At 39.8% G+C, this 72,089-nt stretch overlaps 1 long non-coding RNA gene across 1 annotated transcript; it reads right to left on the reverse strand.

The window, feature by feature from the left end:
* Nucleotides 1-13,841: 13,841 nt before the first annotated feature.
* LOC132402496 (uncharacterized) lies at nt 13,842-45,150 on the reverse strand. The gene is made up of 3 exons (XR_009514929.1): nt 45,074-45,150; nt 40,298-40,493; nt 13,842-13,945 (listed from the first exon to the last, which is right to left on the reverse strand). It is a non-coding gene; the product is annotated as an uncharacterized LOC132402496 (long non-coding RNA).
* Between the last annotated feature and the right edge of the window lie 26,939 nt (nt 45,151-72,089).

The raw sequence follows: 72,089 nt of genomic DNA on the forward strand, positions 1-72,089 counted from the left end.
AGGACAGACATGAAATCAAGGATGAGAATTTATTACATTGAGGCTAGGTGACAAGATAGGTCAGAGAACAGAATCGGCATCATTGCAGTGTAGTGGTTAGTACAAAGCTATTAGAGCATGAGGCGTTGATGTTCGGAATTTAGTTCCTATGCCACCTGTGAGGAGTTTGTACATCCTTCCCATGAGTGCACGGGTCATTGTAAATTGTTCTGTGATTAAGCTAGGGTAAAATAGGGTTGTTGGGCAGTGCAGCTCGTTGGCCGTGCTGTATCTCGAAATGAATAAATGAATGTGGTGGCAGCACACGTGGAGTGGCACCTGCTTCCTCTGTCCCATCTAGGGGCTTCTGATTGTTGCATTGCACCTGAAATGCTACCAGTGCATGGGACAATTTATCGCCATTAAAGATTTTAATATTTCTTCAACATCAACACAACAATATTTAATGTTGCACATGCAGGAAATAATTTTAGTTCCACGAAAGCATTGTATCCTACATCCTGGTAAACTGAACACTACAGGAAGCGCACAATTCTAAAGCTGGAGTCCAGAGACCAGAATTTAAAATATATGACCTAACTTTTAAAACCTGATAGTACAGTAGTCCTAACCTGGGCACTCACACATTAATTTTGTTACAGAAAATAGTTAGATCTATTTTGTAAAGGTTTAAAAAAGTAAGGTGGGTTACTGAAACTGAATTGATCAGTAAAGTTTGAAAGATGATTTTTGTATTGTTAGTCACGCTGAATGCTTTACTATTTGTTTCTGCAGGAAAGAACCAATGATAATTACTGCAAAGCACTGTTTCCAATTTTATGAATGTTTGTGGTCTGTAACATATTTGATCTGCCAATTCATTTTATGTGGACATTAAGTTCCTTTCACAACATGTAATTGTTCCAATATTCTAATGTCATGCATTACTTGAATAAAGTGATGGTCTCCCAGTGCAAAAATGAGCAATTCTAGTTGGTCATAAAATCTTTGTCTTGGCCAATGGGAGAGAAACTATATGCTGTTAGGGATTCCAGTTTCCAAAAGCACTCGGAGAGAAATATTCTGCTTCTCGTGTTACATCAGCCTTGCGTTATGGGACATTGTACATCCCTAATCTGCTGTTTTATACCTTGTGTAAGACCAGGAGGTGGTATTCAATCTGGTACAGTGGTAATTGGCTGATTGCAGTTTGTTAAAGGCTGAAAATTGATGTTACAAGCTGCACTGATGAGGAGGAAAGAGCTTCATGAAAGCTTCAGTGAATATGTGTACAGTGTAGCAGCATCTGACTTAATCTTTCTTTTCTTTCTTTCTAAATCTTTTTATTATTATTAGTAATATGGGCAGAATACAAATGATATATTGATAAAGAAATTACCAACATACAAATTCCATTACATATGAAAAAACATACATAATAGTTACAATATAAATGAGTTTACCAAGACATAAGCCATAAAATATATGTATGAACATGGTAAATCTAAATATTTCATAATATATGATATAAAGAAAACAGAAAAAAGAAAGAAAAAAAATACATAATGCAAAACTAGCTAATCTACTAATCTAATAACTAATAACTAATATAGAAGAAAAAAGAAACAAAAAAGAGAGAAAAAAAGGGGGCTGTTTATAATATCTCACAAAAATAAGTATTCATCAATGCTGTCACTTCCGGTCCTCTCAACATACATAAGCTAAAAGCTGGGAAATCAAATGAACTTGGCACAGGGTCATATTACATCATATGAAGACTTAATCTCTGGAAAATGGCATCCTCTTAGCTAAATGCTTGGACGGTTTCCTGTTCGGTACCACTCAGTAGTCTTTCCATCAAGTATATAAGCATTATAAAATAAAACAATGCCAGAGGTACAACATGGAAACAAACACTTCAGACCTGTTTCACCAAACCTTTACACTTATCCTTTATTAATCGATTTTTATTACCCGGCATTCTCATAAACTCCCAACAGATTGTACCACTCATGTCTGGATAAATACTCAAGCTCCACATTGACAACACCCAAAATTGTGGTTGAACCCGGGTCCCTGGCACTAAATTATTGTGCAGTCTTAAACTTCACAAGAGCAGATGGTCAGGGGCAGTTCAATTTTGCAGGAATTGGGTACAGATGTGAGAGAAGACACCATATATTCAGAGACCTGGTAAGTTCCTTTCAGGTGAATGGTCCAAGGTTGACAGCTGTGAAATCCTGGTCATCAACAAGTTGCATAGAACCATCATGTCTGAATAGTCTTACAACTTCACTACCCATAATTGAGCATCAAATGTGAACATTGTCAACATTACACAAGACCTAAAAATGTGATTGCACAAATAAATGTTTTGGCAGGATATGTACAAGATTAGTGTCTTGCAAAAATGATCAAAACAAAGGTCTGAGGTCTTGGGAACCCATAACATAATTGTGTGGTGACAGTAAGGGCAAAAAAAGAGGATGGGCTCCAAGAAAGATTCCTAACTTACTTTTCTGAAGAAATTAATCTCTCAGAAGAAATGAGTTGGGACTCATTTTTTGTATTCCCACAAGGCTGTGAATCTGCAGAATAGTCTACTTCAGAGAGCCGAGGAAACTATGTTATTGAAGGAAGACTGGTTTTTGGACCATAAAGGAGATGAAGGTTATAGGGAAGTGGCATTAAAGTGGAACTAAGATCAAGGTCAGGGCAGCTGTGATTTTGTTAAATGTTAGAGGGCTTGAGGGGCTATTTGATCTAATCCTGTTCCAATGTTCCTATGTTCCTATGCTGCCAGGTTGCTAGCCATAGATCTGTATTATGCAGTGCGCACAGTTGCAAAACAGCTAATGTGGAGGGAATGATGTCTCCTTTGATTGATAAAGATGTCTTACTGGTGACAGGTAACATTCAAAGCAATGTTGAAGCAGGCAAGAGTATTCTTTGAAGCTATTACAGAGGTGTAGCCTTGTCCCTTCTCGTCATGGAAAATAACAAAGCACAAAAAATACCAAGTGATTAAATTGGAGATAAATGAGCAATTGATCTGTAAGAACAATTGAACTGTATGTGATCCTTTAGTGGTAGTGAGTTTGTGCTTTATGTGTTTAGTTCCTGGCAAGTCAGGAATTAGTGTAAATCAACTCTGGAAAATAGTTCTCTTGGAAATGCAGAAATTGAGATGAGAAACTTGGACATGGAAAGAATTAGTATGAGTCTATTATTTTAATCTACAGCAAGACTCATAATACCACAGGTACCAAAACAAAATGTTGGAGATCTATAATAAGAACACAAAATGCTGGAGGTGGATCAGGTACTGTCTGTGGAGAGAGAACCAATCAAGATTTCGAATTTTGAAAGTTGCCATATTCATAAGTATGATCCACTTTTGAAACATCTGTTCTCAAAACTTACCAACTATCTGATGGAAGAAAAACCATAAAAAAACATCATTTCTTTAAAGGGAAGTGACCTTTTCAACAACGTTAAGCACAACAGATATCTTGCCCTTTCCCAAATCTCCAAACCAATTTTACACTAACTAGCCCACCGCTACTCTGTCTCTGAAAGATTTGCAGACTGGTTTAGATCCCATTTAGTAGGGGAGGATATTTCCTGCAGCTAAGTGGCAGATAAGGTTTTACATGTGAGGTTTACTCAGGGTGGTATCTGGATCACAATGGGCAATTTTGAGGGCAGGGTCAAATCAGCCTTGCACAAGAATTGACATCACCACCTGCTTATTCTAGTTACTGGGCACACCTGCATGGACCAACTCTACAGGCAGCACCAATAATGTGTGCTCACCGCGCATGATGAGAATTGAAAGTAAAGCTGCATGCAGACTGCTGATAGACTAATGCCACACAGCCACTAATTTTTCAAAAATCTAAACATTGATTATCAATTAAATACAGCTTCTAAAATAAGTTCGCCTCTGGGCTCATGTAGTAAAGTCATCCATTGATGTCAGTTATTATCATGCTGATCAGTTTAAATTACGGATATTGTGACATTTATATGGACAGGGCAGCTTCACACTAGGTTGTTATAGGTTTCATAAGAACATAGGTTGAATAAGTATGCCGTTAATATTCTGTAATTACACATCCAATTACTGTCACTAATTGCAGGCTAGTCTAACAAAGAAACTTATTCCTGCACCACTGAACAGTGTTATGTTTTTAGTATAGTTTGAGGAATACTCATTATGTTCCTCACCTATGAAAATGCACTATTCATTTATATCTTTGTAATTAAAATGAGAATGATTACATCTAACTGACAGCATTTATTCCATGGATTATGACCTCGTGATCACAAGGACCGCACAGTCAAGGATAAACAGTCAACTCAAACCAAATATAACTGTGCTTGGTGCATTGTGGCTACCACTTGAAGAGTTATCAAACTTGTACTCTGAATGTAATACCTAGGGACATTCAGCCATTCAGTAGCTGTAGCCAGTTCTGTGGCAGCATACTCTGACCACATAGTTTGTTATTAGAGTGTGATTACTAAACAGTGTGGTGGTAATACCATCCAAGTATTTGCAGCTACCGCTTGTTGTGTGGTTTGGTAATTACATAGTAATCTTAGGGTTCACTGCCAGAACCAACCATTGGAACTCTATCCAAGCACCTTCGCTGGTCTGGTTTTGTGTTTGATTTCACTTGTCATTCAAATTTACAATGCAAATTGTAGTAGGTGATTTTCTTTAGCCTGAATGAAGTTTCTTTCCTGGCATTGACTATTAGAAATTCTCAAGCCATGATAGACAGACCAGGCTTTACTTTAAGTCTTGCTTTCAGTCGACTACTTCTACATGTTGATTTTTTCTAAGAAACTATGAAAACTGTTTTATAATAGTTACAAATTTTTCATGCTGTCATGTGACATCTCATTTTTATCTATTATTCATATCATGTATTAAGGTCAATTTTTCATATTTATCCTCACAAAGGTTATTGTGAAAGTGTCCTTGAATGGCTACAATCACTGTGTTGAAGGTGATGTTACGAGGCAGATCCAGAATTTTACCTGAATGTATTCAGAAAATGGTGATGTATTTTCCAGTGTGTCTGAGGGGAATTTAGAGTGGTGCTGGTAGGAGTGAATGCTTTGGGTGGTGAGAGCAGTGAGCTTTGGAGCTGTGCTCATCTGAACAAGATCCCATCACGTTTCAGCTTTATAGCCTTTAGCTGGTGAGAGATCGTAGGGATACATAAGTCGTTGACTACTGAGCAGGTCTTCTGCCTTTGTTACACCTCATTTACATGAATTCCTACATTCATGGTGGGGGATTCCATGAAACTAATACCTTATTTCAAAAGAGGTGATTTGACTTTTTCCATATGTGCATGATTGTCACTTGTTATATAAACATAACTTGCCACATTTCTGCCTGAATTTAGTTGCAAACATTTCAGTCTTGCTGGGAACCCCCGTGACAAGGGATGAAGATATTCTTGGAGATAATCTATCCCCAGCTGGTCATTACTGAATAATTCATTCATGGTAGGTGGGCAGTATAGGCAAGTCCAGCATTGATTGCTTGTACCTGACCGCCTTTGAGAAGGTACAAGAGAGCTGACTTCTTGAACCTCTGAAGTTATTCTGGTAAAAGTGTTCCCACAATGCTGTTGTAGAGTGAGCCCCAAGATTTAAAGCCAGTGGATTAAATCAGCACTATATCATTCCAAGTCAGAATAGTGTGTAACTGGAGGGGAACAGGTGGACAGTGCTGCTGCCGCATATCTCCTGCTCTTTCTCCCCCTTGCTGGAGACCCACTGATTGTGGGACGCTGTTAAAGTAGCTTCAGCAAGCAACTGCAGTCTGTCTTGTAGACGAATGGAATACGTAACAGCTTAGGTAGTGGACTGGCGGACAATAAAATAGAATACTGTACTTGGCCCTGTATGTTATCAAAAGTGGGTGATGTTGGAATCTGCACTCATCTGGGAAACTGAAGAATATGCATTTGTGTTTGGTGTTCGGGAAAGAATTTGGAGTATCCATTGCTGAAAGATACCAAGTGTCTTGCATGCTGCTTAAGTTGATACATTTTGATACCCCCCAGTCACCTATATTGTTTGATTTTTTTTCTCTCTTTTCAATCTGTCTCCTTCTCTGTCATTCTGTTCAATTTATCAGAGTCTTGACATTCCACTTGATCACACCTTGTCATCCCAATACAGCTGGATTGTAGAGATTTGTTATGATCCAAAATTAGAATAAATATTTAAATTTGTCCAAAGCATGAAAATGTTAACCTTCTGCATGTATTTAGTGTTATGTTGATCTTCACTAGGCTAATATTTCATTTGGATAAATGAAGGATATGCTAGGCAAAAAGATAATAAGGTGGCCTGGAATTTATGTGTATTCTGCTGCTCAATGTTCAAAATTGATTAATGATGTCCAGTTTTAAACTAGCAGAGTCTCTTCTGAATCCCTCCCCTTCACCATGATTTGTGATACCACACAAAGTGGAGGTTATCCTTGGTGAGAAGGTAGGGTTTGATCTTCAAAAACATCAGGCAATGGTAATGATTGTTAATACTGTTCCAGACAATTGCATCTACGACAAATGAACTGCATCAGAGGATGGAGGTTTGGTATATTTATCTCACCATCTACTGAAGACCCAGTCTTCTGGGTTTTCTTTTGTTTCATGGATGTCTGTGAAGAGTAAAAATTTCAGGTTGTGTACTATATACATTCTCTGATATTAAATGAAACCATTGAACTATTGAAATAGCTATGGATGGAGATTTTAGCACACTATGTCTAAGACATCTGTTTGTGTTGAGCAAAATTGATTGCTGAACCATTCATTACTAATTTTCCTTTGTTTTGTTAAAGTTGGGAGATCACATTCCAAAATTTGGCTGCAGGTTCTATAATTTGATATTTTAATGACCTGGTCACTTTTTAAAATGCAGCTCAAGTATTATTGTCCCTTTAATTGATTATATACTGTATGTGAATCTGTTGCAGTTTCCCTAGTCGCCATTAAAATCACTTATTCCTGGAAGAGGAAAAACAAGATAGACTCATTTGATTTAGCATTACAAATGAAACTTGTAATCTAAATTAGAGATAAGACAACCAGAATTCCATTCTTAGATGCAAATATGTGCTTCTCTGGTTACAGAAGGCCTGAATTTGATGGATAGAACACACACATTGAAAACTCAGGCACAAGTTGCTAATAATAGTCACCAAATTAATTTTAATAGTCAAAATGTCATGAGCAATTTGTTACTGAATGTCTGATACATGCATCCACTCCACTGACCTTTTACATATGGGTCTGAACATCTGCTCAATTGATTGAAAAAACACATGGGATCTGCGTTTTATTAAAAAGAGGCACAGAGCATGACCATGGACATCATGATGAAACTTTACAAGACACAAGGTTAATAATAACTGAAGTATTGAGTCCAGTTCTGGGCACCTGAGCGAAGCTGGAAAGGCTTTGGAGAGGTTGCAAATAGGAATGATGACAGAAATGAGGAACTGGCAAAGTTATTTGAACTGAAAAGATTAACGTGGAAGCTGATAGAAGTACATTGATACTAAGGGAATCATGGCATATGAGGTTATATTAAGACATCAGCCATGAATTATTGAGTGACTCCTATTTTTTATATGTGCTTAAACCATAAAGACAAGAAACTGCATCAATTGTAGGTAAGGTCAAGAATAAGAGATGATGGAAATTAAGATGACACAAGGTAAGTCTTTCTCACTCAGCAAGTGCTTAGGGACTGGAATGTATTGCCATGGATTGTACTAGAAGGAGAGTCAATCACTGTATTCAAAAGAGAGCTGTATAAGTACCCAAAATGTGAAAGACTACATAGAACCAATGGTGAGGGTGAGAAGTTATGTAAACTGGATTGCTCTCAGATTGAGCTGCGGAGATACCTTCCACATAAAAACTTCCAGTGATTTCTGTGATCTTCCCAAGGAAACCTACTTTGATTATCATGTGCTATTCTTCCTCAACTATTGAGTCAATATTTCCTCATGTTGAACAACATTTGAAGGTACTTAGCTGGGTTATAGAAACACCAACATTCTGAGCTGTCACTCTCCAGAACAGGGATTGTTGTCAATAATTTATTGTCAACCCTTGTTGTCAATGAGACCCTTCATCAGGACTTAGGTCTCGGCCCGAAATGTCGACAGTGCTTCTCCTTACAGATGCTACCTGGCCTGCTGTGTTCCACCAGCATTTTGTGTGTGTTGTTTGAATTTCCAGCATCTGCAGATTTCCTCATGTTTGCTCATGTATGCTTGGTTGTTTTTCTCTGCTTTTCTAATTGCTCTATCAATTCTGATAGCAGTGTAATTTACATGATCTGAAATGAGCTTCTCAGGTACTTTTCTGAGTACCTTACACATTCACTCACAGAGCAAAATCTTTGTTTTCCTAGGTAGCAAATACAAACTTGTGTATATTAATCAGAAGTAACTAACTTACCCTAGTTAAACAAGAGACATAATCATTTATTCCCAATTTATAGATTGGATGGTCAAGACAAATCCACATCATTTCAGAAGGAATTTGGAATCAATCCAGATGGCATGGTAGTGCAGACTGTAAAATAGACAGTTCCAGCAATCTGAGATCAATCGTGATCTCTTTGGTTGTCTGTGCAGGGATCCCACAATCCTCCTGTGACCACTTGGTTTCCGCTGGGTGTTCATTTCCTCCACAAGCCCAGGGCATGCTGATAGGTGGTTAGGTACCCACTGTACTTTGCCCCAGTGTGACGTTCATGAATGCAGGAAGAATAAAACAGATTAGTGTTAATGTTGTCTAATAGTTGGCAAGGATTTTGTGGACTGAAAGGTCCCTATCCTTCTTGATGTTTTAAATTTGTAGCTAATTAAACTGACAACCAAGTTTATTCACACATTTATTTGCATGAGTACCTTTAGATATCTGTAAGGGTCTCTTCAAAAACCATAGTAACTTGGTTTGTGTATTAGTTAAACAAACAAATAATGCATTTATTCTGACTGATGGTCTTTATAAAATTTCCATAAAAATTAATATGAATGAACACTTCCAGAACTGAAGATAACCAGTGGATTCCCATTGAGTATGAATTTTCTTGGAATACTTCAGGAATCTGTATCTGCAAAATCAGGAGCTTACAGTAGCATTCAGAGGAAGTAGATCAAATAGGAACTGAGTGACATTTAAAAATATTAGTGTTTTTTTGGATGTCAGAGCAAACTGCTTCTGAAAGGACAAAATGTCAAAAAGATGTATTTTATGTGAATAGCGGTTAGTTAGCATCATAACAAATACAGAGAAAACTATATAATATTGAAGAGGTTTTCCCTTTGCAGGGCTATGCTGATTAGACTGTCAGATGGTACATGTTATTGTTTGCAGTACTCAAGTGCACTTTATCACCATTTACTCAGATGCACATGCCAATTCATAATCAAATATGCTCTCCATTTGGGGCCCAAATAATGGAAGACGTCTTCTACATGAAGAGTTGCTGCAACAGTTTTGAGAGAGGTATTGTGATCAAAAGGATTTGCCACGTATCTTCAGCTCCTCCTTGGGTTGAAGTCATTACATCTGAATGAACACATTTAAGAGCAGAATTGTACCCTATGGTAACATTCAATGGAGAGCTCAGGAGTACTGTGTGCACCCATGCCCTCTAGTTTATCAAACCACAGAATCGTATTCACATAAAAAGAGACTATTCAGTCCATTGAATCTATGCTAGCTGTCTACATACTAACATATTCTGTCCAATTTTCCTACAGTCCTAAAATACTTCTACATTAAATACCAAGCTGCAAATTCCTTGTTTACACCTCTCTTATCACTAGTTAAGTTCCAAATCTGTCTGAAACTTATTTTTCTTTACACCCTTACATGTTAATTGCTGTTCACTTTAAGTCCTTAACCCTTGTCCTTGAACCACTGGCTAACAGAACAATTTCTCTAATTACTCTATCAAAAATTTTCATGCACTTGTACACCTTTATCAAATCTTCTCTTAACCTTCTTTGCTTCATGGAGAACACTCCAACTTCTCTAGTTTAACTTCTCCATGCTATAGAAATTCTAGGGCAAGATTTCTGGGTTCTTCCTGAAATCCTGCAGAATGTAACATCAAATTGAAATCACATCATATCAAATCAAATTTAATTATCATCCAAACAGTACATAGATGGAACCAAAATGCAAAATGTTCAAAATAGCAAGCAAGCTATCAAAAATAATGGGTAACTAGGACTGAGGCCTAGTTCTCACTACAACTGAGGCTATACAGCTCCCATGTCAACTGTCCCCCCTACTAGACAAGGGTAATAGGCCTGTGGCAACTTACATTATCATTGTCCAACAGTCTTGTGATCGCAAATGAAACGTCCAGGACAATCTCCCACGGTTATACTGCATCATCTCCGATACTTCCGAGTAGCAGCCATAACACGGTCTGCAGCCAGGTCAGCTCCTCCTCCGATATCCCCGCAGAACACTTCCATACCTTGGCTGGCTGTGCTGCCGACACCAGTCCAGCCAGTCCGATCAACAAGCAGCCCACAGATGAAGTTGCCCTGAAGTACCTAATGTTCTTGGAGCAGAATTGTCTTTGGATCGTAAAAAACAAATTTTACAAAGAGAAAAGTACCTTTGGTTGGCTCCCGAGAGGCCACTGCATTTGCACATGCTGCCATCTTATCGGACATTAAAATAGGGAAGGGTAAATAACTACAATTAGATTCAGGCAGCAGTGAATCATGGAGATAATTACTCCCATTCCATAACTGTACATTTAGAATAGAGCATATTAAAGAAATAACTTGTATTTCCATCCTTTTCGACATAGACTAGTGTATTGTCTATTCCCATAATGGCAAGGAGTTGCTTAACAGCTTGACAGTTTGACCAGGTGACTAACCCTTCAGATCACCACAGTATACTTTAATATAGACTCCTAAATTTTGGAAAAAGGTCATTGTTGATAATGTTTGGGTGTCCTTGCTATAATCAGTGCTATAATCACAAAATAATCTGTTTTTGACATAAAATGGAATTATTATTCTACAATCAATGTCAGGGGAGAAAATTGAATGACGCTGTGTTAGTATCATGAATTACAGATATTTTCACCCATTTCACCTGTCAGATCACAAACTTATCCTCAAGCCTCACACCTCAATGTCAGCTATTCAGTCTTGTAGGCATAGCACACAGATATACAGTATCATTCAATTTCCTCTCTTTTCTAGAAGAAGCTGGTAGTAAGTTGACAATAATAAGTCAGTTTAAGCTGGCTGCTGGTGAGTTGGCATATCTGCACTGAAACTTTAAGACAAGTGGTCCCAGGATCAACTTCAGCTGGCACCTTGCACACTTTCCATCTGTGCTGGGTTGAGCATCGATGAAGCAACTTGGCCTCATAAAACAAACGCTAAAAGAAATGACAAAATTGCTAACCACTGCACCAGCATGGCACAGGAGGATATTACTTTTTTATGTCAAATTCAAGGCCAGGTCCAATTATCAAACACATTGGAGGAGAGACTAATGCCCTTGACCAGCAGCTGCATGCACATAGACTGCACCACTTTCTGAAGAATAGCAATCCTTTTCAGACATATAACCATATATAACCATATAACAATCACAGCACGGAAACAGGCCATCTTGGCCCTCCTAGTCCGTGCCGAACCCTTAATCTCACCTAGTCCCACCTACCCACACTCAGCCCATAACCCTCCACTCCTTTCCTGTCCATATACCTATCCAATTTTACCTTAAATGACACAACTGAACTGGCCTCTACTACTTCTACAGGAAGCTCATTCCACACAGCTATCACTCTCTGAGTAAAGAAATACCCCCTCGTGTTTCCCTTAAACTTCTGCCCCCTAACTCTCAAATCATGTCCTCTAGTTTGAATCTCCCCTACTCTCAATGGAAACAGCCTGTTCACGTCAACTCTATCTATCCCTCTCAAAATTTTAAATACCTCGATCAAATCCCCCCTCAACCTTCTACGCTCCAATGAATAGAGACCTAACTTGTTCAACCTTTCTCTGTAACTTAATTGCTGAAACCCAGGTAACATCCTAGTAAATCGTCTCTGCACTCTCTCTAATTTATTGATATATTTCCTATAATTCGGTGACCGGAACTGCACACAATATTCCAAATTTGGCCTTACCAATGCCTTGTACAACTTTAGCATTACATCCCAACTTCTGTACTCAATGCTTTGATTTATAAAGGCCAGCGTTCCAAAAGCCCTCTTCACCACCCTATCTACATGAGACTCCACTTTCAGGGAACTATGCACAGTTATTCCTAGATCTCTCTGTTCCACTGCATTCCTCAATGCCCTACCATTTACTCTGTATGTTCTATTTGGATTATTCCTGCCACAATGTAGAACCTCACACTTCTCAGCATTAAACTCCATCTGCCAACGTTCAGCCCATTCTTCTAACCGGCATAAATCTCCCTGCAAGCTTTGAAAATCCACCTCATTATCCACAACACCTCCTACCTTAGTATCATCGGCATACTTACTAATCCAATTTACCACCCCATCATCCAGATCATTTATGTATATTACAAACAACATTGGGCCCAAAACAGATCCCTGAGGCACCTCGCTAGTCACCGGCCTCCATCCCGATAAACAATTATCCACCACTACTCTCTGGCATCTCCCATCTAGCCACTGTTGAATCCATCTTGTCACATAATGTGAAATATTATCATTTTGTCATTGGCTAAAGAAGCAGAGGGAAAATCAAGTCAATGTTTATGGTCAATGGCCTTTTATTAAAACCCTGTAAGGCCAATCACCAGAATCAGGTTTATTGTCACTGACATTAGTCCTGAAATGTGTTGTTCTCTGGCAGCAGTACAGTTCAGACATAACACATTGCTGTAAGTTACAATGAAAAATAGATAAACAGTGAAAGGTGATAAGATGGTGTTCATGGACTATAAAGAAATCAGTTGGCACATGGAAAGAAGCTGTTTGTAAATCATTGAGTTTGCATCTTCAGGTTCCTCTACCTCTTCCCTGATGGTAGTAATGAGAAGAGGGCATGCCCCAGACTGTAGGGGTCCTTAATGATGGATGCTGCCTTCTTTAAACACCACCTTTTGAAGATGTCCTCAATGGGGGTGAGGCTTGTGCCTGTGATGACCCTGTGCATTGGTGCCTCCATACCAGACAGTGATGCAACCAGCCAAGATGTTCTACATGGCTCATTTGTAGAAATTTGCTCGAGTCTTTAGTGACTTATCAAATCTTCTCAAACTCCGAATGAAGTATAGCCACTGGAGTGCCTTTGTCATGATCGAAACAATACGGTGGACCCAGGTTAGAACCTCCGAACTGTTGATGCCCAGGAACTTGAAACTGCTCACCCTTTCCAATGCTAACCCCTCAATGAGAATTGGCATGTGTTCTCCCGACTTCCCCTTCCTGGTCTACAATCAATTCCTTGGTTGTGCTGACATTATTTGCAGGATTGTTGTGACACTGCCTGTCCAGTTTGTTTCTGTACACCATCTGAGTCTCTGCCAACAACAGTGGTGTCATTGGTGAATATATATCTCCCTGCGTACTAGACATTGACCACCATCATCCTTGGCTATGACTGGAGGGATTATGCATTATGGGAGTGATATCCCTTCTGGTTCCCAGCATCTCTAAATTCTGCTATGGAGGCTTAGTGTGATGTGGATCCACGGAGAGTTATTGGCTTCTTGCACCATTGGGAATCTCATTACCCAGGGAAACTGCAACATTGATTCTGTCTGCTGCTCTATTCACTATGACGTGTAATGAGTTACCTGACTTGTGTCTTCAGTCCTGTATTAATTGCTTCCAGCAAGACAGTGCTTTCCATGCTGTGTGCCTCTAGGACCCGGTGTCCAAGCCTCTGTAAAGACAGCAAGTTATGTTAACAGTAAAGGAGCATTCATTTGTCTTAAATGAGTATAGCAGATGGATACATGAATATGACATTGATAGATTAGTTTTCTAATGTGTGCACTAGTGTCAACACTCATGAGATACTCACTACATTAGAATTAGCATTTCTTACAGTGAAGAGGATTTACTTGAGGACACCAAAAATTAATGAATTTTAATTATTTAAAATATTAACAGCAAATCTTTTTCTATTTCATCTCATTGAGAGTGGGCATATATTGATAAAATCATGCCCTCTCTGGTATAATGTTAAACTGAAAAGCTGAGCTTAGAAAGCAACTCAGAGGGAAGAAATCACGTGACACAGTGATTTCCTCATATGTGGCGATGATTACCACTACGACCGAGTGTGCCTGCTGATCCATGAAGGGACAGCCCGCCATCTGCAATAGGCTACCAGCAGCTATAATGTTACCACTCTCCTTTTACGCTATGGGGTTTTCCATTTTGCCCACAGGGGATGTCTGTGAGACAGCCTTCTTGATCAGTAGGTAACTCAAGCCCTGCACTGTAAGGCACTCTGCTGCCCTGCTCTACACACGTTGGAAAGGATCAGCACTGACAGACCCACAACAAACAATTTGTTTGCAGCACAGTGAAAGACTGAGAGACTGCAACGTATTTTCACACTACATTAATTTTATTAAGTTGTGCAATGTTAGTGTTTAATGGCATTTGGTTGTGTTTTTGCCCCTTGAATGCCATAAACTTCTCCTCATTTGTTGCATACAGTATGAGGATTATGACTAAGTGACTGCTGCATAAATTGACAAAATCCCAACGTCTCATTGGGGACTCACACTTGGAGCAAGGGTAGCATAGAGATGAGTCTACGATGTAGTAACCATGTTGTTGGCCCATTCACACCGATGAAAGTGCTGCATGTGTTCAATTTAATTTACATGGAGCCTGTGATTTTTGTTTCTCTGCTCCTTTCCCAGAAACCACGCAAATAGTGAAAGGTTTGCTGCTCTAGTCATCAAATGTTTTAGAGGTGGCATTTCCTATTGTGCGTACGGAATAGAAAGCTATTATACACAATAGCCCATTGGCTACTGGTAAGATATTCCTTGTAGAAAGGCAAATCACCATGATGTACACAACTTTTTGTCAACATCATGGTAGATTCAAAAGTCTGTTGTCACAGCTGGAACATTCTGAACATGGTTGCTTCTTGGAGGTCCTGAAGCCACCATTACTGTATTCTGGGGAGTTTCTGAACAGTTCTGGTCTTGTGCCTGTAGTCAGTCAATTGAAACAGCACTGGTTTTACCATCAACTTACCATTAGCTTCAATACATATAAACAAACTTCCATTATTTCTTCCCCATACTGTTTAGCCTGACTTCAATTATCTTTGTAATGTGTAAAAGGGTAATCATTCATTCTCAGTATCCATTTGAAATTAGGCCCAATAAATTCTGGATGTGAATATATCCCAAAATCTATGCCATTAACATTATTATTTCATCTTGAGTTTTGGCCTATATCTCTCTAAATTTTTCCTATCCATGTAAATGTCTAAATGTCTTCAAACATTGTAATTGTACCCATGTTTATCACTTCCTCTGACAGCTGATTCCAAAAACCCGTGTGGAAAAACTTGCCCCTCACATCCACTTTACCTTGCAGTAAAAGAATGACCATTAATCTTTACTATACCCCTTGTGATCTTGTAAAATAGGCATTTCAGGCTGCATTTCAGGCAAGGAAAAGTGTTGCAACCTATCCAGTCTCTACTTGTTACTCAAAGTCTCCAGTCCTGGTAAAAAAAAATCCTTGTGAATCCTTCCAGCTTAATGGCCCTTTCCAATAACTAGGCAACCAAAACTGCACACTTATACTCCAGGTGTTATTTTACAATCATCCAGTACAGCAATGAAATGATATCCCAACTCTTGTACTCAGTGACCTGGCTGATGAAGACAAGCATTTCTAACACCTTCTTCAACTGTGTCACAAATTCATATTGTAAATCATCTCACTCATACAAGCAATTACCATATTCTTTTTGAAATTCCATGCACCACTGCTGCTTTCAAACCCTCTTCATCAAACAAATCAACCATTCTTACTTCTGTTTGCACATATATATCAAAGTCTAGAGTACTAGCATTTGTTGCACTTAACAACTTCCTTAATTAAAAGATCCAATATCAGCTGATTTTGCAAAGTTCCCTTTGAACATTAGAGTAGTGAGACGAGGCATGGGTAAACTACAGATACTGCATACATTCTCCTGTATAGGTAGAGTTGTATTTTTCCTTATTTTCTATGAGTTTTGTTTTCTTTATCCACAACAGCATCTTCTGGTCTGATACTAGACTCTAAGTGGAGGAGGTAATGCTGACACATTCCATGGCAAACTGCATGCTTACCACTTCCTTGTGTATTAAAGTGTCAACTTGCTGACTAAAATCTGATGCCCTTTTACTTATCTCAAACTAAATTTCTCCTTTTGCTTTAGGTTTATTTGTCATCAGCCTCATATCATATCTCAACTTTTGGAATTGTTTTTAAATACTGTATATGAAAAAATCTTCAATAACCCGTGTATATGTGTATAAATATGTATATATTTGCTGCCTATTTTTATTAGGAATTCTTAGACTGATATATTTCACAACATGTGGGAATTTTTGGTTGTGCTGTTGGACCTTAGATGTTGGTAATCAAAGCCTGCATGCAAACCTTTTTGTGATGCGAGAGTAAATGAGCCATTTTTACTTGTACAAGTGTGCCTTTTGATCTGTTAATGAAGATTGAGAATAACAGACATACAATGTAGGGTACATTAAGCCATACATCTATCCCAGATGGGATTAATTTCATTTTCTCCATTCCTAAGTCCTTTTGCATTCTATGCACAGATATACATCTGGAGCAACACGATGAAAAGACAAGATTTTTTTTTCCCAAAACCCTGCAGATTCCTTGCTCTGTTGATCTGTGAATTTTGATAAATGGAATCTAGAATGACCAACAGGGATAAGGAATGCATTTATTCTTGACTTTATAATCCAAGGGAAAACGCCAGCATAAATTCGAACTGAACATACAATTCATGGGCTATGAGCGTGCTTTTAGAATAGCAGTACCTTGTGTTCCAACCTCTCTATGTTACAGCACAGGATAAGTCTATTAATGATTTACTTTAACATAGCTATTTGGCATATTTAATTACCTTTGGAGGACTGTATTGTGTACTTAAGGGCTAGTAGAAAATAAAGTTTTAAAAAAACATGGTGTTCAGAAATATTCCTGTGGAACATTTTTAGTGCATAGATGCTTTTTCATTGTTACATGTTCAGCACTCTCTTATTTTCTTTCTCGGCACTCATACTTTGCCTCTTTCTGCTTTCAGACTATAATTTAGAAGGAAAAATATTTAAGTTAAAAGTTTTTTGAAGATTAATAATGTGTTTGATCAACTAAATATTGAGCAAGGAAATAGTGTATTTTATGGATAGTTTGAAGAAACCCAAATATGTTAACTTGCCATCAAATGTTAATGCAATAGGTCCCTTCACTGAAAGAATCCAGTGCTCACAAGAAGAATGAACACCTTAACTCTTACAGTGATAATCCAAGGCTACCAACTTCAAAGTATTTCTATCTTGAGCTTATAGTTCTAATTTCTGGTTCTATACTTAATTAATTACACATGGGACAAACCCAGCATTAAAAATGCTAGATAAATGCAGCCTTCCAGTCATTGCTTCCTGACTTGCAACATTTATATGACCTATGAGAAAGCAACAAACTACAAATGCTGGAAGCTGATGAAAGATCATCGACCTGAAAGGTTAATTTTGTTTCTCTCTCAATAGATCCGAAACATGTGGAGATTTTTGTCTACTGTACATAGCCCTAACTGTTGGTGGGTGGTAGATAATCAGTCAGGCTTTAAATGAAAGAGAATACATTACAGAGCAATAAGTGCTGAAATGGGATTGTTTTGAGAGCTGGTAGACGTGATGGTATGAATGATCTCCTTCTACACTGTAAGGACACAGAAATGTAAAATATCTTGGCTTTGCTTTGTTTTGTTTGTTAATAGCTTAAATTTTGCTCACGTGTATCATAGATTTGAAATCATTAGAAAAATATTGAAGAAGATGAAGAAGGCATTTTTTTGTCAGGACCTAAAACACTGATTCTGAAAGTTAATTTCAGAAATGAGATAGAGAGACAGCTAACAAATTTGCTGGATTGTGACGTGACTGTGTGTAATTGATCCTACAGAGTGGCTGCACATGCACATTGAGTAAATATGTTGTAAACTGCTCTAAGGTAACAGTTTTTCTGTCTTCATTTCAGCTTGTGTAGTACTCAAGTCGATTTCATGGTTAGTGATAAAACAATGGCAGTTACAGATGGAACTTTAATTTTAAAAATCTTCCTGATAGGTTAACAATTTTATGAGCCTCTTTTAAATCTTCCCAGGTTTTTTCTTCATTGGTTTCCAAATCTAGGAAACCTTAGATCATTTATAATAATTTAAGTTGTTTTTAAGATTTTTCCAAAATGTTTTGAGTATTTAACAACTTTAATTTATTTATATCTTTGAAACTTAAAATAATTTTTCAAACAAATTTAAGTGCAATTATTTTCAAACACTTTGTTTGTTCAGGCTAAGACTGGGGATATGACAGGGTGGGTCTTGGCAACTTTATTTAATCTGCCTGGTGACCTAAAGGCTCTTCTGATGTCTAAGGCTTCCATTGGCTCCATTGGCTTCACCAAGTTTGCACTGGGAGGATGGCCATGAATAAGGTTGCAATTGTTCAACAAGATTCAATTCCTAAACCGGGCTTTTACATCCAATTACAAGCAACGGATGATTAGTCCACAGGCCTCTTCAGAAACTTCGGTCGATTTGTCATATAAGTGTGTAGCAATTAGCTTTCTTTTTCTTGTCTCCACGAGGACTCTAACATTGCAGTGCAGCTTTCTGTTAATGGATTGTTGGCAGCAACTTTTGGATTTCTATGTTCATATACAAAAGTGCGAGAGTGCTGACGCTGCTGCTATAGTGTCATTTCAACATTATTACTCTGCATAATCTGGGCTATTAATCAGTATATTTTCTTTTAATTAAAGATTAATAAACTCAATGCTGTAATAATTTCATAAGCTCCAAAATGAATGCAAAGGATTGATCACAAAGAATCATTCATGTGCAAGTTGTGATTTGTTTGCATTATATTCTTTTGTTTATGCCACAATAAAGTCTTTGATAGTTTCAAAATAATGATTTGATAAAATTTGTCTGCAGATAAACTCTGATTAATCTTATGTTATTTAATAACTTCTATGTGGTGGAGCATAGTTCTGTACATCCTAGAAACTCTTTTTATCCACGTGTCTACAAGCTTATGATTTCCTACCAGCTTACCACACCTTCCAAGTCTTTATCTTGAAAAATTCTCATACTAAAAACTTGAACACTTATTTCTCAATAAGTATACTGTATGTTTATATTCTTAAATGGTGGCTAAATTGCAAAAGGCCCATTTATATTACTTATATAGATATATTCTGCTTATCTAAATATATTTTTGACAACACCTCTTTACTTACAATGTTTCCAATGCTTTGAATTTAATCCTTACCATTTAGCTGTAAACTTCTAATTGTTTACATTACTGATCTAAGCAGTCCCAGTCAGGATTGTCAATCATTTTTCAGGTGGTGTCACGCAATCTATATCATTTTAAGTGTTTGACTAGCTGTGTATGAAAGCCCTTCAGTGTTTTGCACTTGATGCTTTCATCCACACATATTCTTTGAATTGACTGCTGAAATATAGGAGACAAACTATTAGTAGTTCAGAATAGCATTCAGGAGTTTATTCCCCTTTCGTTGAGACTGCTGTGGTACAGATGAGACAATTATCCACCTCCTCATGAAGTATGTGATTGGCAAGTAGGTCTGGAAGTGAATACAAAGGTCCCATATGCACAATTTCCCCTGTGCAGCTGATTGGCAGATCTATGATTTGACAGGTCTGATCCCAGGGATGCAGACCTAGATGACATAGACTACTGCTGCAAAATCAACAACTTGGAGAAAGATGTACATTAGTCTTCTTGAACTGTTTGTACTTAGAGTGTAAGAAGAAGTCTGCAATTGAATACTGCAAAATGGAACATTCCAAGAGCCAAGGGATGAACTGTCCATTCATTTGTCTGTGTTCCCATAGTCTGACTGTTCCCATTCACTCACTGACCAGAAAGCTTTACCTCCATGATCAACCATCTTGGATTTCATCAGATTCAACCTCATCAGAATCAAAAAGGCACACGGTGTATTGGCCTTCATTAATCGTGGAATTGAATTTAGGAGCTGAGAGGTAATGTTACAGCTATATAGGACCCTGGTCAGACCCCACTTGGAGTATTGTGCTCAGTTTTGGTCACCTCACTACAGGAAGGTTGTGGAATCCATAGAACGGGTGCAGAGGAGATTTACAAGGATGTTGCCAGGATTGGGCAGCATGCCTCATGAAAACAGTTTGAGTGAGAGGCATTGATCGTGTGGATAGTCAGAGGCTTTTTCCCAGGGCTGAAATAGTTGCCACAAGAGGACACAGGTTTAAGGTGCTGGGAAGTAGGTACAGAGGAGATGTCAGGGTTAAGTTTTTTACTCAGTGCTTGGAATGGGCTGCTGGCAACGGTGGTGGAGGCGGATACAATAGAGTCATTTAAGAGACTTTTAGATAACTACATGGAGCTTAGAAAAATAATGGGCTATGGGGAAGTCTAGTCATTTCTAAGGTAGGGACATGTTTGGCAGAACTTTGTGGGCCGTAGTGCCTGTATTGTGCTGTAGGTTTTCTATGTTTCTATGTTTCAACACCACTACAGCTTAATGGGTTTCTCCTGTCACCATTTCTGTTCTGATGAAGGATCTTTGTCCATATTAATAATGACGCCATCTGGTTTAGTGATGGTGTATGATCGTCAAATATCAGCCAGAGCATGAGATCAAAAAATTTACGGCTATGTAGTACTGCCCTTTATGTTCATCTGAAAGAACAGATAAGACTTCAGCATCTTATTCAAAACTCAGTCCCTTCAAAGAATCATTACCTTAGTATTTCACATTAGCATCAGCTCTCCTTTTTTAGTCCATCATTGCCATATCTCTTCCCATATAAGCCATTTAATAGATAAATTGGTTGTTTTATTAAATTTTGTTTAAAGACTCAGAAAATCCCCCAATTAAAAATCTGTCACTTTTGTATTTGGGCGTGAAAAGGTAAACGGGCCAGAGCAGAATGATTCATAATGTGTTTCTTTTTTTTGTTTTAACATCTGAATTCATGGTCTTTTGACCCTCAGGGAAATGGTTTCTGAAAATCTATGTTTTTCATAATTTATTTTTGCTTCTCATTTATAAACTATGGGGACCAAGACAGGAAAATGATTGCTGTAATCCTAGGTACTAGTACTCCAGTGTTCTGTCTGAATTATAGTTGTGGAAGAGTGGGCAGAAAATGTATTGAAAACTGATGAGTAATACTTCCCTGCTTCTGCTCTCAATTGTTGTATACAATTTGCAGTACAGTTGATGTGGGGCAGAGCACATATCAGTATAGCATTAGAATAGGCCCTTCAGCCCACTATAACTTTGCTGGCTGTAATGACAATAATGGGATGTGCAGAAGGAGTAATTGCAGTTGGATCAGCTTTAATCAGTTTCTGTATCTATGATGTTGTGGCCATGACATAGACTTGGTTGAGAGAGGGCCAGGAATGGGGGCTTAATGTCCCAGGCTTGTAATGTCTTAGAAAAGATAGAGAGTGAGGTAAAAGAAATGGTGGGGGGATTTACACTATTAATCAGGGGCAATATCACAGCTGCATTCAGAGGGGGAGATAATGAAGATTTCATCCATTATATGGGTCTATAAGGGTAGAACTCAAAAACTGTTGATGCATGGCCAAGTGATCAAGGCATTTGTCTAGTGATCTGAAGGTCGCTAGTTCGAGCCTTGGCTGAGGCTGCGTGTGTACCCTTGACCAAGGCACTTAACTACACATTGCTCTGCGATGACACTGGTGCCAAGATGTATGAGTCCTAATGCCCTTCCCTTGGACAACATTGGTGGCATGGAGAGGGGAGATTTGCAGCTTGGGCAACTGCCAGTCTTCCATAAAAAAAACCTTGCCCAGGTTTGCACCCTGGAAACTTTCCAAGGCACAAATCCATGGTCTATCCAGACTAACAGAGGCCTACTATTCAAAAACAGGAAGAGTGATATTACTCTTACAGAATTCTGCTACAGACACCACAATAGCTACTAGGAAATTGAAAAACGGATCCTCAAAAAGGAAAAAGGGTCATTTTTATGGGAGGGAGTGGGCTTCAACTTCCCTAATGTACACTGATAGAGTGGTGAGGTATGGATACGTCTCTATCAAAGGAGGTGTAAGGTGCTCCTTCCCTCTGCTAGCCTGCAGGTCGCCCTTGGACAAGGTGTAGCACCTGTTTTTTCCTCCCAGACAGGGACATGTGAAGCCATGAGAATATGTGGTGGATGGTGTATATCACAAGTCCTGGTTATGCAACCACTGATGCCAGGCAGACCGTCTCTGAAGGGTATTGATAATGGTTGGGGTCACCCATCTTGCAAAGACACAGCCCACAAGATGGCATTGGCAAACCACTTTTATAGAAAACTTTGCCAAGAACAATCATGGTCATGAAAAGACCATGACTGCCCACATCATACAGCATGGCAGAAAATGAATGAACAAATATAAACTGGGAACATCTGAGTGTAAGAGGTTTAGACAGGTCAAAATTTGTTAGGTGCATCCAGGAGGATATGTAGAAAGTCCTGTAGAAAATACAGGCTGTACTCGACCTGCACTGGGCTGTATGTAAAGCTTAGGAAGCTAGAATCAAACAGAGCCCTTGAGGATTATAAACAAGCCAGAAAAGAACTCAAGGAATGAAGTAGAAAAGCCAAGAGGGGCCATGAAAAACCCTTGGAAACAGTAGACCAGTAAGCCTCATGTCAGCAGTAGCGAAGTTACTGGAGAGAATTCTTAGGGATAAGATCTATGAGCATTGGGAAGACGATGGTCTAATTAGGAAGAGCCAAGGGCAGGGCTCTGTTCTGGGCAAGTCATGTCTTAAAAACTTGATTGACTTGGAGCAGGACAATTTTTTCGACAAGACGATGAAGGTGACTGATGAAGGCAAGGCTGTGGATGTTGTCTGCATGGATTTTAGTAAAGTATTTGACAAGGTCCCCGATGGGAGAGTGATGCAGAAGATTAAGATGCATGGGATCCATGGTGAATTAGCCATTCGGTTTCAGAACTGGCTTGCTCATGGAAGACAGAGGGTGGCCATTGAAGGGAGTTATTCCAGCAGGAGGTTTATGAATAGTAGTGCTCCACAGGGATCTGTACTGGGACCTCAGCTGTTTGTAATGTATATAAATGACTTAGATGTAAAGGCAGATGAATGGTTTAGTAACTTTGTAGATGATACAAATATTGATGGTGTTCTAGATAGCGTAGAGGACTAGCAAAGGATACAGTGGGATATAGATCAGTTGCAGATATGGGCAAAGATATGGCAGATGGAGTTCAACCCAGCCCAATGTGTTGCACCTTGATGGATCAAAGTTTAAAGTATGTCTGGGCAGGAAATAACAACATAAGAGTCCTTAAGTGAGGTTAATTATCTCCTTTTCTTCAGGAGCCTGATAGCTGAGAGGTAGTAACTGTTCTCAAACCTGGTGGTGCAAGTTTTGAGGCTCTTGTACCTTCTACCTGATGGTAGCAGCAAGAAAAGAGGATGCCCTGGGTGGTGAGAATGTCTGATAATAGCTGCTGCTTTTCTGCAGCAATGTTTTGTGTAGATGTGCTCAGTGGTTGGGAGGGTTTTACCCATGATATACTGGGCTGAATCCACTTACTTTTGTAGGATTTTCCACTCAAGCTTTTGGAAAGCATCAAGTTGGATAAGTCTCCGGAACTGGACGAGATATGCACCAGGCTACTTTGGGAGGTGAGGGAGGAGATTCCTGAGCCTCTGGCAATGATCTTTGCATCATCAATGGGGACGGGAGAGGTTCCGGAGGATTAGAGGGTTGCAGATGTTGTTCCCTTATTCAAGAAAAGAGTCTTACTTCAGTGGTTGGTAAGTTGATGGAAAAGATCCTGAAAGGTAGGATTTATGAACATTTGGAGAGCCATAATATGATTAGGAATAGTCAGCATTGCTTTGTCAAAGTTTGGTTGTGCCTTACGAGTCTGACTGAATTTTTTGAGGATGTGACTAAACACATTGATGAAGGTAGAGCAGTAGATGTAGCATATATGGATTTCTGTAAGGCATTTGACAAGGTACCCCATGCAAGGCTTATTGAGAAGTAAGGAGGCAGGGGATCCAAGAGGATATTGCTTTGTGGATCCAGAACTGGCTTGCCCACGGAAGTCAAAGAATGGTTGTAAGTGGGTCCTATTCTGAATGGAGGTTGATGACCAGTGGTGTACCTTGAGGATCTGTTCTGGAACCCCTTCTCTTCATGATTTTTATGAATGAGCTGGATGAGGAAGTGGAGGGATGAGATAGTAAGTTTGCTGATGACGCAAAGGTTGGGGCTGTTGTGGACAGCGTGAAGAGATGTTAGAGGTTACAGCAGGACATCGATAGGATGCAAAACTGGGCTGAGAAGTGGCAGATGGAATTCAACCCAGATAAGTGTGAGATTGTTCATTTTGGTAGGTCAAATATAATGGCAGAATATAGTATTAATGGTAAGACTCTTGGCAGTGTGGAGGATCAGAGGGATCTTGGGGTCCAAGTCCATAGGACACTCAAAGCAGCTGCGCTGGTTGACTCTGTGGTTAAGAAAGCATACGGTGTATTAGCCTTCATCAATCGTGGGATTGAGTTTAGGAGCAAAGAGGATATGTTGCAGCTGTATAGGTCCCTGGTCAGACCTTACTTGGAGTACTGTGCTCAGTTCTGGTCGCCTCACTACAGGAAGGATGTGGAAGCCATAGAAAGGGTGCAGAGGAGATTTACAAGCATGTTGCCTGGATTGGGGAGCTTGTCTTATGAGAATAGGTTGAGTGAACTTAGCCATTTCTCCTTGGAGTGACAGAGGATGAGAGGTGACCTGATAGAGGTATATAAAATGATGAGAGGCATTGGTCATGTGGATAGTCAGAGGCTTTTTTCCAGGGCTGAAATTGCTAACAGAGAGGACACAGTTTTAAGGTGCTTGGAAGTAGGTACAGAGGGGATGTTAGAAGTACATTTTTCACACAGAGAGTTGTGAGTGCATGGAACGGGCTGCCAGCGACTGTGGCGGAAGTAGATACGATAGGGTCTTTTAAGAGGCTACTGGATAGGTACATGGAGCTTAAAGAAGTAGAGGGCTATGGGTAAACCCAGTAATCTTGAAAGTAAGTACATGTTCGGCACAGCATTGTGGGCCGAAGGGCCTGTATTGTGCTGTAGGTTTTCTATGTTTCTATATTTTACAGTAATGGTGCACATTCACAATGTCAAGATAAGAATGATGGTATTATTGTACAAGGTGTTGGCGATAGCAGGGTGTGGTAAATAGCTAAACAGAGCTTAAATAGAGCACGGTTAAACGAAGGTTAACAACAGTTCTAAGACGGATGGTGAGGCTTTGGAGAGGGCATAGAAGAGGTTTACCAGGATGTGGTATAACAAGATTTTGGCTAACCTGCGTTATTTTTTCTGGCTTAGTAGAGGCTGAGTGGAGATCTCATAAGATTATGAGGCTCATAGATAGAGTAGACAGACAATATCTTTTTCTGAAGGTTGAAATATCCAACACCAGAGGGCAAGCATTTAAGGTGAGGGGGGGGGTAAATTCAAAGGAGATGTCAGGGGCACATTTATTAATGCAGAGTTGTGGTGCCCGGAATGCACTGCCTGGGGTGGTGGTATAGGTGGAAACATTAGGGTCTTCTAAGAGACACTTAGACAGGCACAGGAATGTGAGGAAAAAAGGCAGAAGGGATTAGTTCAGTTGGCCATTTAGTTACTAATTTAATTAGTTTGGCACAACATTGTGGGCAGAAGGGCTTGTTCCTGTGCTCAACGGATCTGAACAAAATAACTCCTTGCACAACACAACAAAAACCGTGTTTGATAGTAGCAAGTAGACAAAAATAAATTCCTGTTGGTAGTTTCAATTGGCAAGAGTTCACAAACCTTCTTAATGTCCCCTACATGAGCAACTGCACTTTCTTGGTTAGGCTTCCTGAACTTGAAGTGCACTCCAGCAATCCTAGCAGTCAAAGGGGATGGTGAATTGCTGGGTTTTATTACTAGATTTTTCAGGTGGTAATGGTGGAAAATAATATATAATGACTCTTTATAATTTATCACCGATGCTGTTTTAAATATGTTTTAAATTTTATCAGTTCAAAGTAAATTTATTATCAACATGCATGTACATCACCATATACAACCCTGAGATTCATTTTCTTGTGGGCATACTCAAATAATAGCCATAATGGAATCATCAAAAGACCACACTGACATGGGCCTTAAACCAGTATGCAAAAGTCAACAAATTCTGCAAATATAAAAAGGAAGAAATAATAATAATAATAATAAATAAGCAATAAACATTGAAAACATGAGATGAAGAATCCTTGACTGTGAGTCAATAGGTTGTGGGAAAATTGCTGTGATGTTGAGTGATGTTATCCCCATTGTTTCAAGAGCCTGATGGTTGAGGGATAATAACTGTTCCTGAACCAGGTGGTATGAGTCCTGAGGCTCTTGGACCTTCTTCCTGTTGGCAGTTGCTAGAAGAGAGCATGACATGAGTGCTGAGGGTCCCTGATGATGGATGCTGTTTTCCTGCAGAGGTGTAGAGGTGGTCAATACTTCTGTAGGGTTTTCCATTCAAAGGCAGTGGTGTTTCCATACCAGTCTATGCTGCAGCCAGTCAATATACTCCACAACATGTCTGTAAAAATTTGTCAAAGTTTTAGATATCATGCCAAATCTTCACACACTCCTAAGGAAGTAGAGCCGCTACCCTACTTTCTTCATGAACAGTTCTCTAAAATAATAACACCAAGGAATTTAAAGTTGCTGACCCTCTCCACCTTTGATCCTCCAATAAGGACTGGCTCATAGACCTTTGGTTTCCTCTTCCTGAAGTCAATAATCAGCTCCTTGGTCTTACTGACATTGAGTAAGAGATTGTTGAGGCACTACTCTGCCAAATTTTCAATCTCTCTCCTAAATGCTAATTCATCGCCACCTTTGATGCGGCCTATGACAGTGGTGCTATTTGTAGACTTGAATATGTCATTGGAGCTGTGCTTAGCCTCACAGTCATAAGTGTAAAGCAAGTAGAGCAGGGGGCTAAGCACACAGTCTTCTGCTGCACCTGTGCTGATGGAGATCATGGAGGAGATGTTGTTGCCATTCTGAAATGCCTGGGATCTGTAAGTGAGGAAATCGAGGATCTAATTGCACAAGGAGGTATTGAGGCCAATGTTTTGGAGCTTATTGATTAGTGTTGAGGGGATAACGGTATTGAATGTCGAGCGATAAAAAGCATCCTGATGTATGCACCTTTGCTGTCCAGGTGTTCCAGGGTTGAGTGAAGAGCCAATGAAATGGCATCTGCTATGGACCTGTTGCTCCAGCAGGCAAATTGGAGTGGATCCAAATTGCCTCTTGGGCAAGAATTTCACCACCAACTTCTCAAAACAGTTCATCACATTGGCTATAAATGCTACTGGACGATAATCATTGAGGCAGGTTATCACGTTCTCCTTAGACACTGGTATAAGTGAAGTCTGCTTGAAGCAGATGTGTAAGTATGTGGGCAAGCAGCAGAAACCATCCAAGGACTGTGCTAAAAACTTAAATTGGTTTCCTGAGCATTAAACTTTGTAATTCTTCTTTCAACCTCCAGCCTCTTGATCTCACTCTTATCCATTTAAGATGCTCTGTAAAACCCAATTTTCTTTTTGAGGCTCCGGTATTTTTACTTGGGTAGCTGAAACTAAATATTTAGTGATATCTGACCTAAGTTCTGCGCTCTAAAGATGTATGGTTTTGTTGATGTCCTTTACAGAAGTGAAGCTGCTACCTACAACATCTGTTCCACATGTGTTACCGATACCATGTTATGTGGGTTGATCCTTAATCTTTTATTGCATTGCAGTCATTAAAAATAACACTAAAGTAACTCCTTAGTTTGGATAATGTGTCATAGGGAAACACAGTGACCAAATGCATGTTGTTATTGGGAAGTAGGGTATTGACTGGATTTTGAGATAGATCCTTCTTTGAACTAATTCATTATAATAAAGAACAATGTCAAAAAACTGGCATTAGCATGTACACAGTTGAACCTACAAATCCAGATGTTGTTGTCAGAGATTCCTTGCATCTTCACATGGTGCACTGCTGCCATTCTCACTAAGACTCAAGGCCAAAACCTTCAAAACTTGATGTGCTCAACCACGTGTTCTACAAAAAAAAACAACTAAACAGGTTATTCTAAGTGCGCTTGTGCATGAGTAAGTTTTTAAGGGAGAGCTAAATGAAAAATACTGGTAACCTACTCACTAACCTTGATAATTTAATTTATGAAGAAGATAATTGGTGTTGAAGGTTATTTTAAAATTAAAATAATTTTCATATTCTACCTGATCTCTCTGGCTCTTTTATCACTCTATTTCAGTCCTTTGTGTATTCCATCTTTATTTTGTTTTATGTATGTTATTTAAGCCTGATTTAAATTTCTTGCTTTAAACTTCATGGTTCAGAATCTCTAGGATAGAAATTATTAATCACTTTTACTAAATGCCCAATGTAGTGCCTGTCACACATTACATTTTGGTTCCATTGAGTCATTGCTGACAGAGGTTCTTTAGTTAAACAAACAAAAACTGTGGAAGCTAGAAACATGAAATTGTATTGGAAAATGCTGGAGATATCTGAGGAGTTTGGATGAGATGAAACATCAGCTCTTTCTTTCTCTACAGATGCTGTCTGACCTGCTGATTTCTGATTGGTTGCATGTGATAGTAGCTGGGGTGGCGATCAAGTCTAGTGACCATATTACTGTAAGTTATTGAGATTGAGTTTATGCATAACAAACTTGCCTTCATTAATTGCTCTGAACTTGCTGGGAAATTTTAGTATATTTTTCCTCTCCATCTTAGACTGGACAGTAAATTGACTTGCATCTTACCTAGTTCATTGGTTGACATACTGTAGATAATGAATACACTCCATTTTTAAGGAATGCCCCACCAAGATCCTAGGACAGCAAAACACAGCTTAGGGAACTTACTGGCTGCACTAAACGAAGTGGTTGAATAGGCACCTGGAGGAGGAGGGTGTAGGCTGTACCAGGAAATTGGGACTAGCTGTGTGGACATCATGGTTGCCATGGAACAGTTGAGCCAAAGGCTTGACTCTATACGGTATTGCTCTATGATTCTACACTCTTTACTCACATTTTGCCAGGGATATTCAGAAGTTCTAGATGAGTTTGAGATTTGATGTAGGCTAAGGAAATGGATTAGCTTTCTGTCAAAATCTTTTATTTATTTGAGATACAGCATGGAATAGGCCCTTCGAGCCATACTGCCCAGAAATCCCATAATTTAATCTGAGCCTAACCACAGGACTATTTACAATGACCAATTAGCCTATCAACCAGTACATCTTTGGACTGTGGGAGGAAACCCATGTGGTCACAGGGAGAACGTACTAACTCCTCACAGGCAGTGAGGTTATTCTGCTTCCTTCTCTCCATCCACATCCATAATAATAATATATCATTATTATGAAAGTGTGTTGGAGACATTGCATTCAGATTATTCATACAAAATAGCTATAAGCAGCAACAAAGTGACTTGCATATACCAAAACATCTGTTTTAATCTTTGTCAATACTCAATGAAAATTTAAAAATATGTTGAATGTTCTGCATTGTACAAACCAATTCTCAGAAAAGTGAAGAATTTGGACTCAACAGAAAATCCTTCAGCTCAGTCATGACCTACGTACTATGTAATATGCACATCACAGAAGTCAACAAAAATTTAATAAATTCAGTGCACTGACAATTTTTTGGGTGTTCTAAGAGGCATCTATATTCTACATCATTTCATCTTCCATTTAACACAGCTCATGAATACTTCGATGGTTTTCCAAAGTATAATGATCGCTCGTGCTCTCTAAGCATAATTCCAATGTAGTAACTTGTAACTACAATGTGAATGTGGCTGGTAACTTACTGTAGGAAATGAAAATATTTAACGTTTTTTTTACCATGTTTATTCTTGATTTCAGCCCAGAAATTGTAGAGCTTGGAAGTAAATGAGAAATGAGAGTCTTAATGTACAGATATTCTGAATGTGCTAGCAATGAGATAGTTCTTAGAGCATCCTGAGCCAGAATCACACCACTGCTGTGACTAACAGTGATGCTAATAATAGGAACATTTGAGTTTTGCCATTTAGGCTCAAGTTTTAATGGAGTGAATTTGAATTGGCATTTTATCACAAATGATCACTCAAGGGTATTTAAACAAGTCAGTTTATATGTTAAATGTTTAACCTCCTTGTTATGCAGACTATTATAAATTAATTAGATATTATTAGATGTAGTTAAGACCTGTATGAAATGGTAAATGGAGAATTATTGCACCCAAATGAGAGGTTACAAGATATCAAAACTACATGTTATCCAAGACAAAAAAAATGAGTCCTGAATGAGCAAAAATAAAAAGTGATTTATTATATTAAATCCAAAAAAACAGCTTTCTTGTAAAAGTTATTTGTAACATAAATTCTTCTTCTTTGGTCCTGCTATGTTTTCTCTGTAAAATAGACTGGGGCGGCGAACAAACCCATCACTTTTATTTGGTTCAGATTACGATTAGAAGGAAGAAAATGTTTGGAAAACTAATGGTCCACTCCTTAACTTCATTGGTACCATTATAACTTATACTACAGCTACCCAAATTTTGCAGATCCAGCAACCATCTCTGTAAGAATACTGATGAATCAACTTTTGTCCTGTAGGTTTTCTTCTGGAGCTTGCAGTTCAAACATATGTTAGTAGGGGACTGCAGAAGAATCTTACCTCTGATGCCAATTTTTGCAAACCTGGAAAACTAGATATATTAGCACAGTATGCAAGGATTTCTTTGAGTGGGAAAGGACCCACCTCAGGATAGGTGAGGTGAGATCTAGAGGTAACAGGTTAAGGGTGAAAAGTTGAAATATTTAAGGGGAATCTGAGGGGAATCTTCACTCAGAGAGTGATGCATGTGCAGAATGAGCTGCTGGTGGGATGGGTATATGTGATTTCAATGGTATCATTTAAGAGAAGTTTCAATTTGTACATGGATGGGAGGGGTTTGGAGGGATAAGGTCCAGCTGCAGGTAGATGGGACATCAGAAGATCAGGTTGACATGTACTAGATGGGTTGAAGGGCCCATTTTTGTGCTGCAGTACTCTATGACTCTGTATTATGGAATGAATTACATTCCTTACTTTGAAGAGGACATCAGCACTTTGTGGAATGTAAAAGGCAAATATTAATGCAGCTCTTGAATGACTGCAATTGCTCTAAAGGAGAAGCTGACTTGGAGGCAGAAAAGTGGTCATAAAAGCTCAGAAGTGACTTGCAATAAGCACTGGTCCTTTTAGTGCTGAGGTGCTTTTAAAGAAGGCAGAATTATTTAGCTATAGGGTCTGTTGAAGCAACAGAGTGGACATTTTCTAGATATGGCTCAAGTGTCCAGTAAAAGTCATATTTGATGGAGCATACCTGCCTGGCCATACCCTACATATTCTCATTTTTAATTGCTGCTCACAAACCAAGAATACATACTTCCAAGGAAGATTTGACAACCTCATTACTGAAGACCACCACTTTAAATCGTTAACCTATTTATAATTCAAGTAGCTAATTTAAAAACTGTTTAGTCCAACTTTACTTATGTTAATATATTCAGGATAATAGCAAATGTACCTAAGAATGAATGTTACTGACTCACACACAAAGAATTTAGAGGATAGAATGTTACTCTTTGCTTACTTTCTAATGGCTTGATCGCCAATGAGTGAGTGGCTGTTCTAAAAGTTACAAGATGTTACTAGAATGAATGTCAGTCACCACTTTGAGCTCCACTCCAGGGCTGTTTCAAATAGATTAGTGGAGATTTCTTAGACAGTGTTAGAATGCAGCAATGGGATAATGCAGATAGAAAGAGTCAATCTTCAATGATTCTTGTAACAGGAATTCAGCAACTCGGATATATGATCAAATGTGAGAGATTTAGTTCCAAGTAGGAAGACTGTGAAGCTGTAAGATGCATTAGTGGAGTTAGTGGCTGAAGTAGAAACCATGACAACATTTAGAAATAAGTAGTGGATTATTGAAGGAAAGGGGGATGAAAGTACATGGGTTTCAAGCAGACAACTGTGATTAAAGGTACTTCACAGGGGAGAACATTGATTGACTATTGACTATCAACTAAAACTCCCTTTTGGATTCAGTAAAACACCTAACAGAAACTGTTATTTTTAGACCCAAACCAACCAATTTACAAGATTAATGTGGTTATCATCGAGAGTAAGTAAGGAGCTAATAAGCAAAGGATAAATAATATCTAACTGAGTTACCAGGCAGTAATTAAGATGAACATTTTGAATGGCATTATGAAGCTCCACTGAAAACCTTAGTGTTTATGAAAGTCAGTTAACCAGATACATCAGATTGTTGTTCTTTATATGATATGTTTACTTACAGTAGCACGTTTCAATTGTTGAAAACAAGACAAAAAATCACAGTGCTAAAAAGTACAGAATGGAAGAAGAAGAATAAAACAACGAAGTGTGACACAGGTACCAAGCAGCATATAATGAGCACTATAGTATAGTTTTCTTCAGGAGCTCAATTACCAGAAGTCAATTTTAATACAACTATCTGAAAGGCCAATTATTTTGCAATTTCTCTGTCAACATAATGTGGTATAATTATAGACTGCCATTGATTAAAAAATCTTAAAATTTAGGAAATAATCTCCAACCACTTTGGAAATCAAATGTCCAATATAAATGTTGATAAGAAGCTAACAGAATATATTGCTTTTAAAGAATACAGCAATGTTCTGAATTCTGTGAATATATAACGGAAATGCATGCTGTTCCGTGTGTCTGCATTTAGAGTAATTTAGAGCTATCAATACAGCCCAGTGCCATTCATTCATACCACCAAGTTCCACCCTACACCTGGCCTCATATTTCTTGTGCTGGTCTCACTAAACTTCACTTGCTTTACACTCTCACAACTTGGGCTGCTCTCATTAAACTTCACTTGCTTTACACACTCTCAGTATGTGCTACTCTCTATACGTTTGTTGCTTTCTACTCCTACAGTACATAAAATTCAAAATCACTAGCCTTGTTAAGTTTTTAAAAGTTCCCCTTTTCTTCTCTTACCATAGTTCTCTTTAACTTCACTTTTCTAACTGTAACCTCTCTCCAACCTTGACAAACCAACTAGCCTCATTTCCTCTTGCTTTTGTCTGAAATCCTTTCATCCTTCCACTTCTCTTTTTCAAGCTCAGCTCTGTCATTGATGGCAGCAACTATTTTTACCACATTTGTTCAGTGCCTGGTGTACAGGATGGAAGTTGCTATTGCAATTGATGCAGAAAATGGCAAAGTAACAGGATGATGGAACAACTTCAAAGACATCATTATCGATAAGTGGTGTCACCAATAAGCAAGAAATGATTCAGCAAAACGATCCTTTTGTTTGCTTCATTTTTGCCTTCCTACATACACACACAGTCAGCAGACGAAGTTTATGTCTAAATGGATAATTACCTCAATATAGAAGCATAGTGACAATTTTCCTGCATTGTCATCTTTAAATACATTCGTTTGAATAATGGTGAAAGCTGTTAAAAACGGAGACATAATGATGGTAACAACTAGGTCAGTTACAATTTAATTGTCGTTGCATTTCATTGCTAACATATCAATTCACTGCTGCTCAGTTAAGCAGAAAACAATTTCACCTCGTACAGTGCAGCAGGCTACAGACTTGTTGTTTTTTCCTCACTCTTAGGTCTGCCTCTGCGTGCTTAACTAACAGTAAAGTGAAACCTTCCTACTTTAATAGGCTAAAGTAGCTGAAGGCTCATGCTGATTGTTTTCTCCCTGTAGGGAATGCATCGCTGATCAGTAAATTTACCTCAAACACTGCAGATGCTAAAATTAAATTACTTGCATTTAGTTTCTGGTACTTGGACTGCACAGAACACCTGCCTTTAAATAATGTTTAATGACTTACATTTGAAAAATAATGTTTGTAACACAGAATTCAAAAAATATATTCTTAAATTTATGTCCACCTAGGACGCAGGGGAATTTTAAATGTACTTAAACTGTAAATGCCAGCAGGAAATAGGTTTCCTGGAGACATAAGAAACTACAGATGTTGGAATCAGGAGCCAAAAGAAACAGACGCTTGGACAAACTCAACGGGTCAGGCAGCAACTGTAGAGGGAAATGGTCAAATGATATTTTGAATCGAGATCTTTCATCAGGACTGCACAATCCACAGATGCTGCCTGGTCTGCTGAGCTCCTCAGTTTGTTTTATTTAATTCCTCCTTAATCTTAAGACACAACAATGGCCTTGAAATTTCTGGAGCCTAAAATCCAACAACACTACAGCCTGCCCATAAATATCAGAAGTCCACTGGGTCTTCCAAAGCCTGCTATCTCCATTTCCAAAGCCTGATAATTGAATTACTGCAGAAGACTAGGAAATTCCAATGAATGACAAGCACCCCAATTTCTCTCTGCTCCTCCTATGTACACCTGTTCCATGTGTGGGTCAATCTATCTGTACTCCAATATGAGGTAACTGCTGGTGAAGATCTTCCTATGGCAGCCCCTGCATCTCTGGTCCACTGGCTGACATCTTTTTGTTGATTGGGTTACCATTCCTGACTGAAGTGACGCTACAGGTTGGGATGCCTTACTTTTAAAGGTAAAATCCAGAACTCATATACAGTTGTAGCTGCAGTTTCTTCTTTGATCTATGACATATTGCAGCAGTTCCACCTTGCTAACATTAGTGAGCAGGCTCATTTTTCCCCTCTCTTCTCTGGCATCTTGGTCAGCTTCTGGAGATGGAAAAAAAATTCCTAATTTCTGAATTACACGACCATTTCAATAGATATAATAGGTTTACACTTTAATAACACAGCATCCTCCAGGTGGGGAAATAAACATGTAAAAATCCACAGCACCTACAAACATAGCTTCAATGTCATCATGTTAGAAACATAGAAACATAGAAAACCTGCAGCACAATACAGGCCCTTTGGCCCACAAAGTTGTGCCAAACATGTCCCTACCTTAGAAATTACTAGGCTTACCTACAGCCCCCTATTTTACTAAGCTCCATGTACCTATTTAAAAGTCTATTAAAAGAAGCTATCGTATCCACCTCCACCACCGTTGCCTGCAGCCCATTCCACGCACTCACCACTCTCTGAGTAAAATACTTAACCCCAACATCTCCTCTGTACCTACTCTCCAGCACCTTAAACCTGTGTCCTCTCGTGACAAGCATTTCAACCCTAGGAAAAAGCCTCTGACTATCCACACTATCAATGCCCCTCATCATCTTATACACCTTTATCATGTCACCTCTCATGCTCTGTCACTCCAAGGAGAAAAGGCCGAGTTCGCTCAACCTATTCTCATAAGACATGCTCCCCAATCCAGGCAACATACTTGTAAATCTCCTCTGCACCCTTTCTATGGCTTCCACATCCTTTCTGTAGTGAGCTGACCAGAAATGAGCACAGTACTCCAAGTGCGGTCTGACCAGAGTCCTATATAGCTGCAACATTACCTCTCAGCTCCTAAATTCAATTCCATGATTAAAGAAGGCCAATACACCGTATGCCTTCTTAACCACAGAGTCAACCTGCTCAGCTGCTTTGAGTGTCCTATGGATTCAGACCCCAAGATCCCTCTATTTATATTATATTCTGCCATCATATTTGACCTACCAAAATGAACCACTTCACACTTATCTGGGTTGAACTCCATCTGCCACTTCTCAGCCCAGTTTTGTTTCTATCAATGTCCCACTGTAACCTCTGAGAGCCCTCCACACTATCCACAACACCCCCAATCTTTGTGTCATCAGCAACTTTACTAACCCATCCCTCCACTTCCTCATCCAGATAATTTATAAAAATCACAAAGAGTAAAGGTCCCAGAACAGATCCCTGAGGCACACCATTGGTGACCGACCTCCATGCAGAATATGACCCTTCTGTGGGCAAGCCAGTTCTGGATCCACAAATCAATGTCCCCTTGGATTCCATGCCTCTATAATTTCTCAATAAGCCTTGCTGAAATCCATATGCACTACATCTACTGCTCTTCCTTCATCAATGTGTTTAGTCACATCCTCAAAAAATTCCATCAGGCTCGTAAGGCACGACCTGCCCTTGACAAAGCCATGCTGACTACTCTTAATCATATATGGCTCTCCAAATGTTCATAAATCCTGCCTCTCAGGATCTTCTTCATCAGCTTACCAACCACTGAGGTTAAGACTCACTGGTCTATGATTTCCTGGGCTATCTCTACTCCCTTTCTTGAATAAATGAAAAATATTCACAACCTTTTAATCCTCTGGAACCTCCCTCAACCCCGTTGATAATGTAAAAATCATCGCCAGATGCTCAGCAATCTCCTCCCTCACCTCCCACAGTAGCCTGGGGTATATCTCATCCGGTCCCGGTGACTTATCCAACTCGATGCTTTCCAAAAGCTCCAGTACATCCTCTTTCTTAATATCTACATGCTCAAGCTTTTCACTCTGCTGAAATTCATCACTACAATCACCAAGATCCTTTCCATAGTGAGTACTGAATTAAAGTATTCATTAAGTACCTCTGCTATTTTCTCCAGTTCCATATACACTTTCCCAATGTCATACTTGATCAGTCCTATTCTTTCACGTCTTATCCTCTTGCTCTTCACATACTTGTAGAATGCCTTGGGGTTTTCCTTAATCCTGCCCACCAAGACCTTCTCATGGCCCCTTCTGGCTCTCCTAATTTCCTTCTTAAGCCCCTTCCTATTAGCCTTATAATCTTCTAGATCTCCAACATTACCTAGCTCTCTGAACCTTTTGTAAGCTTTTTCTTTTTGTCTTGACTAGATTTATTACAGCCTTTGTACACCACATTTCCTGTACCCTACCATAACTTTCCTCTCATTGGAACATACCAATGCAGAACTCCACACAAATATCTCCTGAATGTTTGCCACATTTCTTCTGTACTTTTCCCTGAGAACATCTGCTTCAAATTTAAGCCTGCAATTTCCCACCTGATAGCCTCATAATTCCCCTTGCTCCAATTAAATATTTTTCTATTTTGTCTGTCCCTATCTCTCTCCAATGCTATTCTAAAGGAAATAGAATTATGATCACTATCTCCAAAATGCTCTCCCACTGAGAGTTCTGACACCTGACCAGGTTCATTTCCCAATACCAAGTCAAGTACAGCCTCTCCTCTTGTAGGCTTATCTACATATTGTGTCAAGAAAACTTCCTGAACACTCCTTACTAACTCCACCCCATCTGAACCCCTTGCTCTAGAGAGATGCCAATCGATATTTGGGAAATTAAAATCTCCCATCACGACAACTCTGTTAGTATTACACTTTTCCAGGATCTGTTTCCCTATCTACTCCTCAATATCCCTATTACTATTGGGCTGCCTAAAAAAAACACCCAGTAAAGTTATTGACCCCTCCCTGTTCCTAACCTAAATGCACAGAGACTCAGTAGACAATCTGTCCATGGCATCCACCTGTTCTGCAGCCGTGACACCATCTCTGATCAACAGTGCCACACCCCCGCCTCTTTTGCCTCCCTCCCTGTCCTTTCTGAAACATCTAAAACCTGGCACTTGAAGTAACTGTTCCTGTCTCTGAGCCATCCAAGTCTCTGTAACGGCCACCTCATCATATCTCCAAGTACTGATCCACTTTGTTCACAACACTTCTCGCATTAAAATAGACACATCAAAATCTTCAGTCTGAGCACATCCCTTCCCTATCACTTGCCTATCCTCCCTCTCGCATTGTCTACAAGCTTTTTCTATTTGTGAGCCAACCTCCTCTTCCCCAGTCTGTAGCAAACCTTCCCACCAGGATATTGGTCTCCCTGGGATTCAAGTGCAACCCGTCCTTTTTGTACAGGTCACACCTGCCCCAGAAGAGGTCCCAATGATACAGAAATCTGAATCCCTGCTTCTTGCTCCAATCCTTCAGCCATGATTTTATCCACCACCTCATTCTATTCCTATACTCACTGTCACATGGCACAGGCAGTAATCCTGAGATTACTACCTTTGTGGTCCTGCTTCTCAACTTCCTTTCTAACTCCCCGTAGTCTTTTTTCAGGACCTCTTCCCTTTTCCTACCTATGTCATTGCTACCAATATGTACTACATCCTCTGGCTGTTCTCCCTCCCACTGCAGGATATCTTGAACAAGATCTGAAGCATCCCAGACCCTGGCCTTTGTGAGGCAAACTACCATCTGAGTTTCTTTCCTGTGTCCATGTTGGCCTGTCTAACCCCCTAACTATAGAGTCCCCTATCATTACTGCCTCCCTCTTCCCTTCCCTACCCTTCTGAGCCACAGGGCCAGACTCTGTGCTAGAGGCACGGCCACTGCCGGTTCTCCCAGGTAGGCTGTCTCCCCCAACAGTACTCAAACTTATTGTCAAGAGGTACAGCCACAGGGGTACTCTCTAGTACCTGACTCGTCCGCAACAATGTTGATTGTTTACATAACTAGGCTTTATGAGGAATTTTTTTAGCAGTGCCATATTTATATTTTTGACATTTTTAAATCTACTTTATTATTTGTGTATACTATATATTTACAGTCAAAAACCAGATGGGGGGGTGGGGATTGGAATGTTTTCCTCATCCTCCATCTCACTGTCACTCTGATGAACACCCACAGCTTGTACATTTTCAGAATCTTTACTTCACCCACAACATGTGGGATTTTGAAGTTTTGGTCACTGACTTTCCCCTGGACAAAACTCACACAGCAACTCAGCAACTCTTGTGGATGCATGTAGCCACTTTATTTTCAGGCATTGCTACACCTGTTCCTCTAAATGAAATAAACATTAATTTAAAGAATCTGAGTGCCTTTGATCACAGCATTTCAGCTGTGGTCACACAGGTGGCAATTCTTGAAGATGGACATGCTCATCAGCTGAGAATTTTGTCAGTGCATTGTTTCAGAGATTGAAGTGTACTGGTGTCGAAACTACAGGAATTTATGAAGATTTTTTTGTCTTAATTTCACAGTTTTTTTTAAACTTTGCTCTGCTCTGTGCAACAGGATAATCTAAAATAATCTAGAAGTCAGTGTTCCTTTAGAAATGATTTGAACTTCCTTGGAGGCAGAACATGGCAAAGAAAATTAAACTAAATATTACTCAGCAGCTTGGTTCTGTAAAGGTCTCCAGACACATCAAAGTTCAAAGGTAATTTATTATCTAAGTACATGTGTATGTCACCGTGAGATCTGCTTTCTTTCAGGCATTTACAAGAGAGTAAAGAAATGCAATAAAATTTATGAAAAATACTTTTTATGAAACTAACAAAGAACCAATATGTAGGAGAAGACTTGTGCAAATAAAAATAATAGTAAATAAATAATATTGAGAACATGAGTTGCAGAATCCTCAAAGGAGTGTCTCTTGGTTGTGGAATCAGTTTGGAGTTGAGGTGAGTGAAATTCTTCACATTGGTTCAGGAGCCGAATGCTTAAAAGGCAATAACAGTTCATGAACCTGGTACAGTGAGAAGGGATCATGGCCTAGATGATGGAGGTTCTTGATGATGAATATAGTTTTCTTGTAGTAGCACTCCTTGTAAATGAGCTCAGTGATGAGGAGGGTTGTCATCCACCACTTTCTGGATACTTTTCCATTCATAGACATTGATATTTCTATACCAAACTGTGATGCAACCAGGCAGGATACTCTCCACTCTGCATCTATAGAAATTTGTCAAAGTTATAGATGACATGACTAATCTACACAGATATCCAAGAAAGCAAAGATGCGGTCTTCTCTCCTCTGTGATGGCATTTACGTGCTAGTCCTATGACAGATCCTTTCATATGATAGTGACAAGGAATGAAAAGTTACTAACCTTTCCATTTTCAATCCCCTAATGAAGACTGACTCATGGACATCCGGCTGCTTCCTCCTGTAGACAATAATCAGCTCTTCAGTTTTGCTGATGTTGTACAGGAGAAAGTTTGTGAGAGGTGGATAGAGCTGGATGTAACTTTCACCAGAGACCAATCTGGACTTTGGCAGGAGTGGATTCTACTCAGGTCCTTTGCCTGAGTAAGAAAGGGAGCGGCAGGTCACAACAGCGTATTAGAGCTTTGACCAGTGACCAATCCATGTTTGAGATTAATTTACAAGAGCAAATTACAGGAAGGCAGGGGCAAGTGCAGTGGCCATTGTCATAGCAGTCATCTTTGGAGTGGGCAATCAGACTGGTGATCTTGAGTCTTTAACTCTTTGAGGCTTCATTGAAGAGAGGCTTCAGTCAGAGAGGTAAAGAAAAGAAAAGCTCTAGGTTGTTTTTTTTTCTTTCCTTTCTTTACATCTGCTTTGTTAGGAGATGCCAGGCAGGATAGTGGAATGCTCCTCTTGTGTGATGTGGAAAGGCAGGGAGACCTCCAGTCTTCCTGACAACTACACCTGCATGAAGTGCATCCAGTTGCAGCTTCTAACAATCCACATTAAGGAGTAGGAGCTGGATCTGGATGAACTACAGATTATTCGAGAGGCTGAAGGTGTAATAGATAGGACATATACAGAGATAGTTGCACCCAAGATGCAGGACTCAGGAAATTGTTGACAATCGGGAAGGGGAAAGAGGTTAAGGAGCCAGTGCAGATTCTCTCTGTGGCCATCCCCCTCAACAACAGGTATAGCACTTTGGATACTGTTGGGGGGTTGACCTAGCACAGTAAAATCACAGTGGTCAGGTCTCTGGCACCGAGTCTGGCTCTGTGACTTAGGAGGGAAATGGTGAGAAGAGGCGAGCTGTGGATATAGATGATTTGTTAGTCAGGGAATGGACAGTAGGTTCTAAGTGTGAGAATGATATTCCTGGATGGTACATTGCCTCCCGGGTGCCAGGGTCCGGGAAATCTTGGATCAAGTCTTCAACATTCTTAAGTGGGTGGTCGAACAGCTAGAGGTTGTGAACCATGTAGGTACCAATGACATTAGTAAGACAGGTGAAGAGGTTCCACATAGGGAGCTCAGGGAATTAGGTACTAGGAGGCAGGACCTCCAGGGTTGTGATCTCAGGATTGCTGAACAAGCCACGTGCTACTGAGGCCAGAACAAGGAAGATAATACAATTTAATACATAGCTAAGGAGCTGGTCTAGGAGAGAGGGCATAAGATTTTTGGATCATGGGGCTCTCTTCCTTGGAAGGTGGGACCTGTAAAAAAGGGATGGTTTGCACCTGAACTGGAGGAGGACCAATATTATAGTGGGAACGCTTGTTAATGCTGCATGACGGGGTTTAAACTAGAGTTGCCGGTGGTTGGTTCGAGTGCTAAAACAGTTAGTGCAGACGTTGTGGAGGCAAATGTTGGTAAGACCTCAGACAAGTCAAGAATCAAAAGGTTGAGCATGGTGCAACTAATATCCCGAGTTGTGTATATTTCAATGCAGAAAGTATCGTAGGAAAGCTGGATGGGCTCAGGACGTGGATCAACACCTGGAATTATGATATTGTAGCCATTAGTGAGACTTGGATGCAGGAGGGGAATGCCTGGCAGCTCAATGTTCCAGGATTCAATTACTTTAGGTGTGACAGAGTGGGAGGGCTTAAAGGAGGAGGGGTGGTGTTACTTGTCAGAATAAGTCTCGGTAGTACTCAGTCAGGACAGACTGAAGAACTCAACTAGTGAGGCAGTAGGGGTAGAACTGAGAAGTAAGAAAGGTATGAGTACATTACAGACCACCCAACAGTCATAGGTGATTTAGAGGAACAAATTTGTAAAGAGATCTCAGACTATTGCAAGAAACATAAGGTTGTTATTGTTGGTGATTTTAACTTTCCATATATTGACTGGGAATCTCATGCTGTAAAACAGATAGATGGGATAGAATTTGTCAAATGTGTTCAGGAATGTTTCCTTCATCAGTACATAGAAGTACAGATGAAGAAGTTAATTGGATTAGACATCGGTTTTGTGTGAGAAGCCAAAGGTTGGTACTGGATGATTGCCTCTCAAATTGGAGCCCTGTAACTACTGGAATGCCGCAGGGATTGGTACTGGGTCTGTTGTTGTTTATCATCTATATCAATGCTCTGGCTGTAATGTGAATAATTGGATCAGCAAATTTGCAGATGACACCAAGATTGGGCATGTAGTGGACAGTGAGGAAGGCTATCATGGCTTGCAGTGGGATCTGCATCAGCTGGAAAATGGCAAATGGAATTTAATGCAGGCAAGTTTTGGTCTTTGGTAGGACCAACCAGGGTAGATCTTACACAGTGAACGGTAGGGCACTGAGAAGTGTGGTAGAACAAAGGGATCTGGGAATACAGAATACCAGATGGGATGTACCCCAGGCTATTGTGGGAAGTGAGGGAGGAGATTGCTGAGCCTCTGGTGATGATCTGGTGATGATCAATGAGGATGGGAGAGGTTCTGGAGGATTGGAGGGTTGCAGATGTTGTTTCCTTATTCAAGAAAGGGAGTAGGGATAGCTCAGGAAATTATAGACCAGTGAGTCTTACCTCAGTGGTTGGTAAGTTGATGGAGAAGATCCTGAGAGGCAGGATTTATGAACACTTGGAGAGGCATAATATGATTAGGAATAGTCAGCATGGCTTTGTCAAAGGCAGGTCGTGCCTTATGAGCCTGATTGAATTTTTTGAGGATGTGCCGAAGCACATTGATGAAGGTAGAGCCGTAGATGTAGTGTATATGGATTTTAGCAAGGCATTTGATAAGGTACCCCATGCAAGGCTTATTGAGAAAGTAAGGAGGCATGGGATCCAAGGGGCCATTGATTTGTGGATCCAGAACTGGCTTGCCCACAGAAGGCAAAGAGTCGTTGTAGACAGATCATATTCTGCATGGAAGCCAGTGACCAGTGGTGTGCCTCAGGGATCTGTTCTAGGACCCCTACTCTTTGTGATTTTTATAAATGACCTGGATGAGGAAGTGGGGAGATGAGTTAGTAAATTTGCTAATACACAAAGATTGGGGGTGTTGTGGATAGTGTGGAAGGCTGTCAGAGGTTACAGTGGGACATTGATAGAAACAAAACTGGGCTGAGAAGTGACAGATGGAGTTCATCCCAGATAAGTGTGAAGTGGTTCATTTTGGTAGGTCAAATATGATGGCAAAATATAGTATTAATGGTAAGACTCTTGGCAGTGTGGAGGATCAGAGGGTTCTTGGGGTCCAAGTCCATAGGACACTCAAAACTGCTGCACAGGTTGACTCTGTTGTTAAGAAGACATATGGTACATTGGCCTTCATCAATCATGGGATTGAGTTTAACAGCCGAGAGGTAATTTTGCAGCTATATAGGACCCTGTTCAGACCCTGGTCAATTCTGGTCACATTACTACAGGAAGGGTGTGGAAGCCATAGAAAGGGTGCAGAGGAGGTTTACAAGGATGTTTCCTGCATTGGGGAGCATGCCTTATGAATTAGGTTGAGTGAACTTGACCTTTTCTCCTTGGAGCAATGGAGGATGAGAGGTGACTTGATAGAGGCATACAAGAGAATGAGAGGCATTGATTGTGTGGATAGTGAGAGGCTTTTCCCCAGGGCTGAAATGGCTAGCACGAGAGCATAGATTTAAAGTGCTTGAAAGTAGCTACAGAGGAAATGTCAGGGGAAAGTTTTTTGCGCAGAGAGTGGTGAATGTGTGGAATGGGCTGTCGGCAGCGGTGGAGACGGAAACGATTGGGTCTTTTAAGAGACTCCAGGATGGCTACATGGAGCTTAGAAAAATAGAGGGCTTTGGGTAAAGCCTAGGTAGTTCTAAGGTAGGGACAAGTTTGGCACACTTTGTGGGCCGAGGGGCTTGTATTGTACTGTATGTTTTTATGTTTCTATGTATACATAATTCGTTGAAAGTAGTGTCACAGGCAGACAGTGCTGTAAGGAAAGCTTTAGGACTTCAGCCTTCATAATCAATGTGTTGAGTACAGAGGATGGGAGTTAGGTTGAATTTGTATACGACGTTTGTGAGGCCTAATTTGGAGTATTGCGTGCAGTTTTGATCACCTACCTACAAGAAAGATGTAAATAATGTTGAAAGAGTACAGACAACATTTACAAGGATATTGTTGGGTCTGGAGGACCTGAGTTACAAGGAAAGATTGAATATATTAAGACTGTATTATTTAGAGTGAGAAGATTGAGAGGAGATTTGATAGAGGTATACAAGATTATGAGGGATATAAATAGGGTGAACACAAGCAGGCTTTTCCCACTGAAGCTGGGTGGGAATACAACCAGAGGTCATGGCTTAAGGGTGAATGGTGAGAGATTAAGGGGAACATGAGGGGAATCTTCTTCATTTAGAGGGTTGTGAGAGTGTGGAATGAGCTGCCAGCATGAGTGGTCAATTTCAACGTTTAAGAGAAGATTAATAGGTACATGGATAGTATGGAATATGAAAGACTATGGTCCCAGTGCAGGTTGTTAGACTTAGACTTCTCTAAGTCTAGGCTGGCACCATTTAACCAGACTTTCAGTCTCTCTCCTATATGCCGATTCATTTCCACTTTGATTTGGCCAACAGTGGTGTCATAAGCAAACTTAAATACAGTGTTGACATTGTACTTAGTTACACAGTGATACATATAAGGTGAGAAGGTTATCAGTGGCACTTTTACAACTATATTTATCACAATTCTCCTACCTGCTTTTCCTCCTTATTATAAAAGTGGGGCCAAGTCACCAAGGTCTAGTGTGACATCAACCTGAGATTGAGCTCAGCATGCTAACCAGTTAACTGCTTACCCATTGCCACACCAGGCAAAGTCCATCCTGGCTTTTATTGGCAGTGCTGCTAATATCCAATGGTTCTCTTTTTTTTTAATTAATCATTTAGCTCATGGGAATTTTGCTGATGAACTGCAAAAATAAGTTTATTTGATTTAACCTTCCAAAGTACGGTGGCACCATCCCCAATGAAGTGGTTTCCTTGGGAGTAAATGACCCAAAGGGTTTTCTGGCAGAGTATCACCTCCTATAATTGTACTCCTTGCAGCTGATTGGATTTTGAGGCAAAAGGGTACCACCGCATCCTTATCTCCCAGATAGTGTATTATCATCAATAGAACATGATTCCTTTATATTCTATAAATTGTTATTAAAAATCCAGTTGAAACTTCATACCAATATTTCAAGTGAATTGCTATGTGAATGTTAGTGTTCATTAAATAGAAATTGGCTGTGTTCATCAGTGAAAGGGTGCACTATTTTTATGATTCTATAACATCAGCATTAAGATCTTTCCATCATTTTGGATGTGTGATTGATAGCTTTCATCTCTCATCACTAAGTGCCGTCTGAAGGAACTTCTTGAGTAATAATGACAGCAAGGTGCCAACTTATATTATTTTGCAGCCTGCAAGAGAAGTGATTTAGAACAGAAATGGAACTAAAAAAAATGTTAATAGGACTCAATCTAACTTGCAAAATGTTTCAGTGGAAATGAAACTCTGTGCTTCAAAGCACGTAAGCAATAATCCAATTCATAATGTTCCACTGATAAAAAAGCAGCATGGAAGCAGCCTTATGGTAGTGTGAGTCTGCACCATCAGCCCACTAATTCAAACATAGTAGCAAGCAAAATGTATTTAAACAAACACTTTACATGTGAAAATGAGAGAATTTAAAAAAGCTTCATATTAAACGTGAAGGCTGGACAAACCAAAGGTCTGTTCCTATCCATCGTCGATCATGTGCCTTCATGTTCATTATCTACTGCTTGCTCCTGTTCTTGGAAGGTATTAAACAGTATTTCATTTGGGGGGGGGAAGTAAAATACTGTAGGTGGGGTGCAGCATTGATAATCAGATATGGTATCACATTTGCAGAAAAGGAGGGCGTTGTGGTGGGATCATCCACTGAGTAAGTATGGGTGGAAGGCAGAAACAGGAAGGGGACAGTCATTCTATTGGGATTATTCCACAGGCTCCATGACAGCAACAGGGACTCCGAGGAGCAGATTGGTATGCAGATGTTGGAAAAATAACTGGGTTGTTGTAACCGGTGACTTCTATTTCCTTAGTATTGATTGGCACCTCCGTTAGATGAGAGGTTTGGAGGGGACAGTATTTGTTAGGTGTGTCCAAGTAGGATTGCTGACCCAATACGTGGACAGGCCAACTGGAGGAGAGGCCATACAGGAACTAATACCAGGCAATGAACCTAGTCAGGTGACTGATCTCTTGGTAGGTGAGCATTTCAGAGAGAGTGACCACAAATTCCTGACCTTTACCATAGTCTTGGACGGAATAAAAGCAGATAGTATGAGAAATTATACAGTTGTAGTAGGGCAAATTATGATGCTATTAGGCAGGAACTGGGGAGCACAAATTGGGAAACAGATTTTCTCAGGCAAACGTACAACAGAAATGCGAAGGTTAATCAGGAAGTATTTGTATGGGTTTTGGATAGGTTTATCCCATAGAGGTGGGGAAAGGATGGTAGGATGAAAGGACTATGGTTGACAAGAGAAGAAGAAGGAAATATATTCAAGAGGAAGAAGGAAGTATAATTAAGTAAGCAAAGATCTAATAAAGCTCTAGATATTTATGTTATCCAGGAAACAGCTTAAGAGATCTTGGAATAGATTGAAAGGTCGGCCCGACATCGTGAGCCAAAGGACCTGTATTGTACTGTACTGTCTTATGATCTATGTTCTAATGTGTGTGTAAAATCAAAGGTTCATTTATTATCAAAGTACACAACTCTGAAGTTCTTCAATTGTCTGGGTAGCCATGAAACCAAGAAAGAAAAAAAAGACAGCATGATCATCAACCCCAAATCCCTCCTCCCACACTAAAACCGAGCAAAACGGATCAGGCATATCAACCCCCAAATCCCTCCTCCCACACTAAAACCGAGCAAAACGGATCAGGCATATCAACCCCCAAATCCCTCCTCCCACACTAAAACCGAGCAAAACGGATCAGGCATATCAACCCCCAAATCCCTCCTCCCATACTAAAACCGAGCAAAACGGATCAGGCATATCAACCCCCAAATCCCTCCTCCCACACTAAAACCGAGCAAAACGGATCAGGCATATCAACCCCCAAATCCCTCCTCCCACACTAAAACCGAGCAAAACGGATCAGGCATATCAACCCCCAAATCCCTCCTCCCACACTAAAACCGAGCAAAACGGATCAGGCATATCAACCCCCAAATCCCTCCTCCCACACTAAAACCGAGCAAAACGGATCAGGCATATCAACCCCCAAATCCCTCCTCCCACACTAAAACCGAGCAAAACGGATCAGGCATATCAACCCCCAAATCCCTCCTCCCACACTAAAACCGAGCAAAACGGATCAGGCATATCAACCCCCAAATCCCTCCTCCCACACTAAAACCGAGCAAAACGGATCAGGCATATCAACCCCCAAATCCCTCCTCCTGCTCAAAAGAACAAACAAAACAGATCAGGCACATTGACCCACAAATCACCCCTCCCTGCACAAAAATAAACTGGGAAGATTGAATGAAAAAACACAAGAATATAAAAGCTATAAAACTGAAAAAAAGAGTCTACAGTCTTGGGTAACACTCTCTGGGCACAGGGGCATGCTCTCCCCTCTCTGGTACAGAGCAACCAATTAAAAGACAGGCAGCTGGCACTCAGCCGCTGCACTCGCTGTGATGCTTCAATTGCCCTTGTGGCTCTAATTGGAGAATGGAGCCAAACATCAGCTTATGCCCAGTCCTCCAGCCTGCCCGCTACAAGATATGTGCACCCTGGATGTGGCTCCCAGAATCCTCTCGGAGACTGCAGAGCTGGAACAGCCAAACAATCTCCAATCTTCCTCGCTCGCCTAGATGTTTCAATTGCACTCATCACTTTAATTGGCAAGCAATGGAAGCTATCATTGGCAAAATGGGGTCAAACATCAGCTGGTGTGTCATCCTACTGTCTTCTCACCAAGAGGTTCACTCACACTGCCTCCACCTCCTGGAATCCCCTTAGAGACTGCAAAGCACTGAAGCACCCAAACAATCTCCAAACAGCAAAACACAGGCTCCAGCAGTTCCAGAATCACATTCCAAATGAGAAACAAATGTAAAAGACATAATAGAAGTGAAAAAAATGTCTAATTTTCTATCCAGTAGATATCGAGCAAAGGAGCGTTGTACGCAGGTGCTATCTTGACCGGAATAAAAGTAAGCTCACAAATGCCATTTAGTGCTCTCTCTTTTAAGTTCCAGTGGATTAACTTTTGAGTGTATTAGATTCTGACAACTTCAAATCCGTGGTATAACCAAGCAGCAAGTGGAAATTTTAAGAGTCTGATTTTGCAAGTTAGCAGAATAGGAACACTGGCAATTAATATTCTCGAAAGCAATACAAGCAGTATAACTGCAGTCAGAAGAGCATTAAATCCAGATTTTGTTCTAAATTAAATCACCAGATGGAATTAGTGATGTATCATTTTAATCTTATACTAGTTGCTGTTATGACCATATGACATAGGAGCAGGATGAGGCCATTCAGCCCATTGAGCCTGCTCTACCATTCTATCATTGCTAGTTTATTATCCCTCTCAGTCCCATTCTCCTATAACCCTTGGTATCCTGACTAAACAAGAACTCAATGTCTTGACTTCACAGAATCAGAATCAGATTTAATGTCATTGGCGTATGTTGTGAAATTTGTTAACTTTGTGGCAGCAGTACAATGCAATACATGATAAATATAGACAAAAACTAAATTACAGTAAGTATGTATGTGTATATACATAAAATAGTTAAATTAAGATAAGTAGTGAAAAAACAAAAATTCAAAAAATAAGAGGTGAGGTAGTGTTCAATGTCCATCAGAAATGGGATGGGAGAGGGGAAGGAGCCATTCCTGAATCACTGGCTGTGTGTCTTTAGGCTTCAGTACCTCCTTCCTGATGGTAACAAAGAGAAGAGGGCATGCTCTGGGTGGTGAGGGTCCTTGATGATGAAAGCTGCTTTTCTGAGGCACTGCTCCTTGAAGATGTCTTGGATACTGCGGAGACTAGTACCCATGATGGAGCTGAGTAATTTTACAACTTTCTGCAGCTTACTCCAATCCTGTGAAGTAGCTCCCCATACCAGACAGTGATGGAACTGGTCAGAATGCTCTCTACAGTACATCTGTGGAAGTTTTCAATTGTTTTTGGTGACAAACCAAATCTTCTCAAACTCCTGATGAAATATAGCCACTGTCCTGCCTTCTTTATAACTACATCGATATATATTGGGACCAGTTTAGATCCTTGGAGATCTGGACACCCAGGAATATAAAATTGTTCACTCTCTCCACTTCTGATCCCTCTGAGGATTGGTTTGTGTTCCCTTGTCTTACCTTTCCTGAAGTCCATAATCAGCTCTTTCGTCTTACTGACGTTGTTGCTGCCATACCACTCAATGAGCTGCTATATCTTGCTCCTGTACATCCTCTCATCACCTTCTGAAGTTCTGCCAACAATGGTTGTATCATCAGCAAATTTATAGATGGGATTTAAGCTGCTCCTAGCCACACAGGCATGGACATTGAGAGAGTACAACAGTGGGCTAAGCACACACCCCTGAGGAGCACCAGTGTTGATTTCAGCGAGGTGGAGATGCCATTACCAATCTGTACTGATAGTGAGGAAGTCCAGATTCCGTTTGCAGAGGGAGGTCCAAAGGCCCAGGTTCTGTAGCTTTTTGATCAGTAGGAATGATAGTGTTAAAAGCTGAACTATAGTACACAAACAGCATCCTGACATAGATTTTGCATTGTCCCAGTGATCTAATGCTGTGTGAAGAGCATTTGAGATCACGTCTGCTGTAGGCTTATTGTGGCAATAGGTAAATTGCAGTGGGCCAGGTCCTTGCTGAGGCATGAGTTAATTCTAACCAAGACTAATCTCTCAAAGCATTTCATCACCAGAAATGTGAGTGCTTCTGGCCGATAATCGTTAAGGCAACTCACACTGCTTTTTTTGGGCATCGGTATAATTGTTGCCCTTTTGAAGCAGGTCAGTCTTCTCACTGTAGCAGTGAGAGACTGAAAATATCTTTGAATACTCCTGCCAGTGGGTTGGCACAAGTTTTCAGAGCCTTACCAGGTACTCCATCAGAGCTCACCACCTTACAATAGTTCAACCTCCTGAGAGACAGGTTGACGTCAGCCTCCGAGACAGATCACAAGGTTACTGGATCCTCATAGCTGTAGTTTTCATTCAATGTTGCCTTCAGCCTCACTCAGAATTGTTTTTCAGTTCTTGAAATAGCACCCTGCAAGTCATACCTGGTCTCTTGTACAGACCTGGATCACCAGACTTAAATACCACAGATCTAGCTCTCAGCAGACTACAAACCTCCTGGTTCATCCATGGTTTTTGGTTTCAGAATGTACATCAAGTGTTCATAGGCTCACACTCATTTTCACAGGTTTTAATGAAGTCGGTGACAACTATGACGTACTTATCCAGATTCAGAGATGATTCCCTGAATACAATCCAGTCCACGGATTCAAAGCAAACCTGTAAGTGCTCCTGTGCTTCCCTTGTCCAAACATTCTTGGTCCCCACTACTGGTGCTACAGTCTTCGGTCTCTGCCTATACTCAGGGAGTAGAAGTACAGCCAGGTGATCAGACTTCCCCAAGTGTGGGGGTGGAATAGCATGGTAAGCATTCTTGATTGTGCTGTGCTGTTACCTCTGGTACTACAAGTAATTATTTAGTGACTTTTTCAAGTTATCCTGGTAAAAATTCCCCTCAGTGATGGGGAGGACATTAGGATGTGCTGTTTCATGCCCGTTGATTACATCACTCTGTTCATCTACAGCCTGTGGTGGGATGTACACCGCTACCAAAGTGATCTCTGAAATCTCCTATGGCAGGTAAAATGGCCGAAACTTGATTGTGAGGTGTTCCGGATCTGGCGAACAGGATTGCGCAGCACCGCCACATTTCGACACCACAGGGAATTGATCATGAATTGAACTCCCCCCACCACCTTTGGCTTTAGAAGACTCAGCAGTCCTATCTTGGCAGTGTTTAGTGAACCCATCCATTCGAATTGCTGCATCTGGAATGGAAGGGCTTAACCAAAATTCCGTGATACAAAAGATGCAAGCGGTCCTATTGTCCCCCTTATACAGTACTCTAGCTCTGAGATCTTCAGTTTTACTTACCTGTACACTTGCCAGCAAGACAGTTGGTATTGAGAGTCAAAAACCTCATTTTTTAAAATGCACCATTTGCCAACTGCAATGACCTCCTTTCCACCATCATCTTTTCACAGCAGTGACAGACTGCTTAATCGTGTTAGAATGTCGTTACTGAGTATAAACATCTTAGATGTAGTTGTGGTTCCAGCTGTAGCAGGCTGAAGTGTGAATATTTATTTGCTTCTATTAATCTCTACTACTTGGAGCCGTCTTAATTGGTGCCCCGGAAGTGGAAGTGCCCAAGGAGTGCACAGGCGTTTGTGGCAAAGAATTGCACAGATTCATTACCCTCTGGCTGAAGAAATTCCTCCTTTTCTCTGTACTAAACAGATGTTCCTCTGTTCTACGGGTGGGCCCTCTGGTGCCAGACTGCCACACTATAGGAAGCACCTTCCCCACATCACCACTATTTAGGCCTCTCAATATCCGATAGCTTTCAATGAAATCCACCCACATTAGTCTAAATTCCAGTGAGTACAGGCCCAGAGCCATCAAATGCTCCTCATATGTTAACCCTTTCATTCCCAGGGTCATTCTTGTGGATCTATTCTGGAATCTCTTCAATACCATCACATCTTTTCTTCGATAAGGAGCTCAAATCTGGGAACAATCCACCAAATGTGGTCCAAGCAATGGTCAGAATTACATCCTCTGTTTAGTATTCTCGCCCTCTCAAAAAGAATGCTAACGTTGCATTTGCCTTCTTTACCACTGACTCATCTTGCAAACCAACCTTTAGGGAATCCTGCACAAGGAGTCTCAAATCCATTTGCACCTCTAATTTTAAATTTTCTCCCCACATAGAAAATGGATCATGCCTTTATTCCCTATAGGGAAGTATATAAACATACACTTCCCTACACTAACAGATATCTGTCTAAGTCCTTCTGTAGCCTCCCTGTTTCCTCAACACTACCTGCAGCTCCATGGCTATCTTTGTATCATCCACAAATCTCATCATAAAGACGTCAATTCCATCATCCAAATCCTTAACGTATAATGTTAAAAGAACCGGTCCCAACACTGGCCCCTGCAGAACACCAGAATAGTCACTGGCTGCCAACCAGAATAGGTTCCCTCTATTCCTAATCTTTGCTTCCAATCTACTATCCATGATATCTTTCCTGTAATACCATAGGCCCTTATCTTGTTAAACAGCCTTGTATACAGCACGTTGTCAAAGGCCTTTTGAAAATCCAAGTAAGCAACATCCACTGACTCTCCTTTCTCTATCCAGCTCATTATTTCCTCAAAGAATTCCAACAGATTTACCAGGCAAGATTTCCCCTGAAGGAAAGCATATTGACTTCGGCCTATTTTATCATGTGCCTCCAAGTACCCCAAAACCTCATCCTTAATAATGAACTTCAACACCTTCCCAACCACTGAAGTTAGGATATTTGGCCTATAATTTCCTTTCATTTGCCTCACTCCCCAAAGAGTGGAGTGACATCTGCAATTTTTAGGTCCTTCAGAATCTCTTCCGCTTCCTCTTTCAGAATCCTGAGGTGTAATCCATCTGGTCCAGGTGACTTATCTACCTTCTAAACTTTCAGCTTCCTAAGCACCTTCTCCTTGGTAATAGCATCAACACTCACTTCTGCCCCCGACACCATTGAATTTCTGGCATACAACTAGTATCTTCCACTGTGAAGACTGACACAAATTACTTATTAAGTTCGTCTGTCATTTCTTTGATCCCCTATTTCTACCTCTCCAGCATCGTTTTCCAGCAGTTTGATATCCACTCTTACCTCTCGTTTACTCTTTATATATTTGAGAATACTTTTGGATATCTTTTTTTTTATTATTGGCTAGCTTATCGTCATATTGTAACATGTGGTGGCATGGTAGCATCATAGTTAATGCAATGCTTTACTGTACCAGCCACTTGCATTCAATTTCTGCCACTGGTTGTAAAGGGTTTGTAGGTAATCCCTGTAACCACATAGGTTTCCTCTGGGTGTTTCAGTTTCCTCCCACAACCAAAAGATGTACCGGTTAGTAGGTTAATTGTTCACTGTAAATTCTCCTGTGATTAGGCTAGAATTAAATCAGGGGTGTGCTGAGCAGCAGAGCTCAAAGTACCTATTCCACGCTGTATCTCCATAAATAAATAAATATTTTAACTTTTCTCTCCTTGTGGGCTTTTAGTTCCTTTCTGTTGGTTTTTAAAAGGTTCCTGATTTTTTAACTTCCTACTGATTTTTGCTACATTATATGTCCTCTCTTTTCCTTTTAAGTTGTCTTTGATTTTCCTTGTCAGCCACAGTTATGTTATCTTCCTTTAGAATACTTTATCTTTGGGATGTATCTATTCTGCACCTTCTGAATTGCCCCCAGAAATGCTAGCCATTGCTGTTCTGGCATCAACCCCATTAGAGACCCCTTCCAATCAACTTTGGCCAGCTCCACTCTCATGCCTCTATAATTTACTTCACTCTGCTGTAATATTGGTTTAGGCTTTTAGTTAGGGTTCCTTTAATACCAGAGAATGTATATACTATATAACTTGAAATTCATACCCTTCACAGGCATCCACGAAACAAGGGACCCCCATAGAATAAATTATAGAAACAACGAAGTGCCAAATCCACCCCTCCCCCCCAAGATATATCTGCTTTTATTTGCTTCCTCTCAAACTGTAGCGTGAATTCTATCATATTATGATCGCTGTCTTCTAAGGCTTCCTTTACCTTAAGTTTCCTAATCAAATCTAGTTCATTACACAACATCAGTCCAGAGCTGCCCATCTGCTGATGATTGGCCAAAGGAATGCTCAAATGCAGATGTAATCCCTTCTTCAACACAATCCATACTTCGCCGGTTCATGCAGAAGCCACATAATCTCCACTAAATTAACCAGCTTCTCCCGCTCTCCTTACACTAGTAAATGTTTCCAAATTCATGTTGTACAGACAGTGTGAAGAAGTATGTTCATACTTTCAAGGCTGGTATGGCTAGTACCCTATGGGTAGATGACCAATCGTGTTTGCCCAAGGTTGCACAAAAAACCCTGCCATATGTTTAAAACTTTGCTATCTGTTCCCAAAACTCTAAAAAATCAACTAATATCATGCAGGTATTACCTTTATGACATGTCTCTTCAAATTTCCCAAATTGTCTCTAGCTTTGAAAATTTTCTGAGAAATGTAAAAGGGTTTCACATAAACAATGAGCTTTACCAATTCTCTTAAGAGATTAGTTTCCTGATTGTTATCTTATTAATTTCTCTTGCTTTTTTTTCAGCATGAAGGACAGTCTTGTTGCGCTATAAGAAATGTTTCCACTTAGGATGGATTATGCTTGATATAAGTGAAATAGATCACATTTCATGTGGTATCTTATTAGAATATAGAAATCTACAGCACATTACAGGCCCTTCGGCCCACAATGTTGTGCAGACCATGTAACCAACTCTAGAAACTGTCTAGAGTTTCCCTGCTGCATAGCCCTCTATTTTTCAAAGCGCCATGTACCTATCTAAGAGTCTCTTAAAAGACCCTATTGAATCCACCTCTACCATTGTCACTGGCAGTACATTCCACGCACCCACCACTCTCTGTGTGGAAAACTTACCTCTGACAACCCTCTTGTATATATTTCCAAGCACCTCAAAACTATGTCCCTTGTGTCAACCATTTCAGCCCTGGGGAAAAGCCAGGGCTTTTATATAAAACCCTATCCACAAAAGACTATCCACATGATCACTGCCTCTCATCATCGTGCACGCCTCTATCATGTCGCCTCTCATCCTCCGTCGCTCCAAGTAGAAAAGGCTGAGTTCGCTTAACCTGTTCTCATAAGGCATGCTCCCCAATCCAGGCAGCATCCTTGTAAATCTCCTCTGCACTCTTGCTATAGTATCCACATCCCTCCTGTAGTGAGGTGCCCAGAACTGAATACAATACTCCAGGTGGTTTCTAACTAAGGTCTTATATTGACATAATAATGGAATATTGTGAGAGAAAATACATAAGAAAAAAGGTTAATTTAACATTTGTACTAAATTTATATACACAAGGAATTGATATGGTAGCCTGAGGAGTATGAGAGAGATTGAGCTAGACCAGTATAGAACACACATCAACCTAACTCTACCTCACAAAGTTACCTCCAGCTGGCCTGCTGCCTGCAAAAATTGGGCAGGTAGAGGCAGGTAACTGATACACGCAGATTAAAGTTGAAAGTCTAGAGACCATCATTGACAAACTGAAGGGAAACATAACTATTTTGTGGTTGGTGACATGGTGCTGGCCAGAAATTTTATATTGGGGCTGGAGTGACTCCCACTTTCCTGACCCCAAAAAGGGCCTTCTTTTGTACTCTGCCAGTTAAGTCGGGTTACTAGCTAACAATAAGCAATTAAGCTGTCATGAGGACCTTAATGATATTCCAGAGGCCAAAACAGAAATGAGACGCTACATTTACACTTTTAATTACACAGCTGCCATGTTCCCACTTGGAGAGGTGCATTAGAATCTATTTGCCGAGGACATTTGTGTCAGTGATATTGTGTGTGTGGTCTGGGATCTCACATTATTGTTGCAAGCTTGTTTGGTCTTTGATGGATTGTAAATAGTAGTGAGTATATTAGCATTCACTTGCATCTCGTGCTTTATAGAAAAAACCATTATTGTTTCAAATATTGATTTTACTGTCAAAGTGCCTTCATCTGCCATCATCTTATAATTAATTGAATCCTGCACGGAAATACCCTTTTACTCCGTAAATGAGTAGATTCTGATGAAGTATGAGTGTATCAATTCTATTATTTTTCTCAACCAGTAACATGAAGCTTTTTACTATAATATTAACCTTATTGCATAAGAATGATTCGTACTCATAAAAATTATTACTTTTATTAAAGATAAATTGTAAATGAAGAGCCTAGCATGTATTACTTCTAATATAACTTTTCATTCTTCACTCATTTCTTTGCTAGGCTGTTGTGCTTAAATATACCGACCATGAGCAAATTGTACACAATTTGATCATCTGAGATAGTTATCATTTAAAATGTTTCCTTGCTTTTGCTATTCTGCCATTTTTATTGATATTGTGCAAAAGAAAACAAGAGTAACTTATATCACAATGTAATTGGTAGTTAGTCTGATATTTGTAAGACAAATAGACAAGATGTTTATGCTCCCCTTCTTTTCCGCTACCAAAGGGGCTTGTTAAAGTGTAGTCAGTTGCTCAACAAAGCAGTGCTGTGGTTAGTGTGGCAATGAAATGGGGAGTTTGCATTTTGCGGAGGTGTCATTTTGACCCAATGCACTGCCCCCGCTGTTTGAGAAAGAACTGGTAAATGCTGGAGTGAATATTCTCTTACTACCTCCCTTCAACCAGCTAATGAAGTCAATGTTTCTTTTCTTTCAGGGAAAAAAAGCAAAAAGAAAATGCAGAGTCCATTACAAATAAACAGCAAGACACAATTTTCATTGTTGATTATATAAACTGCTGGTAAATCATATTTTCATCTTATTAATCAGATTTAATAAGTCCCTGGTTGTCTGGTGTATTTGTTTTTGGTGGAACATTTCATTTTCTTTCTCATTTCCTACAGTGTGTATGCTGGCCTGCTCTCAAGGTAGAAAGTAATAAGGCCTAATTTAACATAATGACATTTTAAACATAAATAGTGATTGCATGTTCCACCAGGTTTATAAGAACTGCGTGCTTCACTTGAGTCAAATAAAATGCTTTTTGCCACATGATAATTTTAATAATTGTTTCTCATATACAAGATGCAATTATATTGTGACAAAATATTAAAGGTGAACATAAAGAATAAGACAGGGGCTGTTTCTTGCTTGTACACTAATTTCCTAGAAATTGGATTTCAATTTTTTTTGTATGTATGTGCTAAACTGTGCTATACGTGTATTGGTATCCAATAGGGTGCCCTGCCAAAGTCGCACAATTAGCTGAAGAGCTGATTGAAATGGTGTTCAAGTGGCATCAGGTAGTAAAAGCCTTTCCAGTGTGGCAAGGCTTCGCTGAACATACTTTCTGGCAACACGTTTCACATTTCACCAACAAAGTTATGATGTTCTAAAGATGCAATCCCCAGGACAGGTAGTCATCAAACATCATGACTGCTGGGAGAGGGGAGGCTGGAAGGGAGAGGGAGAGAACAACTAGATTATAGTAAACCAGAAATAAATCCCATGGGGTGGGGAACATCGGCCAGGAGGCCCACCAGGAAGAGCCTTGCAGGAGATGAATCCGGACAATTTTATGTCCCCTCAAATCCAGGCAGAATAGGCTAGAGTACTCGATGGTGTGGAGATTCTAACCTCTGGAGGTTACAACTGGAGTCAGGTCCTCCCAGCCTCTTCCTTGCAGATTTCCTGATCATCATCCCCCATATTCCACTGTTCCAATAAATCATTTAGGGATTGTTTGCTGATGTGTTATGATTATTGTGAGGGTCCAGCAAAGTAGAGTGAGGAATTATTGCATTACTAGTGGCGTTCCACAGGGGTCTGTGTTGGGACTGATTCTTTTTGCCAATATGTCAATGATTTGGATGATGGAATTGACGACTTTGCTGCAAAGTTTGCAGACGAGATGAAGAAAGGTGGAGGGGCAGGTAGGTTTGAGGAAATAGGGAGGCTACAGAAGAACTTAGACAGATTAGGCGAATGGGCAAAGAAGTGGGAGATGGAATGCAGTGTTAGGAAGAGTATAGCCATACACTTTGGTGGAAGAAATAAAAGAGCTGACTATTTTCTAATTGGTGAGAAAACACAAAAATCTGATGTGCGAAGGGATTTGTGAGTTCTTGTGCAGAATTCACTAAAGGTTAATTGAGTCAGTGGTGAGGAAGGCAAATGCGATATTAGCATTTATTTCAGGAGGACTGGAATATAAAAGCAAGGATGTAATGTTGAGACTTTATAAAGCACAGGTGAGGCCTCACTCAGAGTATTGTGTGCAGTTTTGGACTCATTATCTTAGAAAGGATGTGGTAAAACTAGAAAGGGTTCAAAGGGGGTTCACGAAGTTTATTCCAGAATTAATCGCCTTGTCAAATGAAGAGCGTTTGATGGTTCTGGGCCTGTATTCACTGGAATTTAGAAGGATAAGGGGTGACCTAATTGAAACCTGTCGAATGGTGAAAGGCCTTGACAGAGTGGATGTGGAAAAAATGTTTTCTACGATGGAAGTGTCTAAGACCACGGACACACCCTTAACATAGAGAAGAGTTCTTTTAGAACAGAGATGATGAGGAACTTCTTTAGCTAGAGAGTGGTGAATCTGTGGAATTCTTTGCTACAGGCAGCTGTGGAGGCCAAGTTTTTAGGTATATTTAAGACAGAGGCTGACAGATTGTTGATTGGTCAGGGCATGAAGGGATATGGGAAGAAGGCAGGAGATTGGGGGTGAGAGGAAAAATTGATCAGCTGTGACAAAATAGTGGAGCAGACTCAATGGGCCAAATGGCCTAATTTAGCTCCTATATCTTATGTTCTTATAATCACCTGGGCACTCTTGGCTAATTATAAGTGGAATTATAATGTTGATGTTGTGGATTGGAGTATAGAGAGAGTTACTTGGTCTAGTTCATCTAAGATGACAGCATGCTTTCTGTTAGGGGGCCCCATCCTCTGCTCTGTTTGGAGATGAGGTTGTTGATATGCTACTTGTATTTTCCATTGGTTGCCACCTTTGTCCTCATATACCACTGGTACACTCTATTCCTTGAGTTGCTCACTGCTCCTCCTTCAGCATTCCTAGCTTCATTGGATTATTAGGATGTGTAGTTTGTAGTGCAGAATGATAAAATTACCATAATTGAGTAAATACCACAGGCTGCTTCCACAACATTGAAATCACTGGAGTCTCACTTTCAGAAAAACACTGCGGTTTACCACCATGATACTGGCACTCACCAGCTGTGGTGGAACTGTCAACCATTGACAGCAAGCAGGGAGGTAAAAACCAAGTATGATCTCTCAAGGTAGTGCTGGCTACCTTACAATAAGCTCTTTGTCTGCTTCTCCCAGATAGGGCACTCAGAATTAGAAAGATCTTTTAAGGTTCCTTAAGGTTGTATAGCCAGAAGTGATTATGGGGACAAGCTCCCACTACCTATTATACACTCCCAATGGTGTGAGCCTCAAATAGCCTCTGACAATCAAGTCCAGCTCCTGGCCATCAAGTGTGGCCTGGCAGAACCATTTCTACTAACAGGAGAAGGGAGAAAGGTGGATTTCTGGTGCCTTAAAAACTGTCGCTTCGGGCAGAAGGGGCTCATCAGCCATGAATGGTGCCTCAACTAAGAGAAAGAAAACTCAGATCAAAAATCTCTGCTGCCTTGTGGCTCATGGGGAGGCTTCAGGAGTAAACCTGGAGCTGGAGTCCCTGGGGCAGTCCTACATTGAGTTTGATGCTGACTGGTAACTCCTGTGATGCTGTTGGTGTCAAACTGTATCTCTCTGTACCGTTCCTTTGGGTTCATCAAATGCGTGGAGAGGGGGATTTTGCTACATGGGCAACAGCTTGCTCTCCATATTGTACTGCCCAGGCTTGTGTATCTAGACAGCTGGGACACAACTCTGACCGACAGAGGCCTCAGACTCAGACTTAGCTAATGATCACAACAGTGTGAACGTGGAACCAGTGGAAATCTTTCCTGTTAATGGGAAGGTTTAGCATGTTACAGGGGTCCTGATGGACACACAACTGCAGTCATGAGATGCTGGTAAATCCCACTTTGTAAAATGCTACTTGATCCTCCCAAAATCAAAGCTCTTCCTCTGAGAATACATTGCCTGAGAGACCTCACCGGTGGAACAGTGACCAGCCAGTTGGAAGCTAAAGCAGAAAACCATTGCAAACCTTGTGACATGGGACTGATAGTCAACGTGACCTTGAGCATCAGAGAGAGAGCAATTCATCCCTATGAGGCACGTCTGACATTCCTCCTACAGAATGCCACATATCTCTATGGTGTCACCATGGGCAAACCAGAGTATTGAACCAGAGCATTGCTTATCAGAGAGCTTCAAGTAGGATTGGGTGTCCCTGAAGCTAAGGGAGGAGTATAGGCTCCGCATTGGTAACGACACATTTGCCTTCTGTACCAGTCAATGCCTTGATGACACGTCCAGTAATAGAGTGCAGCCAACACTGTTGCCAGTTAAAGACATTGGCGACTAACTGCTGTAGAAAGTACTCTGAGTATACTCTAAGAACACTGAGACTCCAGCAGTCAGTTGACAAGCTTTCCAGTTATCACTATTCCCCAAGTATTTTCAGACTTCCTTCAAATAGATATAATTACAACAGAGTAGTGCAATAACTTTCACAATCTATTGTAATTGTTAAAGCAAGGTTATGGTTTTGACTGTAATGTTCCAATACACATCAGTAAGTGAGGAAGCATGCAGGAAATGGCAAATGTTGTAATTAGGTGTCTATTGGTCACTGCCATATTGTAAGGAATGCTGAAAATAAATTATGTGAAGAAATCAGCAGGCCCTACGTCTCGGCCCGAAACGTCGACAGTGCTTCTCCTTATAAATGCTGCCTGGCCTGCTGTCTTCCACCAGCATATTGTGTGTGTAGTTTGAATTTCCAGCGTCTGCAAATTTCCTCATATGTGAAGAAATGTCTGGTCTAATTTCATAAGATGATAAACAGGAGCAGAATTATGCCATTTGGCATATCAAGCCTGCCACTGTTCCATCATGGCTGGTTTAATATCCCTCTCAGCCCCATTAATCTGCCTTCTCCCCATATCCTTTGATGTCCTGACTAATCAAGAACCTATCAGTCTCTGCTTTAAGTATACATAATGACTTGGGCTCCAAAGCTGTCCATGGCAATGAATTCCACAGATTCACCACCCTTTGGCTAAAGAAATTCCACTTCATCTCTGTTCCAAAATGATGTCCTTCTATTCTGAGGCTGTGCCGTCGGGTCCTAGACTGACCCACTATAGGAAACAACTTCCCAACAACCACTCTATCTAGACCTTTCAATATTCAATAGGTTTCAATGAGATCCACCCTCATTTTTTAAAATTCCAGCATGTATATTTCCAGAGCCATCAGATCCTCCTCATACATTAAGGCTTTCATTTCCAGAACCTCCTCCGAACTTCTCCAAAGACAACACATCTTTTCTTAGATAGAAGGCCCAAAACAGCTTATAATACTCCAAGTGCAGTCTGACCAATGCCTTATAGATACTTAGCATTGCATCATTGCTTTTACAGTCCCTATAAAAAGCATTCACCCTCCCTTGGAAGTTTTCAGGTCTAATTGTTTTACAACGTTGAGTCTCTGGATTTAGTTTGGCTTTTTTTGACACTGATGTTAACCTTGTCAATCAGGAGCTGAAGATGAGTGCACTTCCTGCAGATGTAGTCGTCAGCGAGACTGTTAGATACCCTAAAGCCCCACATCTCACAAGAAGAGTATTCAATTGCCTTAACTGCCATCCCGCCTGTATTTGTTATTCCTCTAACTTGTTATGGTTAAGTTCTAACCTGCACCTGTTCTCACCTAAGCCTGTTGAACTAAAGCTTGACCACTCCAACATTCTCCACTCCAAAAATAGCTGCTCCAACAACGGCCACTCGCTTCACCTGGAAGTGATCACCAGCGCAATCTAACTTCGGTTAAGTACCTCCAAATACATCAGCTGCAGAGTTCAAGGTGTAGAGAACTGTCAAAGTACAACAAATTCTATTGTCTAAATTTCCTCAAGACCCTTGTGTTTTACAATATGATTATGATGTTAGTGATTGATCTATGTGAAACCTTCTTTGAAAAAATCCCTGAGATTTGCTGGTTATTTGTGGCTGCGTTCAGTGAAACTTCATGAATCCAGCAGCCTTCGGATTTATTGGATTTTACTGCTATTAATATCACAATAAAGTTTATTTTTGTCTTCTACATGTTTCACAGTAATATAGCACTTGTAAGGATAGTAAATTGCTGGTCAGTGCTGTAGTGGCATCAATGTTAGACTTCCAGATTTCAAGATGAGTGGTGTCACCTTCAAATCTGGCCGGCTTTTTGCATGCTTTGCATCGGTGCTGAGTCGAATGTCAAGCTACCAATTTAGCCTCTTAAAAAACAGACAAAATGCTAAAGAAACCGCAAGCTTGCTGCCCAATATCTCCTAGAGTTTGTAATTTCCCAATAATTCACCATTTATTGGTACAGAAAGGATTAACAACAAGGACATTAAATATGTGTATGCTTTGCATTACAATCAGTTATGAATTGGATGGCTTGAAGAAATAAATATAACAATGGACACTCAGCAACTGATTTTGGACAAGGACATCGCGGTAAGGTCTTGAATAGATTCATTTAGCTCCTGAAAGTAACAAGTGATACAGATGTCAAATCATTAGGATTTTTGAACAATTGGATACCTGTTTATTGGAGTTTTACTGCAAATTATCTGATGTATTGTCCTTTGTTTAATACTCCAGAGAACCAAGGGCAGCCTCCAACTTGCATTCATAGTCCATTTTAGTTCTTGTCCTCACTGTCAGCCTGATCAAAAAATTGAATAAAAATCATGGGCAAATGGTGATGCTGAAACGCCTTTATCCATTGTGAACTTTTCTGGCCTCAATATGTGGACTTCGTTTCTGAGGACACAATGGAATGTAGGTATGAGACTTCTCGTATGAAATTGATTTTCAATTATCCAAAACAAAACGCTTGTGTAAAAAATTACAGAGTAAGGCTGGAATGAAAGTAAGCAGTGAGCAGAAAATAGAAGGAAAATAATGAAGAAAATGTAAGACCAGCAATAGTAAACTAAACAGCGCTGTAAAAATAGTGACTTTTACCAGGCATGTGATTCAAGGCTCAATGGACAGCAGAGTAGGCCTTTCATGCCTTCCCTCAACACTTCCCCTACCATTCTGCAGCAGCAGAAGTGCTGGGACTGCATTGCAGTTGTCGCAACTAGTCAGTGTGGTGGGATGGGTGGAGAAAGGGTGCATTGTACAAGTATTTTCAAGAAACAATTCATCTCATGTATACTCTATTATACGAACACATACAGTACAGACCCACACAAAATCAGAAAGGTCCAACTGAGATCAGAGAGAAAACTGTATCAAGAGAGAGAAATTTCAAAAGACTGAGAGTATTTCATGACTCACCAAAAGTGAAGAGTTCATGGCAAAATTATATTACCAAAATGTATATATTTAAGAGCGTTAAAGGACCTACAGAGTATCTTAGTTTATGGCAGAAAATGTGGTTAGTAAAAGGTTGAGTGCCAGTGTAGCATAATGGTTAGCTCAACGGAATTCCAGAGTTCAGAGTTCAATCCCAGCATCATCTGTAAAGAGTCTGTACATCCTCCCCGTGGAACGTGTAAGTTTCCTCCGGGTGCTCCAGTTTCCTCTATTGTCCAGTGATGTACTGGATAGGTTAATTGATCATTGTCCCATGATTAGGTTAGGGTTAATTGGTTTTGTCAGGGATTGTTGGGTCAGACTGGCCTAATCCACACTGTAGCACCAAATAAAATATGAATAAATAAATAAATAAAGATATGTTCATTCCAGAGATGGAGGAGTTCATCCAATGTACACTATCATATGCTTTTGATTGACTGTAAATGAACAAAAACAGTACAGACACCTTGTGTAGATGATGGACTGTCTTCATATAATGCTTTCGATAATTGCATCCTCCAAATCTTCATTTTTATTATTCCCTTCAAGATAATTGTCAATATCTTCAAATTATTCATAATTTCTAACTTGTTGAAGTGGTGAAATTGTTTCATTTTCATTCCTGACAGGTCATCATATAACATTCCAGGAAATAAGCTGATCAAACGTCAAAACATGCAAAGCATTCTTTCCAGTTTTTTAGTAGCTAGACCTATATTTCACTGCAACAGATCACAATGAAAATATCACAAACACAACCGTTTCTAAAAGATAGTTTGAAGTCTCAGTTACTGGAAAATTGATGGTTGGGTACCAGTTGGTCATCTAGTCCTAGTTGAGAGAACGACTGTTCAGATTGCAGGTTTGGTGAGAAGGGTGAAGGAAAAAGGTGAAAATCCTAATCATCTCTGCCCCCACCCTCTAGTCAATACTTAGGTGCATGAGTTTGAAGTAATCACACTTGAACAATTTCTAGCTTTGCAACCACTGGTACCATGACTTAAATCTCCTTTAGGTCTACAACAGTTATCAAATGACACAACCTCACCCGGATTACAATCTAAGAGTCTTAAGCCAGTGACCCAATTTAGGCCCTGTGCAGTCTAAATTAAATTCAGGAAACCAGGGAATGGAACGCATGCAAATGGAAAATTTGATTTTGAATGTACTTATGATTTTAATTCTACACCGATTTCCATTATTGCCCTGGTCAGTGTATCATTTTTCTTGGCTGAGATAGTGTAGAGACTCTGTACTCAGCTGTCAGTAGAAAGGCTTCTTACATTTCCACACCAAAAATTTGTGATATGTTTTTCCTGCCCACTAAGATTTATTTTCTTATTTCAGGCCCTAGGGATTCCTTCTATTCATCCGATATGTGTTTCATTTGGCCGAGGAGTGCAATTTGCTGTTTTGATGTGCAAAGAGATTTTTGAAACTAGTATTCACCTTCGTACTCACACTTGCTGCAGAACTAAAGAGAAGTAAGTAAATAAATGACACAAGAGAAAGAAAAGTCAACCAAAAATACCTTGAAAATGGTAATTTGAGGTTTGGCTGGGTTTCTGTGAAATGCTAAGCAGTTTCTTTGAACTGGGGAAACCATACAGCGGAATGTGTATATATAAAACATCACTTTTAGTGCAGCGAGGTATTTTGTGGTTTGGATAAGATCTGTGCACTGTAGAGCTTGCCAACAGTAAAGTTAAACAAAAGAAAAACCCTCAAATTACAGGATTTGAGTATTTTTTTTCTTTATTCTCCAACTTCCAGCCATCCTCTAATATTGATTAATATGGTGTCTGTCAATGCATTACTCATTTTAAACACAGACACACTTTATATTGGATTTAAATATGGTGACCATCGATTGGATTGTCACACTAAATTAATACTAGCATTTCTCATTACCCAGTTTTCCGGATGGGCCCTGTGGAATTGGATCTAAACTCAGTTCTTGCTGTCTACTTGTCCATTTGGCATTCCACCCAACGTTGACAATCCCTCGCCCTGATCTCCCACCAACCATGCAGGCCTAGTTTCTGATAAAAAGCAGATTGTAATATTTATGAGGTAAAAGAAGAAAGGTGGAAACAAATCTAGAGAGACAAATTGTAGCAGCCAAAATTGTAAAAACTGGAGGCAACACAGAGGAGGGAGAAAAGGAGTTTTATAAATCAGCAAAACATACGTGATACAATTAATGGATTAGTTCACAGGTCACCTGGTTCATGTAGTTTCAAACAACTAATTACGGAGCTTTTCTCATAATTACTTGGGATTGCAAGGATTTTGTAATTCCCAAATATTGCAATTGTATTAATTGACAGTAAACTAAAGTATTGTTTCACTGTAATTATATTACTTTAGACAATAATTCCCAAAATCCTACAATCAACGTCTCCGTGCTTACATAGCTTTGCTTTTCAGTATTTCTCATATCTTTTTGCACGTCTCATGTATAATGCCACACAATTATTTTCCTCCCTTTTTCTCTTTTCCATTATCTCCCTATATTGGCTATATTTCCAACATGCTTCATATCTTTCAATTCTTTCTCACTTACGTCCTCTTTTTTCATGTTCCTATTTATTTTCACACACTCTTCATCAACCGTGCTTATTCTCAGAGCTCAACTTTTCCAACTTCCATTACGTAAATAATAGGAAAATGAATACATTCTTTGAATATATGCCTTTATATTTACTCGGACATATTCATCAAGATCTTATAAATATTATGAAAATCCGTTTCAATAAGAGATTACAGAAACATGTCAAAATTCAGAAATGACTCTCCAATTAAAAGATTGCAAGAAAATTCCATTGTTGTGTGCATCTGCAGTTCACAAATGTTTTTTTTAATTGTTAAGGACTACTTTCACTTCGGACAAGAAGGAGTCTGCTTTTGCATGAGATACCATGCAAAATTAAGCTGTAAATATATTCCTCCTCCTCCTCCCCTCTTTATCCTTTGCTGCCAACCATTCACTGATCAACACTCTGTCCCTCACACCCCAATTCCTTCTACCAACTGTGCAATACTGTTTTCCCTTCTTTCAGTTAGTGCCAGCGAGCCATGTTTACATTCTTCTTTTCCAGGAATATAACCAGCAGCCAGGGGAACAAAGAGTATGAATTACACCCAGTGGATACTGGTAGGAAATTAAAAAAGATTCCTTTTTGCTTTTGCATGCACTGACTCTTTGCATAAACAGTTTCTCTTGGCCAGTATTTATGTTTCATGGACAAATTTGTTGAGTTTGCAGTTGGTTGATCCACTTCAGTTTTTCACAGTAATGGAATGTAACAAAGCTGGCTGTGTTCCTCTGACACAAAAAAAAACCCTTGACTTCATTATTTAATATCTATTGCTCCACAGTTTATTTACGGATACATAAATTAAGCTGTTGTGTTTTCAGGCAAGTAGCTGATACAGCTTTGAGTCTTACTTTTAAATGCAGCTGTACCAATGCGTCTATCAGACCAATACAATACAATATATTAATGATCAAAATATTTTACCAGCTAATGGAGTGATCAACCTGCTTGGTTTATCACAGGTCAGAAGATATTCCCAAGATGTGTCCTTTTCACTTCCCTCAATGCAGAATAAATTATTTAGCATTATTGGAAATAAATAAAAATACCACATATAATAGAAAAAATTTTGAAAAGACTGAGGTTAGGCAGACCTTGTGGAAAGAGAATGTTAAAATGTCAACTGCTTTTTGTTCACAGATACTACTTGACCTAAGTGTTAGCATTTTTACTTAAAATTATTTTTGAATAGATGCTTTTGTTAAGTTGCATGCAGAGAATATCACCTCTACACATTTATCTGTTCATTAGTGAATGGCATACATCAAAGCGTGAATATAGACGACAATTCTTACAGTCAACGGTTATCGACCCAGGTTACTGATGTATTCCTGCTGCTCCATAAGGCAATGGGGTAACGTCATTAGCCACCAAGCTATACTTATTTCCACAGGCTGAGGCTAAAAATGATTTCAAAAATATGAGGAGCAGAAGGAGTATAACTCTATTAAGCATGTAAATTAGATGTTAGCATGCTGACCACCTGTTACACAAAATTTATTTCCCATAGATAGTAAAATTGGTTTGACTGCTTAACAGCCAACTAATTCACCATCATCATCATTAAGTGTACTTGTTTTTAGGTTAGGTGGTTCTTGTGCTAGATTAAAGATTAGCTTTATTTGTCATATGTACATTGAAGCATTGTGAAATGTGTTGTTTGCGTCAATGGCTAACATAGTCCGAGGTTGTGCTGGGGGCACCTCACAAGTGTGGAAGTGCTTCTGGCACCAACATAGTATGCTCACAACTAACGTACAATGCAAACTCCTTACAGACAATGGCCAGAATTGAATCCCAATCTCCGATCACTGTCACTGTGAAGTGCTCTGTTAACTGCTATGCTACCGTTGCATAGGACGCTGGGACACTAATTCTGCATGTGGGTGATGTGGTGGTATTGGGTTTACTGTCTGTAAAGCCCTAAACCCAAAAGCAGATTTTAAACCCTGTCCGAAATAGGAGGTAATGAGTACCCACAATGTTAGGGAAGTTATACTGTATCCAACTGCTTTTCAAAGCGTACATTACTTCCCTGATTAGTCCCTACCATGAGGTCTCGCTCCGAATGCCCACTGTTTGACTGGTAGGATCCCCCTCCCTACCAAGGAGACACTTTCAGCTAAAAAGTAGTTTAAACGCAGTTTATTTTTTCATGATACATGCTTAAATTTAGACAAATAGCACTAAACACACATTTACAACACAGAGCATTTCTAATTTACCAAATATTTCCAAATTACAAAAGATTTAGAAGAAGTGAGGTGGAGCAGAGTGATGATGGCACCAAACGGCAACTCCTTTGCTTGCATCTTCGGAAACAGTTCTATTTCCATTTTTAATGTCTTTATTTTTCCCTTTCAGGGTTCTTTTAAAGACCCTCACCTGGAGTTACACACTGACTACAGTTCTTTGTGGGAATGGGACCCATTCTCGGGGTTTCATAACCGACCACTGTTGTTTGGCACGCCGAGGGCTCGTCCTAACAGTCCGGCTCAGCTTTGGAGGTCTAGGATCTCAGGGCTCCGGAGGCAGGCAGATCGAAGGTTGGTGTCATGGCAGAAGACCTGTGTGTCATTGGAGCCGCTGGAATATCTACGGCTGTGTGCCCAGATCTTTGGGCACGGAGCTCTTAAAAATAAGTGACATAAGGGACTTTTAACATCGTAAACCAGCAAGTTGTTTGCTACGTCTCTGCGCTCACTGTGAAAACGGAGAGATTATTAGGGAGAGAGAGAGCCTGTAGTATGTCAATTACCAGAAGAAATGCAAAGTCTTCGGGGTAACTGCAAGTCTGTGTCTTTGCTGCTGCTTTGCTCACGCTTGAGTGCTCAGTGGCAGGTGCCAATGCTTTTTTTGCCAGTAGGGAGAGGGAAGGAGGGGAGCTGGGGGGACTTTGGGGCTCTAACATTTAACTGTCAGTTATTCTTTGGGGCACTCTGCTGTTTTTTTGAATGGCTGTGAAGAAAAAGCATTTCAGGATGTACATTGTATACACTTCTCTGACATTAAATGTACCTTTGAAACCTTTGATTTATAAACTACAAAGGATTTCCAAATGCATGTACAATTCTTGCAACTAAAAGATTATACCAACAAGTTGCAGATGAATGAGTCATTCACGCAGAAACTGAAAGCTGCGGGATGAATTCTAGGTCTTTCTGTCACCCCATTTTTCTGCCATTCTCATTGTTACTCCTAACAATCCCCAATGCCTTTTAGCAATTCTACAATTTTGCTACTAATTGACATTATTTGCATGTGATGTTTTTCAGATATTTTTGCTGGGACAAAGTAATTCACACAGATGGTCTAAAAGCTTCTGAGGATAGAGATCTCAGACACCAAAAATGTATACTGTGAGTGCTGACTCTGGCCAGTGCATTTACTTGCAAAGCTGTCTTTTTAACATCAGACTGATTATTGCTGGTAATTTGCATTAAGAACTAAAGACTGGTTCTTGTTTACAACAAGAAGCTAAACAAAGAATATTGGTTAGAACTTTAAGTTTGTCACAAACAATTTGGACCCTTTGGAAAGGTCATGCTGCTGTGCTGGAAAACTGAGGTTAGTAATAAGCCTCTCCGGCCTTGGAAAGTGAATATCCATCACAATGGCAGAAGAAGTTACTGGTGCAAAATCATGAAAACAAAGTGGTCAGCATCTTTCCTTCTAAGAAATACCAAAATTTCAGGGTGTGGTTACACATTTTCAGGCAAAACAGCACAGTATTTTTTTTAATAGTGCAGTTCGGGATGGAGAAGGCTATTGTGAGAGTAGAGAAAAATCTGAATTCAAGGTGAGAAAAACAAATCCTTTTTATAATCTTTGTCAGGTACTTATTGACCATTGTACAAAGAAACAAAATTCAATATGCCAATAGTTTAATCTGTCTCAGGAAACACATGCATGAAAGAAGTAGGTGTGCAGCTGAGTATATAGTCAATATTATGTATAATTGTAAAGTTGCCATCCATGGCCACTATTTTGTTAGAACACTAAGTTCTGAAATCTTATTGTGCTCTATCTAATAATTCATTGTGTGATGTAGTATTTGATTGTTTTGTTGCTGTATATTTTTGGACAACTTGAGAAAATGGTACAATATAAATCATTATTGCATTTTCATAAAGTCTTCCAAAGCAGGTCCTGTCAGTTATACACCACACTTTAACATCAATTTTTGGTAAACAATACAAGATATCAGGAATTGTCTTTATCAATATCTAATTAGTTGAAGAAAGAACAGAGACTCTTCATATGGGTTCAGGAAAGGAAGGCAATTACTTGCTAATTTTCTCCATTTTTCTTTGGAGATACTAAAATATGAGACTGTCCTGGTAGACAGTTGTGGAACACCCTGAAAATGCATCTTACAATTCATTGCAGTACAAGGCAGAATTTGGTGGGATCAATGGAAAACTGTTGCCATAGATTAAGAACTAACTGCGTTCCTTGGGAAGAAAATGACCATCTATAGAGAGTCAGAGAGAAATAACATTTCAAGTTAAGTGACTTTATCAGATCAGGGACAGTAAAAAAAAACAAATGTGTATAAAGTTGCAGAGGGGAAGGGCAGAAATGAAGAACAAGGAGGATGTTTGTGTATCCTCACACCATTCCCGGTGCAAATTAAAAGATGGTAGTATACCCAGCATTTTCACATTTTATTTTTATTTCAGATTATTTGCACCTACAGGTTTTGAAATGGGATGCACACACCTCCAGTTAACTGTTTGGTGCTTCTCCATTTACACATAGTGAACATTATCTGAATTTTACCATTTGTCAAAATAAACAAGAAAATTACACTCCACAAAAAGGGCAGAATGTAAAATAAACTGCCATTCACTAGTAACTGTTTTTTGCCTCAGGCAAATTTCTACCACAACTCTTAATCTCCTTGCATGGTACAAGAAAAGTTCAGAAAATAACATCTCACAGTTTAAACTATTTTTTGCTAATAAGATTAAATAAACAAGCTGCCAGTTTCTGAATGAGAACTGGTTCTACAAACTCTTGGTAGGTGAGCTGGACTAGTTCTTGAATGGGGTAGAAATATTTTCCACAAAAGCAGGGTGGTATAAGGCTGGTCACTGTGTTGTCCTGGATATGTTTTGATTTCTTAAAGGAGTCAGAGAGGAATTTTCCAGGTCATTTCTCATAACTAGTTTGTGTTTTATTGCCCATCCCAAGAGACTACAGAGCTGCTACTGTGTAGTAATGACTAAGCATTTTATTTCAGGTACACAAAGGTACAACCAAGCTTTTCATTTACCTGCCCATTATTGTCATGTTCTTTATTTAAATACAAATGTGACACAAGTGCTTTTTACACTAATATACTGAAACAATAATCCTTCAGCTAAAAGGAATCATTTCTTTGTTGATTCAATGAGATGTTAAAGTGAACACTATCATAGTAATAAATTGAGTAAAATGTTAACTTTATTAATGAATGTTAACTCATAAATGAAACATGCATTTCATAAATGTATGACAAAGTTAGTGTGTTCCTGTCATTTCAATTTCTAATTATCAGATTTTATTTAATCTTTAATTAAATGTTGTTTTATCATGTTATTACTTGATGGTTAAAATCAACTTTTACCTATAGTTTTCTGCCTCTTTATTTGTGGTGGAAAGGTTTTTTAAACATAGCTTTGTTTGCATGAAAGCTACCATTATGTTTTTTCTACTATTTTGAAAGGT

The sequence above is a fragment of the Hypanus sabinus genome, chromosome 12 (assembly GCF_030144855.1).
Source record: "Hypanus sabinus isolate sHypSab1 chromosome 12, sHypSab1.hap1, whole genome shotgun sequence".
Lineage (NCBI taxonomy): Eukaryota > Metazoa > Chordata > Chondrichthyes > Myliobatiformes > Dasyatidae > Hypanus > Hypanus sabinus.